Source organism: Anas platyrhynchos, chromosome 2 (genome assembly GCF_047663525.1).
Source record: "Anas platyrhynchos isolate ZD024472 breed Pekin duck chromosome 2, IASCAAS_PekinDuck_T2T, whole genome shotgun sequence".
In the NCBI taxonomy this organism is placed as follows: domain Eukaryota; kingdom Metazoa; phylum Chordata; class Aves; order Anseriformes; family Anatidae; genus Anas; species Anas platyrhynchos.
Genome location: NC_092588.1, coordinates 112,866,745 through 112,938,833, shown reverse-complemented (window position 1 = coordinate 112,938,833; position 72,089 = coordinate 112,866,745). Strand labels below are relative to the sequence as shown.

The window sequence follows — 72,089 nt, the reverse complement described above, 5'->3', positions numbered from 1 at the left end:
GCCCCTTGCTCACTCTTCCCCACTGGGATGGGGAAAAGAATTAGAAAGGTGAAAGTGAGAACACTCTTGGTTTGAGATTAAGAGAGTTTAATAAGTAAAGCAAAAGCTATGTGAGAAACAGTGGCCTTGACACTGTGTAAACACTGCTCAGCAACAACTAAAACACTTTTTTCATCACAAATCCAGAACAGAACACCATAAAAGCTAATACGAAGAAAACGATTTCAACCCCAGACAAACCTAGCCTACTCACTCATGGAGCAGTGTGAGACAAAGAAGGCCGTGACACTGGTTAAGTGGTGCTGAGCAACAGCTGTACATCAGGGTGTTATCAACTCTGTTCTCATCACAAATCCAAAACGAAGCACCATACAAGTTACTATAGGGAAAGTTAACTCTATTCCAGCCAAAACAGCACATGAATGAGATTGAAGTATAATATCAGATCTTGCCTTTTTTCTTGTATTATTAGGTCAAAGCTTTAACACATCCTGCCACGCTGTACTTTAGATTTCATACCCACAGTGTTATTTTGCTCATCATAATTATTTTCAAGCATCAAAAGACTATGTAAGCTAAGAACAAAAAAGGAGTAGTAAAAGGAATAAGGAAGCCCTAAAGTCTTATGTGCAATTGTATACATGAGATAGGCTCATTAAAGGAGAAGCAAGATGGGAGAAGCATGTTTTAGTTTTGGAAATTATTCAGAATTTAATTGTCTTCCTTAAACATAGTGTGATTCAGAGGTGAAACCCTGGAAGATTTTTGAAATTCACTTTATTTGGTACAAATTGTCCCCAGTAATAGATTCCACAATTCCTGTAATGTAATGAGATCAGAATTAGTACACAGACCAGTTCAGGTGAGTGAGAAAATCTAAAACTAGTGGCAGGTGTTAAGTCCCAATATGCTGTAATAGTGTCAGAAACAACCCACAAAGACCATTTTACATTTGATCTTCTATTTAAGATAGCAATGCATGTGAACTATTGCAAATAAATAATGAAGACAAAGTAATTCAAGCTTAACTTAAAAAGAATGTGAAGCACAGATACCACCTTTTTGGTAAAATTGAAGCAATTATTCTTCGTTGCATTATTCCTTTAGGAGAATTCACATGTGTTGGTAACCTCAAAGTAAAAACCACACAAGCTAGCAAACAAAGAAAACATATAGGTAAAATAATTTACAAGTGCTATGACTGGCTAAGGTTGGAGAAATCCTAGTTAAAGCAAGTCTTTTAGGATTCAAAATATCTGCAACCTTTTATAACCTCTCTTGTTATTTTTCAATAATTAGGAGTGCACAAATGATTGTAACTAATGTTTTTATGTAATTAAAGTCCAGCACAGGAAGTCTTGTTTTTAAACTTGTTTGTATGAAATAATTAAAACAAGAAGAAAAAACATGATTTTCTTCTCTCTGGGCCTTATTACTTCACCCTTTTTCACCAATATGTACTGCCTTCTATTCTTTTGCCTATGACTAGGTAGAAAATTAATTTCTAAGAGACATTAAATCTAATTCATGTACAAATGTTGAACTAAGGATCAAAAGGGAAGTGCTAGGTCTTGCGGGGGCCAGAATTTCTCCATAAATTCAGTGGGAGATTGAGTTCTTCAGTGACTTATCTGTTCTAGTCACTTACAAAATGAACTGGAAAAGAAAGATCCTCCTTGATACACTTTCCTTCCTTTATCCAGGCCACCTACCATACTGACATCCACACTAATCTTAGAGCATTGAGGGAGACAACATGAAGGAGAAACAGCCTAAGCTTTACTTCATTCATGCCCCAAGATGATGGTCAACATTGCTGATGGAGTAGTAAATTATTACCCCCTTGAAGCAATGAGGAAATTATGTCTATGTTTTCTGCCCCTGAGGTGTGTCTCTGGGACACAGTGGCTCCTGTGACTCTCACTGTCATAATGAAGATTAAACACCAACCTTTGCTTAGGGCTGTGCCCAAAGGTATATTCTACCTTTCGGAAGCAGATTCAGGTTTTTATTTCTGATCTTAGGTGTGTGCAGTCAGACAAGAAATGGAGTGGGGGAGAGTGTGTAAGTAGGGGCCATGCTCTCCATTGCAGTGGCACTAGGCAAAGGCTAACCAGTATTCAGATATTCTTGAATCAGGTTTGCATCACTGCTCTTGGTGGTAGGTGAAATGTTGAGGCTTCTGGGGCTCTAATTTCATAAAGATGCAGATGGCATCTAGTTTCACTTCTGCATTTTTTGTTGCTGCTTTGGCTTTCCCAGATATGGGATGAGTTGAGTATCAATAAGGCAGATAATAATCTGTTCAAAATGATAGTGAGTGGAATGGATTACAGAAAACTTTCAGATAATAAGACATGTTCTAAGGGGTTGTTTCTTCACTAAAGCATTCATGACTTGGGCAATGGCCTTTCAATTCTATTTTACTTCCTGTATGTATGTAGTTGTGGAGGCTAAATATGTTTTTGTATCTAGGCTTTTTCAGTATCCTCTCAGATCTGAACCCGTCTGATAACATGCATGTAGTAAATCCCAAGACAATTAAATTGCACTGTTACTTTTTAAATCATTTATGGTAAAATGCTTTCAGGAGATTTTGATTGACTCTGTATGTAGCCAATTAACGCTCTAAAACAGCGTGAATACTTTCTACCAGAACTATTTGTTTCTTAGCTAATTTAGTAAATATGACATGTTTGCCATGGTATTCTACAGTTATTCTATGTTGCATTTCTACAATACATGAATTCTGCAGTGCAAAGTATGTTTACACATGTTTTGCCTTAAAATTGGAAGCATGTAGAGGCTCCTCAGTTTTTTCAGCACTCAGTTTTTCCGGGTGATTTTGTTATCTCCAGACACCGGATGGTTTGGAGCAGTCATGGGAAAGTCCTACATCTTCTTATCTGTAGTAGCACTAGCAATTTCCTGGCCCTTCTGAGCTGACAATCACTGGAGGTAGTTATATAGAGGACAACACCTGACGGAATACCCTATATTTTTTAGTTTGCATATAACCTTTGGGGCACATTGTCTTTTTTCTTGAGAAAGTAGGGTGGAGGAGATTTCAGATAACCTCATATCCTCTCCTTACATCATTAATTAAGGAGCTTACAGAAGACAATATAGATATGATTAATACGGGAATAAGCAGCCTAGAACAGCTTCCTGAAAGTTATTAAGCCTAACATATTACTGTTAATTTATTCAGAATAAGATAGGATAAACAAGGAAAGAGACAAAGGTCATGAAATGGCCCTTTGCTCTCCCTGATTAATGACTATGGCCAATAGAACCCCCTAGTTTATCACAAATATCAATAATATTGTGTCTTGAAATATAGAGATTAATGAAGCGTTAAACTGTTACATACGGTTTGGTGATAACCCAAGAAGAGACACGTGTGACTTCTGAGTCTTCTATTACGGCAGCTGGAGAGTGATTTCCTACTCTTTTGTCTTGGCTACGGTTAACAATATTCCCGTTTTTCTTATCTGTCTCACTTTGATGTCAGAACAGTTATTAAACAACTAGGTACCCCCACTTGTAAAATATTCCTTATAGGACGTCTGTTCACAAATATAAAAGGGTGGTAAGAGTAAATGACAGATAAACATGCCTTTGAAGAGTTTGTACAGGTTTGCTAAAATGCCAGCAGGAGTCCACGCACAAGAAAATAACTGTTAATTGTCTGTTAATAATTCTGTCACAAGGAAGACAGTGTACTCATCTAAGAAATGTGACAATTTTTGAAAAGTGACCCACTCCATAAGATCTTCAAAACAGTTAAATTTGGTTTAATAACAAAGAAATTGTGGTTTAAAGATCTTTTTATAAATTAATGATCAATTATTAGCACATATTGGACAAGCAAATTTCATCTGCCAATTCAGGGATCTGGGTACTATCTTTAAGAAATGTGGTTATATACTTTGTCTGGTTTCTCTGTACTTTTGTTCCTGTAGATATAATGCACTGAAGTATTTTTCCTCCTGTTCATAATATAAAAACACTTAAATATGTTCTATACAACTGATTCACATTTCCTTATTAATGAGAGTTTCACAGGAGTCAGACACATACATTACAGGTGCAATTTAATACAGGGTCCATATAAATAGATTCTGCTTGTAACATAGAGTGGAGTTCTACTGTCTGCACCAAACACTGCTGGAAGAAGTGCAGAGACAGTGTAGATTCTGAATGGCATTAGCTGATCTTGTTAGTTTGGCCTTGGAAGAAAAAAAAGCTGCAGCAGCAGCTGTGGAGCAGTGGAAGGTAGGAAACCATTTTCAGTGAGATTCAAAACATTAGCAGGTTTGTCTAAGTGACACAAGCTGATTGAGAAACCACAGCCTGAAACTGGGGCTAGCTGCTACATCATGTTCCAAGGCAAGCAGTTGTGTCTTGTCTAGCTGACAGTAATTTGTTTGTTTGTTTGTTTGTTGTAAATATATAGGAAAAGCACTCATTGCCATTTCTGTGCATCTATTCTACAGTTTCAGAAATTGTTTCTCTGTTCTAGCTGTAGATTCCCCCAGTAGGTCTACATAGGTCACTTTTCCTCTATTACTTTGAGATAAAGGGCTTTTTGTGTACTAGAACACCAAGATCAATGTACTTTAAGTCATCAAGGCTTATCTCAGTGAAATGACTTCATTTTAAGCTATTTTTCAGACAAAATCTCAGTCCAGTTAGAATATTTCCATAATGTCCATCTAAAGTTGTAATCAAAAATATGTTGATTGTGGTCATTTGAGCTAGTTGTTACAGCAAGGGGATGGGAGAATATTACAATAGGAAGTGGCTTAAAAGCATGCACGGTTCTAGTGTTCTTTAATTTCTGTTGTATACGCACCCCCTGCCTTTCTTCAGTGATAGTAGTTTCTTTGTCTGCAGTTATGGATGAATATTCTGACAACTATACTCTCAGGTGAGCAGGAAGGCATGAGAGTTTCAGGAGTAATAACATTTGTCTCTGGAAAAGTGCCTCAGGATGTTTAAGCTAGTTTTAAAAAGAAAGGTCAGTAGACTGAAATGATTAGGCGAACAGTCTGTGGCGCATATCTGCACTTAACATTCTTTATGCTGTAAGACCCCTTCTTATTTGATCAGTGAAGAATAGAAGGGAAGATAATGTTAATTTTGAAATGTTATTATTTCTACTGCAATTTTCAGCTTAAAGAAAAAAAAAATTAACTGTCACATAAGACATTATCTTAAGTTGCTTTAATCATTTATTATTATTGATGCTGTCGCGTTGTTCAAGAAAATGGAAATGTTCTTGTCTAGAAATGCTTTAATCATGTAATCATGTTTTTTTTTGTTGTTGTTTTTTTGTTTGTTTTTTTTCTGTTCAAAAATGTCTGCCCAACAAGATCATACTGTTGGACATCTGCGATGCTCAGTTAGGAAATTTAAACTATTCTGGGAGTGGCAACTAAAAGGAGTTTGAGCAACAAAGTGTATAGCAGAAAAGAACTCATGGCTGTGACTCAGCCGGTTGAGAAATCCAAAATAAAAATAAACTCTTCACAAAATTCCCCCAGATGTGTTCATGGAATATTTTCTTGCTTTCATTAATTATTCCTCTTACTGAGCTCCTTAACCATCCCAAATGTGAACAAAAGATGGAGAAGAGGTAGCAGAGATTAGAAACCTAATACAAACAAAAGTAAATCAGATTCAATTTCTGACACAGATATAAATTCCTTTTTAGTGTATGTCACTGGGAAAGCAAATGCCCTACAGTGACACTCCAAAACAATTATAATAATCTCTATAGATCTGAGAAAGAAGAGCACTAGTTGCCAGTAAGATAAAGATATGAAAAATCATCAAGACATGAAATGTGTACCAGAATTATAATATTTGTCCTTATTTCAATATTATATTTCGTATTTCATTATTAAGTATTGTAAATGAGATGTGGTTACACCTTGACAGAGAAAACTGGGACCATTCCTGCTAATCCTTTGCAAGATACAAAATATTTTGCAACACTATGTGGTACATACAGTAATGTGATTATTATATATACTAACACCGATTGCTAATGAAAAAAGGTATGAATGAATCAACTCATTAGCTTATCTATTGCTGAACTCTGTTTCCAAAGAAACCTAAATACTTGAGAAACTTGTTGAACAAATTTAGGATGACAAATTCTTTGCTCTCAAACAATTGCAATTCAAAATTTTTCAGGCAAGCTACTATAGGATACACTTGAATATGCCAAAGAGTAAATACCGTTCGCCAGAAAAGAGTAAGAATATCTGCCAAAGTTCTGATTCTAAAAATTACAACCAATTATTTATTAATGATAAATATATATATATATATATTAATATATATATATATATATTATTTTTTTTTTACAGTTGTTGTTTTTGCTGTTGTTCACAAGTGATTTGCAGGTCTGAATTTGAGAAGCATGTGGAACTTTTTTGAGTGCCCCTGCTATTACCTGCAAAAGAATGATCTGAAAATTCTGTTGGAGAGGAGCCAAGCAGAATACAGGGAGGGTTGACCTCACTGTAGAAAAATCACCAACAAATGGGGAGGAGTATACAGATGTCACAAAGAGTGTTGTAAATTTATGTTAAAAAAATGCTGGGCAGATCTGGCCAAGGACTACTGTGTAGTGGTGTCACACTTCAGTTCTGTATACCCCAGACAAAACCAGCACAAATATCTCGTCAGCTTTCCTGTGTAGTGTAGTCTTTTGTTTATCAAAATTGACAGTGAGATCTTTTCTGCATAGATATCTCAGATGAAAAAGTACCAGTCATAGTTCATGCCCTCTGGTTGTTCAGTATTTAAGGAGATGCAAAAGGAAAGCAAACTTACAGCCCCACTATCTTTAGGGAACACGTTCTCTTTTTCTATACTAGCAGAGTAGCATTCTGCCATTACATGCATTTCTTGGGATTTATCACAAGGGGAAATACCACAGTCATTTCTTATTCCCTGTTATCTATTTTCTTCACAGTAGAGTTAGTAACAAACATTTTAGTGAAACAAAGCTTGTAAGAAAATATTGAAGTCTTGACCCTGATCATCAACACTTTTGTTTTCTTTTCCATGGAGAGTCCTGGGAGTTTAATATTCCTCTCCACACTGGGAATGTGGAAGATTCAGGATAGGTATCATGGGTCTTTGCTTGCTGAGCAGCCTATAGACTAGGCCCACCCCAGAGAAAAAGTGATGATTTGCTCTCAGGTTGCTGCAATTTCTTAGAGATATTGTCATTCCTGTCAATTGTGATTGAAAGAAGAATACTGATAAGGATATGAACTTGAAATTCCTTGAGCAGCTGCAGGGTACCTGGGGCACTTTCCTTCAATTTTCAGGTTCTGAAAACAAAAGCCGAATAAAATGTTTTCAGTTCTTTTCAAATCAAATTTAAGCAAGAGTAAGCAAATTATTTTTCAGTGAATTTGACAATTCTTTGGGTTTAACATTTCCTTCAGCATGGACTGTGTTATGCTAGACATATTCTAGATATGAACATGTTGAAATTAACAAATTTCTGATATGCAAAGCCTGAGCTCAGCCTCTTTCTTCACAACTTACAAATCCAGAATAACAAGTTGTACTTGAATTACCTATTATAAATAGGAAGAATTAAGGAATGTGCATTAGGTGATTAACATTCTGAATTAATACAATGCAAGATTGTTTTCCAAGTGTTTCTGTTCCTATAGATCAGTGTCATTTCATTTATCATCCCGTGTATTACAACTGATAATAGGAAACCAATGTTCTTTACTATAGTCAATGGATGCTGCTCTGCTGCTTTGATCCTGAAAAAATTAAGATTGCCAAAATGAACTTGGTACAAATAAATCAGGAATCAGGCAAATTTATCCCACTCATCCACTGCTTAACTAGTGAAATGAGAAATGGTACCTAGGCCCCATCAGTCCTTACTTTATACCAGAGGCTACCTCATTAATAGATCAGTACTGAAAAGCTCGTGCTCATGGAAGGAAAGAGAAACAAATCATTTTGTTTTCACATTCTTTCTTTAGAGTATGTTATTTCAGCAAATAAATCAGCTCAGAGATTAAACGCAATGATCCCATTGCCTATGATGACCATTTCCCTCATTATTATTTATAAGTAAAACCCCATGAATTTCTTTTTTAAGCAAAATCAGAGTAACCACAATTCCAAGATGACTGAATGGCTTACTAGAAAATGTTTTACTTGAAAAAAAATTGGTGAGCGATGTAAATATTAAAGTATCAGGACTACTGATTTCCAGCTATTCAGAATTAAATGGTTTGTTATGAACAGTAGTTTTTGTTTTTCACTTGGTTGAATGTATGCAAAAACTGAGGCTAATTAACTTGGAAATTTAATTTTAAGGTCATTTTTGCTGAAGATGAATTTTAAAATTTGTGTGAAACTACCAAGATTTCCTTTCTCTCATTTTTTTTCTTTTCTTTTTTTTTTGGTGATCCCCTATTTTAATTTCACCAAAAACAATTTTTTTTTTTTTTTTACTTTGATATTAGTGACGTAGCTATTAAATGAAAAACTACTTATTTGCACTACTCTAACTCTATCCTCTCAGAAGCCAGTAGAAAAAGAAAATGTAAGCCACAAGTGCTGTGCTGCACTTTCATTTCATAAGGTCACAAACGACAGGCTACAAGAAAAAAGTGTCACTTTTGAGTTTGAGTACAGGACATACAAAATGTGCATAAGGTTATGAAGATGCAGTTCCTTATTGCTCTTCCCCACAATGCCATCCTAACTGCCATCCTTAAGTCATAAAGAAAATCATTTTACAAGTCATTATGGATGCCAGACTATCTGGCCGGAAGGGGTTATCTACTTCAAGATCAAATACCCAACTTTTGTTTTAGGCTCATGAACCAACCTCACACTTTTAGTTTCAGATTAGGATGATCACTAAATTGCTATGAATTTCAGAATGTCCTGATCAGAGAGCATTAAAAATTTTGGATTGTAATGGTCTGTGCTTGAAATTCTACTAATCAAAGCAGTATTAGAGGTGGCTGATGAAGAACTCCGGTAATGGGTCCACTGCAGACATTGTTTTGTGTGTAGCAAAGTTCTGACTGTGTAATACAAAACAAAGTCTTCTGAGCTAGTAGTTTGGTGTGGTGATGCTGTAAGGCATTAGAGAACCTAGAAGATCTTCCATCACGTAGCAGTCTTCCATCCCTTTTAGAATGTCTGTAGCATACTAGATTTAATTAACTGAGTCGAATGAAAGTCTGTGCCTCATAAAAAAGGTCTCAAATATAAACAATCATTTGCTGTGAAAATGCCAAAGTGCAGACGCATAAAACAAATGCAGAATACTGCTCAGTTATGTGCATCCTATCATGACAATATCATTTTGTTTCTCCAAACAACATAATCTTTGTACTGTAGCCTCTGGTTTGCATTGATAAAGTAAGGTGTCTTTCCATTCAAAATGTCATTTTGGCTGGGCTTCTGAGGTTATGCTGTCAGGTCTCTGTTGATTTCATGTAGCCCACTTCCTGAGAATTTTAAAGAATTCCTTTAAGTTATTCCTTCATGCATGATTTCAAAATGTTGGATCTTTCACTTGTATGGATTTTAAAAAACCTTATTTAATACTCGAATTAAGCAACTGTCAGTAAACAGTTACTTAACAGTTGGATAAAAATAATTATTTTTTCCTTTTCTTAGCTTTTATTTTTTTTTGGCATTTATATGCCTTTTTTTTTTTTTTTGTAGACATTATAGAATCTTCCCATGTAGCTATACTATGTATTAAACCATCTGCCTTTTGCAATGGGCTATCAATCTGCCTTAAAAGCATATTTTCTCTAGAAAGTAATTTAATTGTCATGTTAGAATGTACACATATATATAATACAAAACCAAGTGTAATACAGGACCTTTTCTGATAAACAGAAAATAAAATAAAGATAAAGTCAAGGTATGTAGTCCATTTTATTTTGAATGTCAACCTTTGGTTTCTGCTGAAACATTTCAAACATGCCAATTAGCAGTATGATTTCTAAATGATAGTGTGCGAGAGGCAAATAAATAAATAGATAAATAAATAAATAAATAAATAAATAAATGAGAAATATGACAACTAAAGAGATGTCTCTGCTAAATATGTATTCCCCACTCCTCTGTAGTATTTTTGTTAGGGTGGACACTGTATTTACTTTCCTAAAGCGATACAATTTACAAAGACCCCCAAGTGGGAGAAGAATGACTGAGACTATCTCAAGCTTTGTGTTTGATATATGGGAAGTTACTCATAGCTGTAAGGAAGCACAACTTTTGGAAGTGGCTTTGTTCTTGTTGCATTTGTTACATTGCCAAGATTTCAGATTACTGAGAGTTATAGTTTTGTTTGCAAATAAAGTAATGTCTTGTTTGATCTAAAATGAGATCATACTCTCATCAGTTAACACACTGATCATTTTCATATAACTGTGAAATTGCAGAATGTTGCTAGTCTTTGCAAATAGTCATCTGAAAACAGGTTTTTAGCTGTTCCAATTTTCTTGATTGCAATTGACTGAAATCTTTAATCTCCCTCCTTATGAGAAATTAACATGTATACCATTTCCTGTTGAAGAAGCTGTAATTACAAATGTATGTAGTTTTAAACTTAAAAACACTTAAAAATATACACTTAAAAATATGCAAGTGATATTATGTTACAGCAACTAGTCAGGCAAACATAACTGTGAGGAACTTCATAGGGACTAACGTATAATGGAAGTTTGTGTTGATTAATAAAAACTATTTCACTGGGAAGGGGGAGGTCTGAACTACCACTCATTAGATTCTAAGTAAATCCTATCATCTTTAGGACAAGTGTATGGAAATCATCTTTGGCAATGCAAAACAAAGAAAATCAATTAATCAAACAAACAAAAACAAAACAAAACAAAACATCAACAACAAAACAAAGAAACAAACACAAACTAAAACAAAAAACAAAGAGAGTTTATATATGGAAGAGAATGAGAAAATGATATGATACAACTTGAAAGTACTATCTTAAATAGAATACTTTGTTCAGTATCTGCAATTTCAATCCATATTCTTCTAACTTTATTCTAAGAGCATTACTGAGATGTCTAAATTATGAAGCTTGTCCCCCATCACCCTACTTTCAATATACAAGGATAAAGAAATACAACTCCAGATAGACATTCATAGACATTTCAAGATGTCCTGAGCCTCCTTATGGACAATGTCTTTCCGTTGGATACAGTAAATTTAAGTCATTATGGTCCTAACTTCAGTGAGTCATGCAGTGCAAAATTAAATTAATCTGAAACCAAATACAAAAAATGTCAAAGAGGTAGTTCAGAATGAGGCAACACTGAGGAAGTTGAATGCATGGGAAAAACAAACAAACAAACAAACAAACAAAAAACACATCTTGCATGTGAAGAACAAGAGGAAAGAATTATAAAATGAGAAACAGAGGAAAAGTGAAGTGAATAAGAGTGTATATGGCAATTACACAACAAAATAAGGCAGAACCTTATGTGTTTGTTTGTTTGTTTTTGTTTTGTTTTGTTTTGTTTTCTATCACATAACAGGAACAAGAAATATTAACATATTGTAGGATATTAGGAATTGTAGGATAAAAAATTCAAAGCTCAGAAAAGAAAAAATTACTCAGTTCATAAATACAACCCCAGAAATAAGAGGTGGGAAAAACAAAGAACTTGGCTTATATTCATGGATGCCAGATTATTTCTAGTAAATAATAAAATCAAAGAATGGTCACTGAATGGTCTTTTCTGTAGATTTAAATCATGTCTTTTTTTTTTTTTTTTTTTTTTTTTAAGAACTATCCAGGCTTAAATACTTATTTATCTTATGAAAACATCTGTTGCTTATATAGAGCCTAATTATTCCAAATACTGATGATTTTAAGTTTTTTGTTTGTTTGTTTTTGTTTTGTTTTTGTTTTTACAATTGTATTGTTATAGACTACTGCATTCTGTTTCAGAAACCTTCTATGTCACCTATAATGAGAAAGAGATATTGCTCAGCTTCTTTTTCCTTTGTTAATTATTTTCTAGGTCATGCAGGTCATGTTATATGTTCATGTTAAATGTTAAATGTAATTATTTTCTAGGTCATTTCTAGGTCGTGTTAAAAGTTACTGGTGAGCACTATTGCTAGAGTCAGATGTAATGTTATCATAATATACAGAAAATCACACTGATTCAAACCAGTCACCTAGTTCTCTGACAGTGGTAAATATCTGACTGATGCCTACTGAGGAGTTCAAGAACAGGATGAGTAAACCCCCATTGTGGTTTTTTTTTGTCCGTTACTATGTACAAACTGTATAATTATTGCAGGACTTTTCTCTGAATTTTAGTTTCCAATTCATATTACAATTTTGAGAAGCCTAGAGGTTTTGAAGGTGCCTTGTAAGCAGTTTACTTAAAGTGCCTTCTTTCTCCGTGGATTATAGCCTGGAGAATATGAAAAGAATTTCAATGACTTTTACTGAAATGCTTTTGTGCCTCTTCCTCTTTCCATTGCACTGATGACTACAATCCAGTTTAAACATACTTACATTGATATAGGTGGGAAAAAAAAATGTGTGTTTTGTTTTGTTTGCTTTGATTAATGCTTCAATATCATCAGCTAAATTATGATATCTATTTACATGTAAAATCAGAAAAAAATAATCCAACATAATTTATCATGGGAGACAAAGAAAAAGCATATTTTCAAAAGAAAAATGAGAAAGAGAAAAACGTAAATATTTCTTGCTTACCACTGTTACCACTGATAATCAAGAGTATTCAACTATCTAAACATCATCATTTGACTCATCCTCATGTATGGCCACCAGCCATTATTCAAGTATGCAGTGCCATTATACAGTACAGAGATCCAAATAAATAAAATAATTTAATATATGACAAATATGTTTTTATCTCACACTGTTTACATTTTGATATCTGCTTTATAATGCCACTAAGTTTCTATATAATGCCCCTCTCAAAATGACACAGAGTACACATTGTGACATTATTTTCTGAAAGCTCTGTACAAGTAGGGCCAGAATGACAAATTCAAGATCTCTGATTTAACTGGAGAATGAGAACTGTAGTGTGTCTCACATCTGTACTGGACACCTAGTTTATCCTGGGTTATACTCCCTGTAGTTTGTGTGTTTTCTTTCAGATAAACACTGTTGAATGAGTGTTCTCGCTATATAACAAATATTAAGAGACAGTAAAAAAAAAAAAAAAAAGTAAAAATAGACATGGAAATGTAGATTAAGGAAGTTTTCTAAGTGTATAGGAAGAGAAAAACATAAAGCATGTGAGACAGTATGTTTAAAATATTTTCAGAAAGTAATAAAATTATTTTTCTGAGTCTTGAAAAGCAAAATATTAGCTGTAAATTTCAGTGGATCCTCTTTTCACAGTAAAGCTTAAAAGAAGTAATAAGTAGAAGTAAAAATGAAAATTTTAATCCTATACTGTTTTCTATCCTGTTTTGATACTTATATCAAGACCAGTAAGTCTGTAAATTTCTCTGGATCCCTACTATAATTGATGTTTGCTGAACATCTAATAACTACATTGGTCACAGGTAGAAAAGGCAAAGCAAGGAATTCATGAGATGAGGGACACGGAGAAAAGTAGAATCTTGCTGATACACAGTATCATTTCATGACATTGATTTCCCAAGTGTTGCCTCATAAAAAATACTTTTTCAGGGTAAACTCTGGGAAATACATTTGTCTTTTTTGAACTGTCTTGGCAAAACTTTATTTATTTAGTTAGTTAGTTTGAATTTATAGTTGGCCTAGTGTTTATGATTCATGATCAAATATAAAAATGAAACATTTTTCCCACATTATTGAAGAGTTTTTTCAAAAAAAAAAATCAATAAACTTCTCCATTTCAAGAAAATTGCTCTTCGTGTGAATGAAATGACAGCCCTGTTTTTAAAATAAAATATTTTTTATAAAAGAAAAAATAAATATTTTTTGTAGAAATAATGGAAAAGATAGAATATTAGGGAACACAAAGGAGTAAAAGCAGTTTAGGCACTTTGTTTATATTAAATTTGAATTAAAGTGTTCACCAAAAGGGATAGAGTGTTATCCTTCAGTCTACATCTTTTTTTCCCTTCTCTGGGACAGACAGCCCTGATTTCTTCTCTTGCCCAAGCTCTTGAGCTTATTGAACTTTCTGTGAATCAGTCCAGCTTAAATAATCAGTAGAAAACTATTCTGGTATTTTTGCTGGGCTATGAGTATGAAGTCAGGTAGGGTTCTTTTGACTGTCAAATCCAAGGGGAAGGGGAAGCTGCAGTACTGGTAGGAGCTGTGAGGCCCTCCTCTTCTAATTATAAAATCACAGAGCCAAAGAATGTCTGAGCTGGGAAGGGACCTCAGTAAGTCATCTGATCCAACATCACCTGGTCAAGCACTACAGCCACATGCCCAAGACCATGACACAACTGCTTTTGGATATCTCTAAGAAGAGAGACTCCAGAACCTCTCTGGGCAACCTCTGCTGCTTGGTCAACCTCACAGTAAAGAAATTGGAACTTAGAGAAGGAGGACTTCTAATACAAAATTTTATAAAAGTACAATGTTCTTCTGAACATAATATGATAAAAATGTGTTAGGTAATTGGTGCTATGTAACAACTTCTTTCACTTTCCCATTGCCTTCTCACTGCTGATTACACAAACAGCTCACACATATTGTGGCCCCCTTCTGGAGGGGGCCATCCATAGTTAGTATCATAGGTGGGGTTAATGTTTGTCACTGAAAGGTGTTTCTATCTTCCCACTCCTACTAGATTAGCTGCTAATCTCAAGTAATTGGGAAATTCATTAAAACAGCTATAGTAACAGGAACGAAACTGAAAAATCTCATGATCCTATCATATTCAAAAAGACAAGCTAAAAATAGGGGGTCTGGAAAAAATGCCTTCTAATTATTGTCCCTAAATTCAGTCTTCTCTTGAAAGGAGTCATGAAAATTCTGGCTAATTTCCTCTGTCATCCTACTTCCTAGCCAAATCCACTTTCTTGCTCTTTCTGATTAATTCATCCTCAATCTATTCTTCATTAAAACTACCACCAATGTGTGTAGATTATATGTTACTACTCAAAGCTAATTCAGAGTTTATATTTATTTGTAAAAGTTCATATAGCAAGCTAATTATAACTTCTACCTCTGAAGTTAATACAGATGAAATGTTCAGTGTATGGTTTTTAGAGAAAACATGATACTTTAAATACTTCAGTTTACCTGCTTTTTGTTTTGTTTTGTTTTGTTTTGTTTTAACTCAAATTGTTTTTACCTTGGCATTAAAAAAATCCCTAAGAAGTAATCTTTACAATACATAGATCATGTGAAGGTGTACAAGCTAGTTCTTATTCCTTTTTCTGATGGACTACTTACAAAATATTTCCAGAAGAGACACTATTGTAATTCTTTTAGTTACAAAAAGAAGAAAAAAAAAATCACTGAGGACTCAAAGCCTATATATGAAGTAGAAATCTTCCTTTTGTAGCCTTTTGTGTTTTCAGAGACAGGAAATATCAGACGTTGTGTGATATGTTATTTTTATAGCAAACAGTACTCAAACTCAGGCTTTTTGCTACTGATGCAGAATGACGCCACAGGAAACTACTCAACGGCTCCCACAGAAATTTCAGGAACATTGAATCTATGAATAAATATATAAACACAAATGTATTCATCTACAGCTATCCATTCATATGTGAATATACATATGGACTGCCATTTCAGCATGTATTCATATACCTACAGGTGACATGATTGCTGGTTCCTTTCTCGGCCCCCTCTGTGTTGTTCTAACAAATTGCACAAGAATTCTACAATACACACAGTCATTTGACATCCAGCCTACTTAAAAAAATATATCCATATCTAGTTGGATGATAGAACAAATGTCACAAATACACCTTGAATCATGAGCTTATTGTTAAACAAAAACACAATGCTGGCATTTTACCAGTGCTGTAAACCATGTTTTGAGAAGATCTTACGATAAGCAAAATTGTGTACTTCTGTGACAGGACCAAGGCTTTCAAAGACCTTTACAAATCCTAAAATTCTCACAACTTTCCTTTAAGGAACATTGCTGGGCATTATACATTCAACTGATGAGCAGATTAACATTAGCTTGTCTGTGCTAAGAGAGTATTTCCATTATTTTTCCCATTTGCTAATATTCTTTACTTTTACCAGCAAAGTGAGCACTCTGATTTAACTTGGTTACTGTGCTACTACAATTGCCAGAGGAGGTACTTTACCTAGAGGCAATCAAGGCAAGCTTATCCTCGTGAAGTGTCAACCTCCACTGTGGAAAAGGTCCACTGGAGAAGGTTGTCTCATATTTTCTAGTACAGTATTCTTGATCTATGTCCCAGTTGTCCCAGCAACATGGGTTAGCTTCAATATTTCGAAATAAGGTTTATTTATAACCCAGTTGTTATTTGGAACTAGATTTGGGAAGAAACATATAAGAAGGGACACAGCATTTGTGGTTCCCATTTATCAGCTGCAGCTAAAATAATGGTACTTGGAATATATTGGGATAATAAAAGCACTGCTGACAGTTTGCTTATTTTCTCCTAATATCAGCAAATAGAATGGACTTTAACAGTTAGGAACTACTACTAACCCCAGGTCTCAGCAACAGTTACAGAGATAATCAGCAACTACATGCTATAACTCTAGTTCAGTTTCTATAATGGTAGTGTACCAAAGCCCTTTGTAGAACCTTGAAAAAAACTTGGGCCCAGACTCTAAAGGACATTTGAGTACCTAACTGATCCTTAAAAGAGATAAAAAATGTATGGATAGGATTTTAGTTCTTGGACACTGACAGATCTTTGTCTACAATATTTCCTAAATGTAAAGAAAACATTTTGCTGGCAAATAAAAGAGCTAAATGTTTCATGAAAAGAGCTGCATACTCTATCTTTCTAAACTGAAATATCTCCTAGACTAAAATATCCTACATAATTTCCTTTCCCTTAAGTAAAGAAGAAGCAAGGAAAACAGACAAACAAACATATACACAAAACACTGTTTCACTATTTGAAGAGAGGTTCCAATGCAAGGCCTGTACTTGCTTTGAGGTAAAAACTGAATCTTCAGTGAATGAGCTCATGAGAAGTTCACTCCTTGAGTTCCTCTGCTAAATAAGATTATGTATTAACGAAATACACCCTTTGTAACAATGACATTCAATGCAAATTAGTTTTAATTTATGGGTTAGTTGATTTATAGACTGTTTTAGCATAACCCACTTAGACTTACAAAAAGTACTTTGCTTTTCTACCCAATGTCTGAAATGATCAAAATAATTTCTTTTTCTTCTGCCACATCTTCATCTTCTGAACATTTTAAAGGGGAGCTTATCACATTCCTTTTTGAACACCTGATAAAACCAGCTGTTGTATATGTAAAACAAGCAGGTAACCTTTTCCCACAAAGTGGTGGACTGCACATGGCAGTTGGGTTGCTTCAGAGCACATAGCAGAGGGTAGAGCTGCTGCTGCAGTGAGTAGGAAGGTTCAGTTTGCTGGGAACATGCTGCTTTGCTGCCTTTTTACTTCAGAGTGATGATTATCGTGGCTCCACCTGCCTACAGCATACAGTATGCACTGTCCAGGATATCAGGTGAATATTTATCAGCAAGAAGGAAGGGTTAGGGGAGAGGTGACAACCTTCTAAGAGATTTTATGTTGTAACCAAAAGAAAAAAAAAAAAAAAGGACACGAAAAGAAGACACAGAACCTTCGTAAGCTACCACATCTTAACGAAGAGCTGCAAGCAGATCTAAATGAAAACCCCAGACCTTGTAATTTCCCCGATCACCGTTGGGAGAGGGGCTTTCTGGTGGACAGAGGTAAAAGCTGGCTTGTGAAATCTGCTGTATTGTCAGAGCTCAGCAAGACAGATCCTAACGCAACTTGGAAAAACGTGCATTCCCTTTGTGGCAATCGGCTGGGGCAGTGGGTCTGGCGGAGAGGCTGCCTCGTTTCGCTGCGCATCGCAGTCACCCGAGCGGGGACTCGTGGATCTGTCTCCTGCTTATCCATACCCGAGCTGAGCACGGATCCCGGGCTCCGCCTTGGACGTGCCTGCGGGAGCGCCCCAGCCTTGGCCCCTAGCACCAGAAACTCAAGGTCACTTCCTTCCAAGCCCCGTGTGCTCAGAGCCGAGCCGGGACGGCTGGCACAACCCACAGCCTGCTGTCACCGTCCCGGCGGAGCGGAGCTCCCCAGCCGGTCTCTAGGGGTGCTCGGTCGGGAGTATCATCGCTACCTGCCCACTGTCAGGAAAGCTCCGCCCCCGACATTTCGGGAGCAGTTTGATATAGGCAGCTCGGGGCAAGCAGCGGGATCCCAGCTCGAAGCATCTGCCTGTGCACGGAGCCCCTGACCCCTCCTTGGCCGCTCCTCGCTGAGCAGGACCCGAGCCGGCCGGTGGCCGGGGAGGACCCGCGCCGCTGCGGGCTCAACGCACCGCTGTCCCCCGCTCCGCAGTCCCTGCGACAGCTTCTCTGGGGGGGAGACAAGGACCTCTCCCACAAGGACCTCGCCCACAAGGACCTCCGAAGAGGCGGGATTTCTCCGGGAAGAGGAAACGGGATTTTGTTGTGTGACTTGGAGATGAGACAGGTATCTAGTGTGGGGTTGCTCCTTGGGCTCATGGCTCTCCCAGCGGCGCTAGGAGAGAGAAGCTCAGAAAGCCCTCCAAAACACAACCAGACCAGCTTTGAGATCGTCTCTTTCAAATGGGATCACGTCAAGGACCCTTATGTCATTGTTCTCTGGATCCTTGTGGCCAGCTTGGCCAAAATTGGTGAGTCCCACGTTATATATTAATTAATGCATACGTCCTCCTCCTTCCCCTTTTTCCCATCTACCACCACTGTAAATGAAGAAAGTTTATCATAAGTCCACTCACCCCTTTGCAGGGGGTTTACTGTACTCTGTTCTGATTTCATAATACTGCCTGAACATAGTGCTTAGCAGTGTAATTTTCACCTTTCCCAGTCGGTGAAATAGTTCATTTAAAATGCCTAGGACTCTGGCTTCTGTATCTGACTCCTTGCAAATCCTTGCATGCTTTGAAACCTTGCATTACTGTTGCTCTCGGGAAAAACTTTTTACAGACATGAAACAAGAATAGAGCCTAACTGCTTATACAATGCCTATTCCAGTTGACAATATGCTATCCTCCTAATTTTAATTGGTAGTTGTATTAGCTATTGTCATCACAAACAAAGAGTGTAAATCCCACGTATGGGCGTAACTTTCTCTGTTTTGCGCAGCATTGTTGAAGTAGTGAAAGAGAATAAGAAAGTTTATTATCAGCTATTATCAGGTCATCTTTTGTAATATAAACCTTAGAATACATATAATTTTCTTCAAGAAAATAGAGTAGTTGAAAAGCAAGGATGTGGACTAATTCAAATGTAGTATGAGTAAATTTATATGAATTGTGTAACTCTTGTGTTCTGAACACTGGAAGAGCTCCAAAAGCAATCTTATACTAACAGTGTTATTTGCTGAACTCGAAAAGTGGCTAATTGGAACGTATTTTATTTACATGATGCTGTTATCTTCAGTCATAGAATCATAGACTATCTGGAGTTGGAAGCGACCCACAAGGATCATTAACTCCAACTCTTGGCTCCACACATTACTACCTAAAATTTAAACCATATGTCTGAGAGTGGTGTCCGTCAGGCTTGGTGCTGTGACCACTCCCCTGGGAAACCTGTTCCAGTGCCCATCCACACTCACACCTGTTTCTAATATCCAGTCTGAATATCCCCTCATGCAGTTTCATGTCATTCTGTTGGGTCCAATCACTGGTCAAAGGCCATTTATCTTTTGTATCTAAAACTAGACCACTGTCAGTTTGGCTGATACTTTCACTGTCATTTTCAAGTTTCAGTAAATCATTCCTAAAATAATTCTCAACTCAGAAGGCAAGATCAGCTGAAAATCATGCTAATTTATTGTACTTGTATTGTTAATACTAATCTGAGATACCAGAATTATATACCATGGATTTTGCAAATCACACAGAATGAAAGATATAAACAGGTCAGGTATGCTGTAGAGCATAAGCTAAATGCAGTCAGGCTTGGATAGAAAATGCTGTGTCCACATCCAAATAAACCCAAAAGAAACTTTTTTAAAAATGAAGAGAAAGTCTATTGTTAAGCATTTTTTTAGTGATACTTGCATCTTAGGTTTCTGTTGCTTACCCATATACACATAAGCCAAATATCCTCATTTGAATCACTGTTGAATTACACCTATGGAATATTACAGATGATTGCTACATTATCTAGATTACATAAAAATACAGCTTTGATTTAATCGACTCTGACTGATTGGTTATATCAAGTAGAAAACTGGGGGTACCAGATACAGGAAAAACTAGTGACATTGTTGAGTCACTGTAAATTTGTGCTAATTAAGCTAATACACAGGTTGTTTGTTTGAACCTTCTTTTTGAGATACTCTTCTAAATTAGCGTTTGCTCTCTGTGTCATTAATGCTTTGCTGCATTCTATATGTAACAAAGTTATACAGAATAACATTAGTCCTGCACAGCTGTAGCAATTTTGTGGCAGAAACCCAATGCAGCTAACAGGACTGTAAGATTGTTCTATATTTAAATTGCAATGGCCTGGATTATGATTAGCCTGGATTAAGATGAGCCATTTTACTGTGAAATCCTCAGTATACCTATAAGTGCTTGATAAAGCACTAAGTGTTCTTGGAGTTCAGGAGCTGAATGTTGCTGGTTTTATTTTTAAATTATTTGCATTTATTTCGCAGTTACACAGAGCATGTTATTTACTAGTAAGTACTGTATCCATCATTTTCCCTCCCCAAGCTCTCAAGCCTCATACTCTTTTTTTTTTTTTTTTTTTTTCTTCACATATGTAATTACAAGTCTGTACAGCCTTGTACATTGTCTCTGAAGAAGCAGTGGACAACTGCTGTATTCCACTGAGGGCCTATGAATGACCCTGATTTCCCCCCCAGTCACAAATAAGATACAGATGATCAGAAATGTACACTCACTGCTCAACAGCTGATTGATGCAGAACGTATAAAGTTGTTCATATAAGTCAATGAGAAAGGGAAATCAAATTCTGTTGGCCTTCTACCTGTCTGGGTGTGTCAAGGATTCTAGAAAGTATGCCAGAAATCTATCAGAAGATTTTGAAGGTCAAAAATGTTATGCAGGACCAAGAAGATCTATAAATTTAAATAGCAGACAGAAAAGAACTGGGGAAGAAAATATAGAATGTCTTCCTCTATGTCTCTTGATTTGTTACCTGAAGGAGGGCAAACGTAGTGGAGTTAAAATGCTGTTTTTGTTCTGGATATTTCAGTAGGGGGAGTAGTTCTTATACATGAAAGCTCACATCTCCATGGCTACAGAGGACGAGAGAGATACATTACTGGTGGAGTGCTGACTGGCAATTGGGTTAGCACAAAGTCTTCTGGGAATTGCAAACTGGGGGTGAAAGGAATATGAGAATACTTTGCCTTCGTTTGCATTACAATAATCTCAAATTTTCTGTTTCTTTTGTTTCATTTTCCCTAAAAGGAATGGTTCACTTTATAATGCTATAAGGCTTGATGGAGGGCTCCTTTAATAATAAATACTTGTGGCTCTTCTGGGACTTGTTATTCCTGTGCTGTACAGGAAGTAAATTTAGTGCTGTCAAAGTGTTCTGCATCAGAAACTATTTTATGTGAAATCTCATAAGCATATCAACTACACAAAAAGGTCCTGAGTGTTCTGGGTTTGGTGTGAAAGATGTATTCTTGTTTCCCTTTTTATAATTTTCATGTGAAGAATGAATCTTAAGTATTGCCACAAATAAAACTGGAAGAACAGTCTTCATACTGTTGGCTTTCATGCACTATAGGAAATCAACTAATTTTTGTGTTACTAGTACAAAACTTCTGATATATCACATTGTACTGTTTTGCATATTATAATTGATTTGATTTGACCATCTTCATTAGAAATGTTACAAGACTATTCTAAGGTACACAGTGTTCCACCTAATTATCTTTATTTCCTCTTGATAGGCTTTCTTATCACTACAAATGAGTATCCTTATGGGATAAGGCCAATAAACAACTCAAATCTGTAAAGCTAAGTCTGAAAAATATCTTATCTTCATGAAGAAGGTACATGAGGTTCATCTGAGAACCCTCCCAGTGGACTTCTTCCACTAGGCGTCCACATACTTGTACCTCAGTTCTCCAAATGGAACAAGCAATAGTAATAAAAGAAAACCATACACACATAGGTACATGTATGTGTTCATATTATAGACTAGGTTTTTTCCTACTGTAACTATGATGTTACGGAATGTAAGACTCTTTTAATTGACATACTTTTCAGTATAGTTCTAATTTAAGGTTAAAGACATATACTGACCAGCCTTGCACATGCTTTCTTAGTTCTCTTCATGTACTCTCCTACTTCTTGTACTCTCCTACTTCTTTATATCTTAGTAGGTCTTTGGTAGATTACTTCAAAATTACTTGAAAATAATCATTTAATAAACAGAAACATAAAAGATACCTTAATATACCTTAATCCACGGTTATTTGGAAAAAAATAAGCGGGGGGGGGGGGGGGGGGGGAGGGAGGAGGTATGTTATAGCTGGGGATAGCAACCACATGCTACTAATGCTAGTATTTTCAAAATGCTAGGAGGTAGAGAGAAAGTGTATTTATAATACATTTATATATAAATGTGTATTTATATTATTTATATTTATATTTCATTGGTGGTTAGGTTAGGTAACTTATAAAACTCATGGTTTATATCCTTTGGACTACTATAATATTTTTCCAAAGAACAGTTAATTGTTTATCCCAGAATAATAACAATTTAAAAAACCCAAAACATATAAAACTGAATAACAATTCATAAAACTGAATAACAGCATTTGCTGCCTTCACCTCTGCCACCTAGACTATGGACCTCACTGGTCTAATCAGGACAGGTCTGCACAAAGAAACATCATCTCTTTGTTCATCACTGTAATTATCTCTGGCCATTTTGGTAAGCTTAAGCTAATTGCTACTGTGAAAATGCTGTTTCAATTTTTCTTCATCACTCTGTCTCATGTTTGCACAACTAGCAGTACCCATCTGAGAGATAGAGTGGTCTCGCTATGGCATCTGCCAGCTCCCTTAGAGTTCTTGGGTGAATCCCATCAGGGCCCCTCCCCTTGGGATCCTGAACTTCACCATCTCATAGTCACTGCAGCCAAGGCAGCACTTGACCTTGAAATTTCCCAAAAGTTGCTTGTTGTTGAGTAGTCCAGCAAAGCACTTCTCATTGGCTTCTGTATCACTTGGAGAGGAAGCTATCATCAAAGTACCGTCGGAAACTCCTGGTTTGCTATGGCACCCTCCAACACTCCACTCATCCTTCCTATTTTGGAGTTAGTTTTTCTGCCCATTTAGCCCCCTGAACTTGATCAATGTGGATCAAATAAGTAAAAATGCTCCAGTTTCTGCATGTCCTGGTCCCTTTGTATGTTTCACACTTAACCTGAGAAAGAAGTATTTTGATAACACCAACATTTCTGTGGAGAATTTTAAGCATGTTGGGATGGGCTAGGGAAGAAACTGTGAAATGCAGGTCTAACAACCCACCTAATTAAAACTCCCGGGGCAACATTTTCTTTGAAGAAATCAATATTCTTACCTCTAAAGCAAATTGTCAAAACAAAAGCCCATTTGACTCTGAATTTCTCCTCCTGGCTATTTAGTGGAAGGGAAAAGTTCATTTACTTAGATAAAGCGATTTATGGTATTCTTTTAATTAAATCAAAAACATGAAAATAGGTCCTCCATTGGCAATTCTGTGTGCTCATCTCTTGTAAATACAATTTTTTAGGAAGAAATGTTAAAGTTTGCTTAACAGAACTTTATTGTAAATATTTAGAAGAAAATGGAGTGAGAGACTCAAATAGTGAGGATATTGCAGAACTCTGCAAAGCACAGATTACTGGCCTTGTCATGATTGCAGAGCTTTTTAAAAGCTGTTTTGTAAGCAAGTGATAATATGAGAAAGGACTTTGCATTCTGACTAGGAAGACTGATCTTGGCTGCTTTCCCCCATATCCAGAAAAAGCACTCTAGGAACCTTCTGGTTTGCTTGTGACCTGCTGTGGCACCCTCCAACACCCCACTCATAATTTCTATTTTGGAGCTAGTATTTCTGTCTATTTAGCCCCCTGAGCTTGCTCAATGTGGATCAGATAAGCAAGTGTGAGAAATGGTGGGAGAGTGGATGACTTTGAACAGGAATGAGGAAGTAAGGCTACCTTCCCCCGTATCCAGAAAAACATAGCAAGGAAAAATATAACTTCTAGTGTATGGATTGCTTTATTGTGATCTCAGTAGAAGTTGAAATAGGTTGTCATACTTTTAAAGGAAGCACATAAATTTTCTTCCTGGATATACCCTTTCATTAGCTATCTTAATATGGCAAAGCAATTAGATAGAAATATTATAAATTTGTGCTGGCAACGGTGTCAAATAACTGGGATGCCTTCAATTAAGTAAGATGCTCTACTTCCTCTTGCAATGTTCTGTTTAGAATGCATGTGAGCTAAAAATTAAGTAGTGTAAAATCCCTTCTAAGGAATTACCCTTTTTACACAACATTTCAGGTGGCTGAAAAGAACATTTCCATCATAGAATAATAGCTTAGCATTTCTAGTTCTAAGAACAATTGTGTAAGCCATGATTTGTAAATGGATGCCTATTTCCACATTTTTTTCCATTTTACACTTGTACCTTATTAATCTTTTTCCTGTCCTTTTTGCCTCCCTGAAACACACATCCTTCTTCCTCCTCCCCCCTCTTTCCCTCTCCCTCTCCTCTAAGTGTTGTGAGTCTCATGTCTTAATTATTTAGAGTAAGGAAGAAGATAACAGAACAGTATAATTCGACAAGATTCAGATTACATCTCCCGAATAGCAAATGTACAGTGGCAACTTGTATGAGTTACATAAGAAAACAATGTCATTTTGAGAATGACCCTGAACCGAATACAGTTCAGGCATGCATACCTAAGAAAAGACCTCTGCCATCAATTACTTTCAAGCATCTGTGTGCAAAGTGCTTTGCATTCTCTGTGGAACAATGGAATCCTTTTAATACCGTAGTTTTAGGTTTGTTGAAACCATTGATTTACTGTCTTCGGAGCTATGGCCACTTATTGCTAAGGGTGGTCTACCAAACCCCAAAGCAATTGTAAATCTCTCGTGGTAATGCAGCAGACCATAGGCCTGCAAGTGTTAACTGCAAGTAGCAAGCCCTTTTAGATATACAAAAATTCTTCATGTGAAAGGCTTTGTGAGGTCACCTTTGTTTTTTTTTTTTTTTTTTTTTTTGTAGTTTAGTGTGTTAGAGATGCTTAGTAGGGAAGCTGATATTGAAAATCCTCATTTATTATGATTTATGATTTATTTACTACTTGGATCCAGCAGTAAGTGGTATTTCCAGTTTTGAGTCATATCACCAGAAGACTGTCAGAAGTCAGTGAGTTTCATCACCACAACTGAGACACAACACTTCTTTTCCCCCTATTTTAATTACTATGTTTTAATTACTGTGAAGTAATGGGATAATTGATAACTGAGTTGTTCTTTCTATTGCAAGGTGAAGTGCTGTGTCCAAATTATTGAAGACTTTTTTTTTTTTTTTTTTTTTTTCAGCAGATTGTGGTTTTGCTCATCTTTCTCTAGTAGTTCAGTTAAATTACTGTCCCAAAGAACTAAGGGCTCTAATTATTATTTATCTATTTAGGAATTAGCACCCATTTAGAATTACTGTCTTTTAAAAGTCTTTTTAAACTGCGGAGCATGGTTGGTTGGCTGTTTTGTAATAATTTGATTCCTTTTGTAAAACAGCTTACAGAGTGTTCACCCCCATGAAAGAAGTGACTTGATACCCAGCTGGCTGCTATGTAAAGCACTGTAAAGTCATAAATACTGAAATTACAGGCTGACAAGAAAGAGCCAAGATGGAATGCAAGACCTCAGGTGGAAACACTTTTAATTAAGATACGAATATATAATATTTGTTCGTGGAAGAAGAAAGCTGAAGATATTCTGAAAGGTCTGTGCAAAAGCAGGGTTTTTAAATAGATGAGTCTGTGGGTTTTCTCCTTCCAATACCTGAAAATAGAAGTAGTCATTCTACATTCACTAATAGAACACTGTGGGAGAAGGGGCAGGATGGAAGCTACAGATGAGAGTGCTATTATGTACGTTGCATAAAAGTGATGGAATTAGATTTTGAAGGGGGAGAGTTGGGCTGCTATTCAGAAGCAAGTCAGCAGGCTGGAGATAATGGGCTGACAGGAGTCTCATGCGGTTCAACATAAAGAATTGCAAACAACCACAGGCACCATTATGAGCTGGGAGACACCCAGCTGGAAAACAGCTTGGAAGAAAAGGACCTGGACACCAAGCTGAACAAGAGCTGGCAATGTGCACTTGCCACAAAGGAGGCAAAGTGCTGGAAGCAGGTCAAAGGAGGTGATACTTCCCCTCTACTCAGCACTAGTGAAGGTACCCCACAAGTACTCTGTACTTGGCTCTCCAGTAAGAAAGAGATGGATGAATATTAGAGAGAGTCCAACGCAGAGTGGGACCACAAAGATGATCAAGGAACTGGATCATCTCTCCTATAAGGAAAGGTGGAGAGAGCTAGGACTATTTAGTCTAGAAAATAGAAGGCTCAGGGGGCATCTTGTCATCATATATAAAGATCTGAAGAGAGGGTGAAATGAGGACAGAGCCAGGCTCTCTACAGTGGTGTCTAGTGACAGTACTAGAGATAATGGGCACAGACTGGAAAACAAGAGGTTCTGTCTAAACATGAGGAAGCATTTCTTTACTGTGCATTGAAAGACTGAGTAATGGCAGAAGTTCCCAGACAGGTTGTGAGTCTCTGTCCTTGGAGCTATTCAAGTCATCTGGACATGGTCCTGGGGAAGCAGCTCCAGGTGGTCTTGCTTGAGCAGAGGGATTGAACCAGATGACCTTCAGAGATCCTTCCAAGTTTAACCATTCTGTGATTCTCTGAGGGAACATGAAAAAGAGTAGAAAATACACACAACTTTATATTCAATGTCTAACAAATTAGCATATTAATTATTTTCTTAATTTATAATTTATGTTCTTTGTTATCATAAAGAAGATAAGTATTTGGCTGTAGTCCAGAAGGTTTTCTGTTAATGTTTTTCACTCATTGAAAGGATGTTTTTATACTGCCTGACATTTCTATAAATATGTCTATTAGTCATAGCCTCTTACCAGGAATTGGCAATATATTATTGTTTTAGACTCTGCTCTATAGGGCTCCAAGAGGGCAGCTTCTTCTTTTGGAAAATCTGTCTTTGGGGGGACTTATTCAGTGTCTCTACGTGTTTGCCTGTGGATTGCAGTATATCTTAGAGGATACTACATTTTAGAGGCGTAAAATGAACATGCATAGCAAAGCTTATTTTTTCCCAACAAGACATTTAATAGGTTAAATGAATAGGCAACATCACTCTGTTCTTTTCAGTGCTATGCTAAGTATTCCTTCAAATCAGAGAGCTACCTTTCTATCTGTTTCCAATAATCTTACAGATCTTAATTTTACCTGGGCCTTTTAAAGTGGGATTGTACATGTATACTTGCCAGTTGGTGCATTGCCGCTCATTTGTGCATGATTATATCTAACAGTTGTTGTTTTTTGTTTGTTTGTTGTTAATTATGGTGCAGCATAATTTTTTCCATAGTCACAGAAAATTTAAAGTGTTTTTCTATTTTAATATCTACTTTTATTCTACTTCTGTGTTCCACAACTTCTCATGTAGCAAACTCTTACAATTCAAGACAAGAAGAGTGAAAGACGTAAAACAAGGAAGATGGCAGCTCACTCAGGTCATTTGTTTGGGTGGTTGTCTAGCATCCACAACACAACCTGAAACTCATGCCCTGAAATTTTGGAAACTAACATTGCTGCGATGAGGTAAAAGTGTCTGGAAACAGAGGAATCATTTTAAAAAAAAAAAAAAAAAAAAAAAAAAAAAAAGCACTCCTCATTCTTCCAATAGCTCTATTAGAAATAAAAACCACAGCAAATCCCGAAACAACACCTTTTTTTTTTTTTTTTTCCTTCACAGTCTGATAAATATGGCATTAAAGTCAATCATTGATAGATTTCTTGTAATTCACCTCGCCCACACCCACACAAGTTAATTCAATCAACTTTCAGACACTCTCTGGTCTCAGATGAGGTTATTACACTTCACATGAGAGTCTAAAAAAAGAGCTGTCACATTCATCACAGAGTGAATGGGAGTGGCAATTCATTAGTACATAATACATTAATCTTATTTACAACCTTATGTTCCTAACTGTTTCAGTAACAGAAGTACATTTTGTTTTCATGTCTTGAATGTTTGTACTGAAGAAAAAGGTAATTAAGTGAAAAGATAAAGCTTTTTACTCTGAGATAAAACTATTCATTCTAAGCACTCAATAAAACATCTTACTGCTTCAGTCTTTCCTAAGGAATACAACACAGTTTACCTTACTAAAAAGTGTAGTTTCCAAGGCATGTTCACTTGAATAATGCTGCTGATGTTTGAAAGTATGAGGATGTAAAAACAGCATGAGGAAGTATGAAGTTTCCTTCTGCTTATTGTGATTTAGAAGGAAAGATTAAAACCACTCCAAGGTAAACCTTAGAATTATAGGTAGAAATGCAACTTTTGTATGAAACTCTTATGTCAGGAAAGACCTACCTAAAAGTAAGGATGAATGTTCTATAGCTATATTTTTCCATTACTACCTTGTGTAGCATGCACATAATTGAGGAACCTGAACTGTTGAAAAGTAGACAAGTAGAATCTTGTCTATATGTGCATGTGCTAAATGTTTTATGCATGTTGTCCACTGATGTAGTACAACAGTCAACAGTCACTACTAAGAGTGCTCACACTGTGGTCCCTAAAACAAAGTGTCTCTAACTAGGGGTTGAAAGAAGCTTGGTAAACAGCTCCATAATTTGGGAACTGCTTATCAGTTAGGAATATGACTAAAAACATGACATTTTATTTATCATTCAGTACAGTTTATGTCAATAGGCAGTGTTTTCTCCTAAAACTGATTCCAGCATTAGGAAAAAAATAATCTCCTCTAGAAAAGCTGAGATCTACCAAATTCACAACACATATAAAAAACATATGTAAATTTCTGAAATTATACCTGAGTCATAATCATGAAACTCTTGTTTTATTGAGCTGTTGGAATCTTTCCTCCAATATAAGACTGGCCTTTGAAGCCTTGCTGGGTCCACAGTAGAGTGTTTGCTTTCAGTGGAAACTAGCCAGGCATATTTTCTTTACCTTTCTCAGATCAAGTTTATTTTCAGTTTTAAAGACAAGCTTCTTGATATATGTGTTTTTTTATTTTATTTTATTTTTCTTTTTTCGTGGTCATCTGTACTAAATGTGGGTATCCTTAATTTTATTTAGTTTTCTAATGTAACCAGGAATACTTCTACTGTAACCCCATGTTATTCCAGTTGTACTAATTATAACCTTGCCATGGTGAAATGTGAGGGGCAGGAAGCAAGGTAATCTACCAGGGCTCAAAGAAAGGTGCTTACTTATTCTATGATTTGGAGCACTCTTCATAGCTATTCCCCTTAGCCCTTGGTCTTTAATTATGTCCTTCATGTCTTTCCTAACAGGCAGCATGCCATGCCCTGCAAGATGCAGTGCTGGAGAAGAACAGTAAGTCCCTATATTAGGAGCAGTGCTGGGGAAGTACAGGAAGTCACAGAATCATGGAATCTTTAAGTTTAGAAAAGACCTCCAAGATCATCTCATCCAACCAATTGTCTACTAACATCATCCAGTAAACCATGTACCTAAACACCACATCCAATCTTTCCTTAAACACCCCACAGGACTCCACCACCTCCCTGGGCAACTCGTTCCAATACCTGACCACTCTTTCCTAGAAGAAATGTCTGCTAATTTCAAAAATAAACCTCCCCCAGCACAACTTGAGGCCATTCCCTCTTGTCCTATTGCTAGTTATCTGTGAGAAGAGGCCGACCTCCAGATTCACACAACTTCCTTTCAGGTACTTGTAGAGAGCAATGAGGTCTACCCTGAGCATCCTCTTCTCCAGACTAAACAACCCCAGTTCCTTCAGCCATTCCTCATGGGACTTGTGTTCCAGACCCTTCACCAGCTTTGTAGGCCTTCTCTGGACGTGATCCAGGGCCTCAATGTCCTTCTTGTAGTGAGGAGCCCAAAACTGAACACAGTACTCAAGGTGTGGCCTCACCAGAGCAGAGTACAGGGGGGTGATCATCTCCCTAGTCCTTCCAGCTACACTGCTTCTGATCCAAGCCGGGATGCTGTTGGCCTTCTTGGCCACCTGGGCACACTGCCAGCTCATGTTCTGGTAACCATTGACCAATATCTTTCCAGTCACTCTGCCGCAGGCCTGTAGCACTAGTTGTTATGGCCAAAGTACAGGACCTGGCACTTAGCCATGTTGAACCTCATCCCATTGGCCTCTGCCCATTGATCCTACCTGTACTGGTCTGTCTGCAGGGCCTTCCTACCCTCTGGCAAAACAACACTTCCCCCCAATTTCATGTCCTCTGCAAACAAACTGAGGGTGCTCTCAATTCCCTCATCCAAATCATCAATAAAGGTATTAAAGAGGATGGGCCACAACACCAACCCCTGGGGAACATCACTCATGACTGGTCACCAGCTGGATTTCACTCCATTCACCACCACTTCCTGGGCCTGGGCATCCAGCCAGTTTTTAACCCAGCAAAGAGTGTACCTGTCCAAGTGTACTATGTCCTTGTATTAGAAGGAAATTTTCAGTGTCAACCTCCAATAGGGATTCATTAAGCTATTTCTTCATCTTCTCCTTTTTCTTGAACAATAGGAGTGAATCAAGGACAACTTTTTCTGTTGTGTGTTCAGGCTTTGGTAATTGTGCAATTTATCTTGACACCAGAACAACCATTTCCGTGTATTACTAGTAATCCATTTCTTTGCAGTTCTTTATCTGTATGAGCAAAAGCTGAAACATTCTCAGATGGAGACCTTTGTTTTAATTCATTTATCATGTTAAAGTAAAGGTCAAAAGGAAACATTTTTCTAAAATTCATAGAGCGAAATGAGTTAACTCAGCATTTCTTGGCATTCATATATTTCAGTCAGTTCTTCCCATGTTACTGGTATATAGTTTGGTATTTGAAAAAATTAAGCTAGAAAAATTGCTTTCATTATCTGTCAGTGAAGGTCATTCTACTTCTGGAGTAATTGCAATATATAACTTTAATAGAAAGTAAATTCTGCTTTGTTTTCTTACTCCAAAAATAGTTTATAAATTTGTAGTGTAAAATCAGCTGGAATGTTAGACCTCAAGCAATCTACTGAGTCAAAACAACCCTATTAGTCAGGTGATTACTGATAATTCTACTTGCAATTATTTCTGACCTGTTTGATTTGTTTGTATATACAGTAACTCTAGTATGTAATATTCTTCAGCTGTGTTTCTTTATTGTATTCTGTATGGAATATTGCATACAGAGAGAACATCCTTAACACGGAAAAGTCATAGTAACCCTTAAATGAGATTAGTTTGTGAGGAATACTTACTTGAGCAAGAAGACTGTCTTTAAAACTTAATTCTAAAAGGTTTGCATAGGAAATGCATTTTTATGATACTTTCCCTGTCCTGTTTTATATCATGTACTCAAGGTTTTTCTAATGTGTACTTTGCTCTCGTTTTGAAATATTATTTTTGACTGTTCCCATTTATCATTTAGTGCCAATCTGTTCCATAAGGGCCAAATGCTACCACGGTTGCACTGCAGTGGGACTGTTCCTTAAAAAAAAAAAAAGACTATTTGGCATAATTATGATAATCTGTACCTGACTGCTTAAACTTCATTATGTTCTAAGTGCTTATAGAGGTAATGGTTGCTTACTCACACACTTCTTTGAATTTGACTTGGGGCTATCTTGTTATGCTATGACCTATCAGCTCAGGAACCTTGACCTGCATGTTGGTTGCACTTTTAATTGCTAATGTATTTTGGTAATTGTTCACGCACAGAGAACAGAGACCTAAAATCTCCTATTTAATGAGCTCATTACAATGCTATACACTTTTAAAATGTTAGTCATTACATATATGACAAATAAAGCTTTCAGGGGCTGGATAAAACCAAACTCAAACCAGTTTATCTAAACAAGTTAAATATGAAGGACTTTGTGTCCTGCTTAGGAAAAATATGTCCAGGATCAAGTAGGAAAAGTATTAATACTCATGTTCATGTAGTGTATTTTAAGACAGCATCCAAGGACCTTTATCAAAAATGGCTTTTACTACTTATTACTTGATACACAGATATTATAAAATATCACTGAAGTATTTCAATAACTTTTTCAATTTTTGGCTAAATTTGATAAAAACCTAAGTATTGTCTTTTTTCTTTAAGTACTTTCTACTACCTGCATACAAACAATTCAAAAATTGATGAAAACTACCATGTTGAGAGCTCCACAGAACAGAACCTGAAAAACTATAAAACATGCTATCAGTCATCTGACCAGGAAAATAATACTGAGCGTACTCTGTTGACAAAGATTAAAAAGGCAATTACAAGTAATAATGATCAGCTTCAGCTATGTGGAGTCTGCTCAGACATTTCCTGGACAGACGAAAAAGGCAGTTCCTTTATGCTTTGAATCCTTGTTTGAACTTAACCACTCTCAGAACACAATGAAAGACCTCTTTTTTTTTTTTTCTTTTTTTTTTCTTTCTTGATGTAGGCCTTAAATTTATCTAGTAATAAGACAATAGATAGACGAGTAACAGGGTGAGTAAAGGAATCATAGAATATCCAGAGCTGGAAGGGACCCACAAGGTCATGAAGTCCAGCTCCTGGATCCTCAGACGACCACACAAAAAATCAGACTTTGCCTGAGAGCGTTATCCAAACACTTCTTGGTGCTGTGACCACCTCCTTGGGGAGCCTGTTCTAGCGCTCGTCCACCCTCTCGGTGAAGAACCTTCTCGTGATATCCAGCTATCCAGCCTGGCCCTCCCCTTTTGCAGCTTCAAGCCATTCCCTCAGGTCCTATCAGTGGTCACCAGAAGGAAGAGATCAGCTCCTGCCTCTCCACTCCGCCTTGTGAGGAAGCTGTAGACTGCAATGAGGTCTCCCCTCAGTGTCCTCCAGGCTGAAAAACCAAGTGACTACAACTGCTCTTTATATGTTCTCCCCTCCTTCACCATCTTTGTAGCTCTCCTTTGGACACTCTCTAACAGTTTTATATCTTTTCTATACTGTGGCAGCCAAAACTGCATGCAGTCCTCAACGTGAGGCCACACCAGCATAGAGTATAGCAGGACAATCATTTCCCTTGACTGTCTAGCAATGCCATGTTTGTTGCACCCCAGATTGGCCTTCCTAGTTGACAAGGCCAGGACAAGATAAAGTATGAAACTATAAGGAGGTTATTTGTAGAAGTCACTAGAGTTCATTTTATTTTATTTTATTTTATTTTATTTTATTTTATTTTATTTTATTTTATTTTATTTTATTTTATTTTACTTTACTTTATTTTACTTTACTTTATTTTACTTTATTTTATTTATGTTTTATTACCACTGCACAAAGAGGTGAAGTGTCCTGCTGAAGGCTTCTAATGACATGTTTTCTTAGGCATCATCTAATGCAGATCTCATTACTGAACTAGAAAAAATATATTATCTTTAGAAAGGGAGAAGTGAATAAAATACAGTAATACCAAGGGCAGTTTTACTCAATGACTAATGACAAGGATTTCTACATGAGCTTGTGAATGAGGATGAGAGGGGTACAGATGTGTATGAAGTGACGAACATAGGATGACTGTGAGTCACCAATGTGATAATGAATCCGGGATATAGCTGACTATACCTGTGATAGCAAATTATCAATGCCATTGAATCTGCTCCTACCGTGACTATACAAAATGCTGTCTGTATTTCTGATGATTCTGAGTCTGCAGAGGTGAACTCATATTGAAATAGGCAGAGAGAGCTGAAGCAGAAACTAAAAATAAGTGGCTTAGTTTAACAAAGACAAGCAACAGAAAGAGAACATGTTTATATCCGTATATATATAACAAGAAATGAAGAACTTAACACCAGGGAAAGAAATGTTTAATAAAAATGATATAATTGTCACAAGGGCTAACGGATATAAAATTGCTGTGAATATTCTTCTAGAAATCAGGGTAAAGTCTCTAATTATGAGGTGAGGGCTGCTGGTATGCCTTTGCATAGGCTTAAGTGGAGCAAAAATCTCTGAAATAAGGATCTTCAAATGTAGTGTATTGAAGGCCTGGCTACATGATCAAATAGCTCTTTTAGTTCTTATGGTCATAATTAAAATTCCTAGATCCTCTGTGCAGGCTACATAAGCCAGAGAGTTAGCAGGGATGAATGATCTTTAGGGATGGCAAAACAGTTTCTTCTCGAAAACATATGCTCGAGATTATATTTTAGACAGTGTGCCCATTCCCTAGTCAAGGAGTCCAAACATAGTAAGGACAGACCAAGACTTTCCAGAATCTTGATCAGTTCACTACCTAGTATTTGATTGTACTTTGTGAAATTACATAGGCAAAGTAAAGTAGATTATTCCATGTGTGCTATTGGAATAAATTTCAGATTTCTGACATTATTTATTTTATTTTATTTTATTTTATTTTATTTTATTTTATTTTATTTTATTTTATTTTATTTTATTTTATTTTATTTTATTTTAAACTTGTATCTGCAGAAGACAGTGCTGAAAAAGCTGCAGGAAGGGTACAGCTAGACAGTTTTTAAATAGAATTCTCACTTCATAAGAGTAAGGAAAATATGAATAGGTAGATAAGGTAGTAACTGATTTTTTCTATTTATTTATTTTTGCTAGGCAGAGTCCAACTGCTAGAAGATGTTTAGAAGAAAGATTTCCCTTTGGGTAGAATATTCCTTTGTGGGATTTCTTCATACCTTATGGAGCTTCTCTATGATGCTGTTGCAGGAACCTTATTATTTACTGCCTTGGAAATCCTATTGAATGCATTTCTGTAAAGTAGATGTAAAGAAAAATTACAAAAAAGTTGCAGCAGTTTGCTCTTACTTCAGTCAATGGCAGGGGTTCTCACAAGCTGCAGAGAATCAAGTCTTGGATCTCAAATTAGAGGCACCTGTGTCATGATCTCCTATGATAATCTGATATAAGTGAAAATAAAAAAGTCAAAACTGAAAAATACAGCAATAACACAATAGCAGTGTATATTTGACCCACTGGCAAAAGCATAGCTGGTAGACCTGTCAGTATTAGTGGTAATGTGCTGACGTGTGTTTGCAAATTGATTTCTACAATTTAGCAGGAACTTTAGAAAGCATGAGGCTGAAAATATTGGCTTAAAACCTGTTTATAATCTAAGTTCTTCTGTGATTCTTTGGATTTTATTTAAAGATGTATTAAAACAAAGAAACATTTAAGCAGAGAATTACTAGTATTATTATAAATAATTTCTTGATTTTTCTGAATTATATGGTACTTAGTGTTCGCATGCAGTATACATGTATTTTGTGTTTGGCTGGGATCCTGTTACTATCAGAAATCTTTTTCTCAATGTCTTCAAGGCCTTGGCTTTATACTAATAAAGCTGAGGTAGTGTTGGAGCAGCCATATAAATCCAGAAATTTAACATTGTATTAAACAGGTAGTTTCAGCCTTTTGTTTTTGCAGCACTATATTTTCAGAAGGTGATAAATCTATCTTCAGTCATTCATTCCATCTGGAAAAAAAACGCCAAAAATCTAGAATCAAGTCATTGAAATGTTTCTCTTGATAAACAAAATACAGTATTCAGGAAAAGAACAGGTCTGTTAGAGATAATTTGGAAAGAAATACGAGAAGAAACTACTTTAAAAATTTGTTAGTGGGTCTACAAAAATTAAGTGACTTGAGCATGAATTGTATGGTTGTTTTTTATTATTATTATTATTATTATTATTATTATTATTATTATTATTATTATTATTATTATTATTATTATTATTATTATTATATTTGTAATTCATATTTAACCACTCCTTTCTAAATTAGATACCAGTCATTTCATTTAGTGTATAAGAAAAGGGTTATTCCACTGAATCAAGTTCTCCAAAGCAATCTCAGACTACCTTAGAAAGCAACAGGTAGTTCACTGAATCTCATAAATTCTACTGCGGGATTTAATTTAAGTTACTGCATTCTTAACAGGTGGTAAAGATAAACTTATTTCTTAAAGTATGGTGACGTTGGTAGTAGGGTGATGGTTGAAACAGATGATTTGAAGATCTTTTCCAACCTTAATGAGTCTATTATTCTATGAAAAGAAACTGGATCCAGACAGCAAATCATAGCCTGTTAATTTGTTTTGTCTTTCTCATTAGACATTTAAAACAGCCCCTTTCTTTTCATGGATCTCAAAGGAAGTGTCAGGAAATTTTTATTTTTATTTTTTTTTTTCCCCAGGAAGTTTATACTATGCAATTGTTACTTTGTAGAAAGCTTCTGCTTCAGTGATGTTCAGCTTGAATTTAAACACAGTTTACTCATTAGTCAGTCCAATCCATTTTCAAACCAGGTTTAGCACATACTGAATGAAAGGCATATGTTTAATTATTTTTTTTTTTTCATTAAATACTGTGCCTTGACTAATGTAGTTTAATCCTAAATTATAAATTTTAAAATTTCTGGGAAATAAGAAGACTGTCCTGTGGATTGATATTTCTTTTACACCATGGACTGTATGCAGTTTTTCTTTGTTTCTTTGCTCTTGTGCTTGCCTCATTAAAAGATATTCATGTACTTTTCAGTTTTAACAGCAGTGAAAATAGGCTTAATTTCACCTCTATGTCCCTTACAGAGTAGTTTATCTGAGCAGCACTGCATGTTATCCTTCCTGATGTTTGTGATTTCTTTCAGAACAGTAGAATCAAAACAAACTGCACAATCTTTATTGAATATAATTTATGCACATAGCCAGCAAAGAAAAATAAATGCAAATATGATCTAAATTCTAGTTGCACCCTTGCCTTAAGCTATTTCATTGAATTGCATCAATTGTGGTATTTTTCTTTTACATGTTTCTAACTTAGAGACACTATGATTCTGCTAATCTGACTGAATACGACTTGCCTGCAGAGTTAGGTAGACATTTACTATAAAATAAGCATGGTCTAATGATCAGAATCTGCTTGGGCAAAATGTAAAGAGAAGGCACTTTTTTTTTTCTCTTGTATTTGCCTATGCTAGAACCTTGTTTCATACAATAACTTCCACATAACTTTCCAGAGCCTGCATTCCTCAACTAACAGAGTAGAAGAAGAATTTACTGCTGGTAATACTTAAATCTTGTACAGATCATCAGCTGATTGGTGTTAAGGAGAGCACAGAAGGATGTGACAATTGATGTATCTGATTCATGGGACCACGCATCTTCTAGGAGGAGACAGTGATATAAGCAAAATATAGTTAGCTTCTCAGTGCTCACTGAGAGAAGCTGGTTCTTGATAGTAAAGGTGAGGATTCTGGAGAATTATTTTTTAGCTGAACAATGGCTTTTTCTCAATGTCTTGTTCTGAAATATCTTCATAGTTTTATTCTGAATTTTAACTTCAAATTCTTTTAGTTATATTTTATCTGCTAATGTAGGAGTAGGAAAACAGGCTATGTTTAGTAAGACTAGCTCAGTGACATTTATTTTCAGGGTTAAGGATATAATGAGGCTATAAATGAATTGGTAATTCACTGACAGGAAATTCAAGGAATCGAGAATAACCAGTAGTAAAGACATTTGAAAAGTTAGATGTTACAATTTATACATCCAGAATAGTGGCTAGTTTGGATTTTTTTTCTTTCTTTTTTTTTTTTTTTTTAAAAAACCTAAGTCAAACCACAGTGTTTGTGTCTGTGGGGTGTTATTTAGCTGTTGATTACATGATCCAACTTATTCCAAAAATCGGCATGGGTTAGCAAACTTCAATGAACACTGCTTGCTTCCATGCGTGATTGCTGTTTTCGTAAGTCCACTCTCCACCTCTGTTCTAACATGGTTTAGTTTTCAAGTCTTGTCTATGAACACATTGGAAAACTAAAAAAATAATGCTCATATTGGTGGGAATGCTGGTGTAGGCAGGCTGCTGTTGTTTTTCCTTTCATGTTTTCTTTTCTGATGAGTCCATGGAAGTTATACAGGTATGAGGAACTATCTTATTCTGGTACAACTATAGTATGGGCATTGCTTCTAACATTGTGTAGATGCAGCCAAGATGAAGACAAACAGTTAAAGAATGGGGACTTTAAAAAGCACTGAAAGGTAACTAGCAAATGTTTCACTAGGACAAATACTTGGATAGGAGACTCTGAGGGAAAACAACAGTCTTTCATTGAATTAACCTGGTCTAAGACCTCTGCATAAGCATGGGAAAGATTTTTCTGCTATACCTCAAGACGCTGGAAAGCTTAATGAGTGCTTCTTGTCCAAACTAATTTGAGCCAATTTGCGTTAACATTGTAAATGCTTCAACACAGTTCTAAGCCAATGCTTAAGCCAGGAGAAACTTAGTGGGCTTTGGTGGAATTCTCCTCCTAAATTGAAAAACATATCTTTGACACAAAACCATATAAGTAAACTCTCATTTATTAGGTGAATATCACAAAGTGCCAGGGTTCAGACCATCTGGGTCACAACAACATTTTTTTCCTTTTACCTGATACCTAACAAATGTCCTATAAGAAACATGTTATCATATGAAGAACACGAATTACCTGTGTTTCTGTCATTTTGAACACCTTAAAAATTCCTTCTGTTTCAACCTTGTCATCTTTTTGTCTTTTTAGATTTACACTCTATTTTTTTCTCTGCCTCTAATTATTGGCTAGTTTAGTAATCTTACCATGCATACATGTAAATAAGATAAAATATTACATATTAAAATATTACATGTTTTTCTTTAATAAATACCTTATACTGTCCATCTCCTTTATTACTAGATCTGTCATACTACTGTAAGATAGTTTTTATGACACTGTTTATACAAAATTGTTTGTTGCAGAATAAGGCACCACTAAACCACAGTTACTTCAGCAAAGTCTCTGAATTAACTGAACTCCTTACTAGGGAGATCTTGAGGTAAAGGTTCAAAAGTGATCTCCCATGTTATCAGCTCCGTTCTTCTCCTGCTGCAGGCTACATATTCTTCAGAAATTTGAAAAGTGTTGTCTTTAAACTAATTCTACTTTTGGCTTCCTCCTCTTTCCAGTCCCAACAAATCTGACAGTACATTGATCATTTTTAAAGATGGATATTGGGATATCAGATGTATGTTTTTAGGTATAGGAATAAACCATGAAGTCATACACTTCCAGCACTTTTACCATTTATTTTCAGTCTTGCTTAACTGTTTTGCAAAGAGCATCATCTTTCCCTAAACAGATCTTTCATGGAGAAGATAATCCCACAGAAGAAATAAATGTTGTGGAATGCCGTTTTCACATAAGTTGAAATATGTATTAAAAATGTCTGCTGGACAAAATCTGAAAACCAACTTTTTTACTTTATTTTCCAGGTAGATGGGTTCTGGATTCTGACACTGGCTGTACCCCATGTATTACGTGCATGCTTTGGGGTCTAATAACAATGAAAACAGGAAGTTTGTGTGAAATCAAAATTATCAGCTAGTAACAGTTGTTCATGCAAATTGTTTCTTCTTTCCAGTTCTGACACACTGTTTTCCTTTTTTATTGCAGTTTTCCACTTGTCCCACAAAGTCACTCGGGTGGTTCCAGAGAGTGCTCTGCTGATTGTTCTTGGTATCGCCCTTGGTGGCATTGTATGGGCAGCAGACCACATTGCCTCTTTTACCCTTACACCTGAGGTATTTTTCTTCTATCTGCTGCCCCCCATTGTTCTGGATGCTGGATATTTTATGCCAAATAGGTTGTTCTTTGGAAATCTTGGTTCCATCCTTTTGTATGCTGTCATTGGGACAGTCTGGAATGCTGCCACAACTGGTTTATCCCTCTACGGTGTCTATCAGACAGGAATAATGGGTAAGTCTGATCTGTTAAGGTACAACTGTGAATATTTATGTATACCAGCTGTTACAATAGTTTGATACCTTGCAATTTATCGACTCTTTTTAGAAGAAAAATCCAATTATTACTGGAGCAATTTGTAATCTTTTTTTTTTTTTTAACCAAATTTCAGAATAATCTGAGATTTCTTCTCTGAAACGATAACTGAAGGGACTTGAACCTGTCTCTCTCACATTTCCCTGCTCTGAATGTCAGCATAGACTCTCAGGATCAAGCTCAGGATTCATCCTCCTAATGGGTGTCCGGACAAAAATATACCCTGAGGGGCTTGTTTCTTTCTGCTGTGGTAGAAACCTTCAAAGTTACTGTGAAATTGAAATGTCTTTTGTCATTCAGATCTAATATTAAGGAAGCACTGGTTGCTGAATGTATATGTATGCATGTCATCTCTATTTGGTATTCTGAGGCTAGAAACAAAGACTTACAGAGCCAAGTAAGATGCATGTAAGATACATTCTGTCTCAATTGTACTACAGAATATAAGGGCATAGAGAGGCCAGAAGAGGCACAGAAGCGTAATTCTTATTCACTTCAGCAGATGTGACATGCACATTAGCTACATACTGCCACTTCAAACAGCAATAACTAACATATGTGTTTTGCATGTGTTTTGAAATAGGCATCCTATGTATGGTTTGTTTGTTTTTTAGTTTCTGTACAGAAGAAGCTCAAGAGCCCTTCCAAGACAAAATGCTCTTAGGTCAGTGAGTTCCTGAACGTACTTACAGAATACAGAATACTTACAGAGTGTTGCCAAGAGCAGCATAAATATAGTGCTCCTGTGCCTGTGCATTTTGCTCATCTGTTCTTGGCAACCAGTTCTGAGATCCTAGACTGAGAGAGTGGCCCCAAGATGTCAAGGTGTGTGTTTTATTATATGACAGGCTCAACAACCAATCATGGAGCTACTCTCTAACCACAACTGTGTAAAAATGATTCCGTGCCTTAAATGTTAGAGGTTGCAGATGTTGCAGAGAAGAACATTCAGTCATGAAGAACAAAGATATTATTGGATTATTACAGAAGAAAATAGTAGAGTTTTGCCCCACTTTCCAGCCTGAAAAACTGCCCCTAGCATCAAGCACAGGGAGCAAAATTTGGGGCTGGCGTCTTTGAGCATACAATTGGGATATCTTGTCCTTATTTGAAAAATCTCTGTCTGGAAGAACTAGACCATAAATCTGGTCACGTGAGATTCCTCTTATTTAACCCTAGACTTTATATCAACATCTATGATAGAGTTACAATACATTTTAGATATTTACCTTACTTCAAGATGAGTCATGTTTTATAATTAATAAATTTTCTTTAGAAGAATCAAAGGTGACTGCAGACACTATTGACGTCTATGGGTAGGTAAGCTGTTTTTAGGCATTTTCAGCCTGTAGGTGCAATATTTTACACCCACAATTTCACATTTATTGTTAAATACAGGTTTGGAGAAATGATTAAAATGACAATGGGAAATGGAAAAGATATTTTATGTAAATATAATATGTGTATATATATAATAAGTATATATATAATAAACATAAACTTCAACATTAAGCAAAGGGTACAGTATTAAATACTGGCATAATTTTCCACATAGTAGTGCTTGATATTGCAAGATATTTGACAAGGATTTCTTTCTTTAAAATCAAAGCTGCTTCTGTTTTGGCAGAGTCATGTAACAATTAAAAAATATCACCAACATATTTTTATTAACATTCTGTTATGGAAAATAGAATGAATGATAATTACTTTAAAAGAAAAAAAAAAGTCGATAAAAGTCATGAAAGGAAAAACACAGAGCTCTGTATGATGTGTGAAATAAAAAAGTCAAGTGTTTCTCTGAAAATTGTATTTGAAATGAAAAACTCATTTAACTCTTTGCCCTCTTCCCAGTCCTTAAACAATTCTGGAGTAAATATATAAGCTGTATTTGATGGTTACATATTGTGCTTCTTCATTATGCAAGTCTTTCAATGACAAAACTGAAACTATACTAGAAGTAGTACTAATACTTTTGTTAATAGTTCTAATATTAGAATTAGTTTTAATAGTAGAAATCTGAATTTACAGTTAAACAGAGAATCCAGTGCCCACCGCAGGTCAGACAGATGAAGGTCTACAAATCAAATGTAGAGGTTGTTAATCAAGGTAGACTATAAACTGACATGACTCACAAATTCAAAAGTTTAGAATAAGTGTTAATTGATATATTATCACAACATGTCTTACCAACAAGGTACGCCATAACCTACTAGATTTCTAATTTCTGTTATAAAAAAGTCTGTCCTTAATTTAAACTGTGTCATTCTCTGTCAAAAATAAGTAGGTCTTCAAAATATCTCCATGACACAAACTTACTAATCCACTAAATGTTTTGTGTTGGCCTCCAAGACGTCAGCAAGATCTGAGCACCACACTCTGAAAAGTCTTGCTGTTTTTACTTGTATGATGAAGATAGGGGAATTCCGAGTTGCTAATTTTTTAGGAGAGTTCATAGTAGACTGTGGTTGCTTTTCTAAGAAATATTGTTTCTACACCACTTCTCCTATAACTGGAGTGTATAATATTAAAAGTAATATCTTTAATATGTCGGAATGTGTAACCACTATAGACTAAGAGGTACTGAAAAAAAATACTATCAACTTTACCATGAATTGGCATGTAATCTTTTACTGACCATCAATTTGAGAGTGGTTGGTCCAAATTCAATTACATAGATTTCTTACATAAACAAGTACAAAAACAGCTCTTAGTTTGCATTCAGCCTCCTTACAGACACTATAATTTACAGAAGAGAAAGAGAGAAGGTGATAACAAAGAAATTCTTCCTTAGAAGTGAAATAAAAAGTTCAACACCTTAACTATTAATCAACAGCCATACTAGTCTGCTTTCACAGGATACAAAGAAGAATCTAATACTAAATCTTATGGTTGATTGCACTTCTCTATCTGCTGTAAAACTAACACATGCAGCATTACTATAGAACTGGAATAATTGTGGTTGAGACTAATGCTTAGAATTCTTTTTTCCCTGTACAATCTAGGTCATCACAGCAATGTGCTGAGCATGTGTGGGAGTCTTAAATTGGGCACAGCAAACTTAACTTGCTCAGGTGTCAGTGTTGGCAGCTAGTTACTCCAGACTCCAGTGATCTGGAGGAAGAAATGGCCATGTATCACTTGTAGATAACTTTTATTATTAATCTAATTACAAGTCTCATTTAGCAACCCCATGCTTCTTGACACTGTTTTGTAGGAGTTATAGATGTGTCCCAACTTCTCCATAAATATTTGCTTTCTAGCTTTGCAGCTCTTCAAAGAATGTACCAATGATTATAATTGGTAACGTATAAAAAAGATAAGCAATCTCAGTGAGCCAATTTATTTTAAAAGCTTATGTTCTATTGTACCCTGACACCTGATTGTTATAGTCATTGGGCTTGTCCTTCCTTAAGCATGGCAGAAAAGGACAATGCTTAATGGAATCCTTATTTAGGTTTAGGTTCAAGGCTGTTCTCAGAAATTTTGGCACAGATTTCATCTCACTCCTTCAACTACCCTCTCACACACAAAAAAATGGAAAGATTCATTCCTCGTTCTCAGCCCCATACGTCCAAACGTGAACAAGACTATCTCTGTTTTTGAAAATACTGAGTAGTTATATGTCTGTGCAAACTGTGCGTTTTTCTTTTCAGTGCCTTCAGTCCCTGAGAGAATATGTTTTTCTGCAGCTCCCCCAGATTATTGCCTATTATTGTGTATCACAGGGCGTTCTCTATTCCTATCTCTGGCTTCCCATGTCCTTCTCTTGAGTAAATACGCTTATGCATTTAGTAACAAAAATATTTGGAATCAAGTTTCTCCTCCAATTACTTTCCAAAGACTAAACATTCTGAAAAACTATCTTGTAAGAGTTCCTACTAAGGGCGTGGCCATGTTGTTCTGGAAATACTTTTCAGGCAATTCTAATCTTTTGTCTAAGGCTATTGGTTGTTCATTGCCTGACTCATTCTTCCAAATAATTTTATCAGATGAATTTATTCCCAAACTTTATAAATCATGCATGATACAACTGTCTATTAACTTTAGTTGTGGGCCTCTGTACCGTGTTCACATGAATGAAATCTGAACATATTCCTTTTTTGTTCTTTCTCATATAATTTTGGACTTCATCACCTCTTAGTGAACCTTATTTCTCCCTCCATCCACTAATGAACACACAAGATTTTTTCCTGTTCTCTACCCTTCAAGAAATCTGTTCCTCAGATAAAAAGGACTGAGATCTCACCTTTGATTGTGTGAAGACAGTAAATTTTGCAAGACCTATAAGCAGTTGTGCAAAGCTGTCTTTGTGGCTTTCCCTTTCCGGTTACTTTTAAAGTGATAGTGATGCATGCCTCATTCTATTTGCATATATTGCCTGCTTCCATAGCTGACCAAATTAACCTTAATAACTAAAGATTAAAAAAAAATAATAAATACTGTATTCCTTTGTCACCAGATCCTTGCAGTTCCAAAACCTTTGAGATCATTGCCAAAAAACACCTTTTGAAATTTCTCATAAGCTAAAACACACACATACTGAGATTATACATTTTAGTTATTCATCTATTTCTATGGTCCACTTGTACACAATTTAATAATGGCCTCGTGGATCATAATTTGGGGAAAGCTGGTTCAACTGCAGCTATCAATACATGTATATTTGACTAAGGAAGCCAGAAGTGCTGCTTAATTGCATTGAGTGTATTTCTTAGTGTAGCAGTCAGCGAGCAAGAGTAAATTTGGCCTGAAGTGGCATAAAGTATTTTAGAAGATTTACTTCAGGAATACTGGTATATTCTTCTAGCCACCTTTTCAGTTCTCAGTTATACTAAGATAATTTACTTAAATTAGATAAAAAATATGGCACATAAATACAACATCAGTGTAGATCTGGAAACACTTATTTCAGGTGCCTTGCCATAATAGGGCTGTATTGGTTCCAGAATCAACTCTGAGCGAGATGAGACGATTCTGGATCCAACAAATCTTGTAGAACACAAGGTAACACCATGATGGACATGTTAAGTAGTGTCTATACCACTCTGTGCCTTAGTATATTCAAGGATTTTGCATTATCTGTAATATAACAGTCTGTCATTACTTCATTACTACAGATAATGAAGAGCTGACTCTGCTTATACTTTGCTTACTTTGTTTTTGAAGGCAACCTGGGGAGTGGACTGCTGGACTTCCTTCTGTTTGGCAGCTTAATTGCAGCTGTGGATCCTGTAGCAGTTCTGGCAGTGTTTGAAGAAGTCCATGTCAATGAAGTTCTATTCATCATTGTTTTTGGAGAATCTCTTCTGAATGATGCTGTAACTGTGGTAAGTAAATTAATATATCCCAGCATCACCCTAACTCTACAGCATTTGTTTGTTTGTTTGTTTTTTACTCTGAAATGTGTATCTATTCATGGGCTAGTCTAGCCTAGTTCATGTTGTTCTCTGTCTTGCTTACAAATATGGTATTGCAGAGATTTTATATTCAAACGTGAAAGCTATTTGGAGCCTGTAAGCCACATAATAAGAATATTCCTTCATAATGTTCTTCATAATAAGAACATTGGGAGCCTCTAAGTCACGTTCTTGGGTTAGATGAGTACAATAAAATTTAAAACCAGATTTTAGGTATGTATGTTTTTTTGCCTTTCCTGTTTTAAGTATGGCTTTCATGATTTATCAAAATTATCTCTAGGGATTTTTAAAAAATATAAATAGTCTTTTGCCTATTTTCTTTATGTCCATTAATCATGTGCATACCTTATATATGGATTTGGGAGAAGTGCTTGTGCCTGTTCCTTCTCTTTTACTCCAGTCAGGTGATTATCAAACAGATTAATAACAAAGACACAGTTTGGGGGAAATGGTGAGACATTTCAGAAAGTTTCAGGTTTGTTTTGTTTTGGTTACATGTTAGTTTCTGCTTTGTTTGTTTGTTTGTTTGTTTTTCCTTTTAGAGAGAAAAGAAAAATAAACTTAAAACAATCCCAAATTTTTACTCATGTTTTTTATTTTGATTGAAATACCTTTTCATGTAATTTTTTTCTCAGAATAAATAGCAGCTGGTTCTGTAGTACAATCTTAGTGGACAGGGGATCAGTAAGTCTGATGGCAGAAAGCTGCTGTAAAATTGAGTTGTTATACACCTTTAGCTCTCTTCTTGCTTCATCTCCTATCCTTTCTCCTGTATATCTCCGGAGGAAGATACTATATGTCCACCAGTCTCAGTGACTTAATTTTTTGCGTCCCAGGCGCTGCAACATCACTGACAGCAGCCTGACAATTAACCAGAGTTTGAAAATGTCATTTGGGGCCTCCAGAAAAAAAAATAATTGCCTTTAGATATCAGTGTCATTAGCACTTTGCAGGTATTTCCAGAAACAAATATTAAAATAAACTCTTGATGAACTGATACATCAATATCATTTGTTTTCAGAAGGAAATGATTTTTTGCCACTGTGAAATGAATAAAAACAGTAACTCTATAAATAATAAAAAATGTTTGATTGCTTGTTGAAAAGATTGCAGAAGAGAACAGTAATCAAGAACAAGAGAAAGCATAGCCTATGAGAAAGTTTGAAACAATTAGCATTGTCTACATTGAATAAGAGAATATTGGAGGATAGAAAAAAGTGATCATGTGGCACTTTTTAAACTTAAATATGTTGTAGACAGTTGTCACAGAAGAAAAAAGCATGAATAAATGTGAAAGAAATGGTAAATATGGTAAGAATTAATGAGTTTAGCTGCAACAACAAAAGGTGAGAAAGCCACAGAAAGTACTCTATCACTGAAGGTCTTTAAGAATAAGATAGACAGGCACCTGTCAGGAATGATGCTCATACAAACTTCTTCAGGCAGGGAATGGATGACTTCTTTACTTTCAGCACTACCAATTTTTGAAAAGCTTTAATAGAATTATTATAGTTTATTCTCTTTTATGTTCAACATATTTCTTTTATCTTCAACATATTTTGTGTATGTTAAACTGACTGCAGTCCAGTATCTTATTAACATCTTATTAATAATATCTTGTTAACTGCTGCCTTGGACTTCCCAAGGACAGATTTTGAATTGTTCAGGACACTAGCAGGTTCAACAGAACCAAGTGCCGGGTCTGCCGGTCCTGCACTTTGGTCACAACAACCCCATGCAATGCTACAGGCTTGGGGCAGAGTGAATGGAAAGCTGTGCAGAGGAAAAGGAATTGGAGGGTGTTGGGTGATGCTTGGCTGAACATGAGCCAGCAGTGTGCCCAGGTGGCCAAGACCAACAGCATCATGGCTTGGATCAGGAATAGTGTAGCCAGCAGGACAAGGGAGGTGATCGTCCCCCTGTACTCTTCTCTGCTCTGCTCTTGAGTCCTGTGTTCAGCTTTGGGCCCCTCTCTACAAGAAGGATGTTGAGGCCCTGGAACATGCCCAGAGAAGGGCCTGGAACACAAGTCTTGTGAGGAGCAGCTGAGGGATTGTTTAGTCTGGAGAAGAGAAGGGTCAGGAGAGACCTTATTGGTCTCTACAACCACCTGAAAGGAAGCTGTGGGGAGCTGAGGGTCAGCTTCTTCTCGCACATAACTAGCGATAGAAGGAATGGGCTAAAGTTGTGCCGGGGAGGTTTAGGTTGGAAATTAGGAGAAAAGTCTTCTCAGAAAGAGTAGTTAGGCATTGGAATGGGTTGCCCAGGGAAGCACTGGAGTCACCATCACTGGGGGTTTTTAAGGATAGGTTGGAGGTGGTACTTAGAGTCACAATTTGGTGGACATAATATTGGTGGTAGGGTGATGGTTGGACCAGATAATCTTAAAGGTCTTTTCCAACCTTAACAATTCTATGATTCTGTGATTCTATGATTGTTATAATCTCACTATCTTATTTATCTAATGCAGGCAATAAATAAATAAAAAAAGTCTTCTGCCAAACACTTGAATTTTAGAATGAGAAGTGCCTTAGAAAACCCACAGGCACATAGATGTAACAATACTTCTAAAATATAAAAATTCTATTTAAATAAGAAATGTTGTGTTGGGATTTTTGTTTCTTTCTGTTCTCCTGCATCTTTTCCATTTTGCAAAATTAAAAAAATCTGCAAAATCTCTTTCCACACAAAATTTCCCTCAGTCTTACATAATTTCAGAATTCATAATGATGGGGCCCATAATGAGATGTTTTTAATAGGATTAATTCAGGCACAAATACTAAGTCAGTCTACTTTTCTTTTCAGGTGCTGTATAATGTGTTTGAAACTTTTGTTCGACTAGGACCAGAGAAAGTGACGGGGATTGAATGTGTCAAAGGCGTAGGTGTGTAGAATTGAATTCTGTATCATATCACTGATGTACATATGAAGACTTTTAAACCAAATATTATTATGTTATCAGAAACTGTTTTTTTTCAGCACTTACCCTTGCCACTTGCATTCCCATGTTCTTGTGGCATACATGAAGAAGATGAGAATGTAAGAAGAGATGTAAGAATATTTTCAGAAAATAAATAAGTGCACATTTGTGAAATTCAATCAGATTTGTTTTCTTCTGAAGAGAATTAACAGATGTGTAATTCAGCTCTTAAGACCATCAGACTTGAGAGATATTCATATTTTCTTTGTATTTTATAACATGTCCTTAGTTCCAGCCCACAACTTTTCTTCATTCTATGAAAGATGAGCTTGCATATATGCTTTCTTACTCCTCATCATAGCAATTACCATCAATTAATGTTTGCCAGTAGCTGTCAAGCAATGTTAGCTGCATAATTTTTTTGTTACTCTTTCCAGTTCTAAGCATGACAAGATACTACATTATCTTACGAATTAATGTGCTAACAGAGACTTTGGCATACTCCATAACAAGCTTTTTGAAAAGCATTTGTTTATGGAACAGTGGGAAAAGAATTGTTCAAAGAAATTCAGTGGGGTTTGAATAAGCCTAAAATGATGAAACTAATAAATAAATAAACTTTTTTTTTTCTTTTCCTACAGGATGCTGAGAGTGCTCTGTTCCCCTACCGAGTACTCAAAAGAATTCATTTTGTTGCATTTTAGAAATTATTTTTGAAGTGTCCTCCAAAATTTTCTGATTTGCTGGCCTTACAATTGAAGAACTATTTCAAAACATTTTTTTTCTAATTATTATTATTATTTTTTTTTGTATTTCAGTGTCATTCTTTGTGGTGAGCCTGGGTGGGACACTGGTTGGCATTTTGTTTGCATTCCTGCTCTCATTGGTCAGCCGCTTCACCAAGCATGTTAGAATCATTGAACCTGGATTTGTGTTTATTATTTCCTACCTGTCCTACCTCACAGCAGAGATGCTTTCTCTTTCTGCTATCCTTGCGTAAGTCCCTTTTTATTGTTGTTTGTGAAGGGGCTAAGAAGGGAATATAGTTTCTATAAACAATAAAAGGAAAGACATAAATTATATAGGGTGGCTACAGAATGCAACACTTACAAAATTTATGCTAAATATTACTATCTTCACACTGCAGTAGATTATAGTTTGCAAATACCATAATTATTCATCTTCAAAAAGGAATGTAAATTTTCCAGTATTTGCTGTGCAACATGATAATATCTTTGTCAAAATATATATTTGATCCTTTCCTTTTTGTTGTTAATAATATTTCCATATTTAACAGTTGTCCATTCTCCATGATTTGTGTGTAAAACAGTGCTTTTCGAAGGCACTCTATGACAGACATTATCTGCTGCTTTCACTTTCTGGACTGTTCTCTTTAGGTCTGCCTAAACTTTGTTTTAGCTTGAGTACCTCTGTGTCATTGTAGATGTTCCAGTGAGTATACTCAATATTTGAAATTCCTACTGCAAACAGATAATTTAAGTTTCTAGCTAATGTAAACAAAAATTAAACTTTTGCATGTAAAACAGCATGGTGTCCTGAAAAACAGAAGAAACTGAGGTATTTTATGATCTAAAGAAATGCTGTCTTCAGACTTCTAAGGATCACCTCAGGATGAATATTTAAGATGTGCTTTTTAACCAGATTAGACAGTAGAATAGCCTCCAAATGTATTTTTCCTTAGAAATTAATGGTGAGTTTTTGTCACCACGTGACAGACTAGATAGAAATAATATTAATTGTTACAAGTATTTTATGAACTTTTTTTTTTTTTTTTCCCACTCCCTTCCCCCTCCAGGATAACTTTCTGTGGCATTTGCTGTCAGAAATATGTCAAGGCTAACATATCTGAACAATCTGCTACAACTGTAAGGTATACCATGAAAATGTTGGCCAGTGGAGCAGAAACGGTTATCTTCATGTTCCTAGGAATTTCAGCTGTAAATCCTGCTATCTGGACATGGAATACAGCTTTTATACTGTTGACTCTAGTATTCATCTCAGTATACAGAGTCATTGGTAAGGAGATGATCTTCTTCTTTGCCTTGCATTATATTGTTGATATATATTCTTTTGAAAAAAAAAAAAAGTGTTTTGAGTTCTAGGTTTATATCTTTTAAAACATTCTATTCATTTCAGATGAATTATGGTTGTTGTCAAGTTAGGAAGGTAGATTTTTTACAGTAATCATATACATCATATGCTGGAAATAGAGTAGTATTTCACTTTTGTCAGGACATGAGAACCCAGTGGTTAACATTAATCACATAATGGCTAACTTTTATTGATGCAGCACACAGCATTGGCAAAATCTCCCAATGAAATGGACTTTGTTCTATAACTTACAGCCTATCAAAAAAAAATTTGTGTCCTGTCCATCTCTTTTCTTCAGCTCCTTCAATTTGGTGATAAAGAGATTGTCTTAAGCTACTTTTATGGTTGACTTCAGGTTTGAGACACACAGTGATGTAAGACCATATACAATTACACAGAACGTTCTCTGGCTTAAGAAACAATTCTCAGTGACTGGTGAAAAGCTGAGTAAATAAGACTGTGGCATGTAGGGATTACTCCCTGTCAATGTACTGGGTTTATGTTTGAAATGTTTGCAAACATTTCAAAATACCAGTGATGATTTGCCTAACTATGTAGTTCTATAATTTAATCACTGTCTTGTGTAATAGTAAAGAGCTTAAAACAGCCAAAGAGGGATAGAATTAAGTACTTCTTGAGAGTGATTTTTTATTCTTTACATCACTATGTATTTTGTATATGTACTTACACCTAGGAAAAAAATAAACAGGTTAGTTTGGGTGTTTATCTTGAATACCTGACTTAAATTTAAATAAAAGCTGAAGCATCTATCTAATTGACAGACTTCCTAGACTCTATATTTGTATTCTGGTTACAGACTCCTGGGCTGAATGAAAGGCTTAGCCCCATGGCCTCCTTTCTAAATAACTTGTAACCATTGTTAAATTAGCCAACACTCAGTAGCTGCAGATGTGTGCAAGGTGCTTAAAAATTTTCACTTTCTTAATTTTGTTATTTGTTGTATTTCTAGAATTAGTGGTTAACAATTCTGTAATAAGTGTGAGTGCTAATTAAACAGTAAATATTCAGCAATGACAATATGCATCCACAAAAGTAATTAAGCTTAGAGATTGATAAGTTACTAAAGACCTGATGATATTGGGCCTTACATAAATACAACTCTCATACCCTTAGAGGAGTCAGATTGGTGACATGAATTCATTTTGAAGGTCCCCTTCACCACAGGCCTTACAACCTCAAAGTTCTCTGAAAACAGGATTACTTTTGCTCTGGCTAGCAGACCTGGCCTGCAGTAGTGCAATGCACATGCTGTACCACTCTCAGGAGTGGTGAAGCAGCTTTCCTTCTGTATGGTGGTTGCTCTGGGAGACATAGGGATTTCTAGAGCTTTAGGTCTCTTACAGCAGGCAGCATCTCACCTGAAGTCCTGAAGACAATGTCAGCATGTGAATACAACCCTTCATAAAGCACTTTTTAGTATGATTTGTAAACAGTACCACATCTTGTCCCTAAATCAATGTTTTTTCAACATATTTCTTGTTTTGTTGAAATACCCTGTGTATATCATTTACTACAGTAATAGAAATTCTATTCCTTCTCAACTGTTAAGTTCAAAAGACAGCACATAGCAGAATTTCACTTCCAGTGCCCATTCCAGAGGAAGGAAAATTCTTGCCTCATACCAAAGGACAGCATTCAGCAGACATGACAGCATTCTCAGAAGGGTTGCTGGATCAGAGAAGAAGATTAATCTAACTCCTTTGGCTAAATGTGAAGGGGAAGGTACCAGTGGACCTAGCCCTCTTGGCAGTGTTACAATGGAGAAGGAGATGTAGAAGGTGTAGAAAATTTATTATGAAATCAGATTGCTGGTTGTTTCTGTTACACATTGTTGAGATACTGACATTTCATAAGAGCATTTCTAGACACACTGGCATTTGTTTTTTGTAGGTGTAGTTATACAGACATGGATTCTTAACCACTACCGAATGGTCCAGTTGGAGATAATAGACCAGGTGGTGATGTCATATGGTGGACTACGTGGAGCGGTTGCTTTTGCTCTGGCTGCACTTCTGAATAAAGATGAAGTGAAAGACAAAAACCTGTTTGTCAGCACAACTATCATTGTTGTGTTTTTTACTGTTATTTTCCAGGTAATTCAAATTCCTAAGCATGTTTCTTGCAAGGAAAAGGAGTCTATCAAAAGTACTGAATGCTTAGAACAGTTCCTAGCTGAAGGTTGTATATTGTTTCACTGAACTGGAAGCATAATTGACTTTGTAATTTTAGTAACAAAGATCCTATTTTATGTTTTCATATAGTGCCACAAGAGACAAAAGACAATTTTCTCTGTGCTAAAAAAATGTTCAGTCTTAGATGATTGATATTAATAGTGCTCTTGTTAATATCTGATTAAGCATCCTTCACCTCATGTGAATAACTATAGGGAACAGTCCTTTTTACTGGCAAATACATTCAGTAAGTTGATCTACTGGAGCCTAAATCCTTGTTTTAAAACATAAAAGTAAGCAGTGGATTAAGAAAGTATTTAGCATTCAAAAAATAGTAACTTCTGGATGAAAAAACATGAACTTAAATGGAGATGTGTCACTACATACCTGCTTAGAAGTCTTCTCAAATTTATTAAAAAATTAATTGTGATCATAAACTACTGACGTGTAGAAAACACCGCATTCATTAGTATATGAATTTTTTTTTTCAGCTTTCCACTACAGTATTTTTCTATATAGAAGATATGTTTGGAAAAACATATTATTGTCTTTTATATTAAAAACATATTATTGTCTGGTTATTGCCTTTTCAAGTCTTTGTAACATGAGCTGAAGATACTTCATTATTTTACCTCTGAATGGGAGAGTGATCAAATGGGAATGTATGAAAAATGCCATATACATGTACAAAACTGCTCTGTTTCTCTTTAACTCTGTGCAGCTGGAGTCTAAGGGAATTCTTAAGTATTATAATTTTCTTTGCCCAGGGATTGACAATCAAACCTTTGGTACAGTGGTTGAAAGTGAAGAAAACTGAACACAGAGAGCCAAAACTGAATGAGAAACTTCATGGCAGGGTAAGATCCTTGTAAATAATGTTGTGGTGTTCTTTGAGTTCTTACAGAATGCCTTAAGTGGAAAAAAAATAGAAAAAAATGGTTTTGGAAAGGAGGAGGCAATTATACTGAAATTTGAAGAGGAAAATCCTTCAAATTTTTCAAAAATGTTCATGTAGGCTGTAATATGTCTTGAGATTGAGTCCAGTGAGGGGATACTCTACTGAAGGTTCTGGTCTGGGGCTGACAGCACTGGGGAAACAGAGGTAATAATAGTCTTTTCATCTAAAAGAGTAGGACATTTGCTAGGATAAAGCATGTGGAAGTAAGTTTGTCTTAAATACTGTGTATTCATGGAAAAAAAAATGACTTTGCAGTGTGCATATGACAAATAATTCCAGATTAATGGTAATATTTTTTGTCCAACTTGAGTGGTGTGTGTACCTATATTTCTCTAACCTTTGAAAAGATTTTGAAACATAAGCCCAGGATCTCTTCCAATTCACTTTCACACAGCATTATAAAGTTATATTCAGTAAATGAAACCATAAATTTTCAATACTAATATAGGTTTAAGGCCATAAGACTATAAGACATCTTGCATGATCTTCTTTGATTCATAAACTATTTAGATCTATAAAGCTATGCCTTTATGAAGCATTTTAACACTTGTAGTATGTTAACACTTGTATAAGCTTCAAATCTTGTCTATTTTCAAGCCGAAGGTTACCTGAAGTGAATCAATAACATAGTAATGGACAGGTTTTTGTTTGTTTGTTTGTTTGATTGATTGTTTTTGTTTTGTTTTGTTTTGTTTTGTTTTCCTGAGGAATGCTTTTAAAAACTACCGAATAACTGTGTTACACTTTTGCTATCCAGCAGAAAAGCTGTTTACAAACTGGGTATTTATCCAGAAATACAATTTTGATATTTAACTACTTAAAAGTCAGGATTCTACCCCCAAGAATATAATTTATCTGCTTTCATGGGATATACCTTTACATCTCCATGAGTAGAATAGGCTGAAGAGTAACATTAATCCTAGCACATCGTCTCAGGAGGTACAGCGCTTCTAGAGTTGTATATGTTGCAGCCTTTAGAGAGAGAGAGCACTGTCCATTCTCAGAGCATATGAGGGAGGCACATAATTTACAATGTCATTTTCACCACTTTCATGTCAGATGTCTTCTGAAACAGTAGTTAGTATTATATTCAGGAATAATCCATATTACACATTCTAAAACCAGTGTGCTGTAGATTTTGTAGTAAGTCCAGTATTCAGAGTGAAATGTTAACAACTGTATAAAGAAAAAGATCAAATTCTACCTGCAGCTGCCTTGACTTGAATCAAAAGATATAAACCTCAGGATTGCTATCAGCCATGTGATAAAAAAATCCAGTATGGGATTTTGCCCTGGATATCAAAAAAATGACTCCTACTCCTACTGTCATGGAAGTACAGATGTTGAAAAGTCTAAAAAGAAACACTAAGGAAAGTTTTCAACTGACTTAATCCTCAGCACTAATAATAGCTCATTATTTTACAGGGCAGAAGTGGAGATGGTAAAATGGGTTGATAAAGAGGCTTAAAATTCAATGTTAATAAAGTAGAAACTCAAATAGCTTCTTACTAAGACCCTTGAAGTTAAGAGTAGTTAGTGAATTTGCAAAGAACTGATTAGAAAACTCAGGGCCTTTGAAGAAAGGCATATGGTAGTTAGCATTTCTCTAAATGGGGAAAAAAATCTGCTTAGCAGCAATAAAATTACTCTGCATAGACACCTGTTCTAACCTGACATATATTGAGATTTTCTCTCATTATGCCTTTCATTTTTTTTGTGATACAAATTCCACTTTTACTTTTCTAGGCTTTTGATCACATCCTTTCTGCTATAGAAGACATCTCTGGACAAATAGGACATAATTATCTAAGAGACAAGTAAGCAGTAAATAACTTGTAATGTTTGAAATACTGCTAGAAAATCTCTGTAAAATAGGGCTTTTTAAGCCAGTGAATTGAGGGACAGCAAACATGTCAAGTGTAGTTTAAAAGGTTATACACTGAAAACACAGCAGCTAACAAGAAAACACTTTATTTTCATCCCCTAAAACTGGAATCTTTTATTTCTCTGCTCCAAGTTCAGACTAGGTATATGCAAATGCCTCTCAGTTCACACCTAAGGATGAGATTCTCTCAAGGTTTGAGAACTGGCTATTTGTATAGAATTTAATCCAAAACAGTGAATTTTTTTTTTTTTTTCTCTGTGAATGCCCTATTTCATGAGCATTTTCTGTGTGGGGAAATACTAATAAACTCAAATACTATTGTGCTAGTTCTTTGTTCTATTTCTACAAAGGGCAGGTTCAATACCTCTAAAAGGGGTTGCAGAGAGCCCTTGAAATTGATTCATATGATTCATTTAAGCCTACTGGTTTGAAACCAATAATGAAAATTATGGATCTTTTCCATTCTCCTCTGTTTATCCATCTAGAAAGAATCAAAATTACTCAGATGAAAGATACAGATACCATTTTCTTTAAACTACATGTGAAATGTTACCAGTGTGATGGCAGGCTTCCCTAAAAGAGATGAATTAATGTGAAAAAAGGTCATTAAATCTGGATATCTTTAGCAGCATTATTAAGGGTCTTGAAGATGAGGCTAAATATTTTTAAAGTGGCAGATTAATGTTTTACTTCGTATATGGTAGAAAGTAATTTGCTCTAAGTAATGTGGAAGAGTAGCTTAATGTAGGTTCTCTGTTGAGTGTGTGGTAATCTATTTTGAATGTGACCATGTTAAATCTCCTTTTGGACTACATGTACGTGATAACACTACTTCCTCAAAGAAGTGACAATCCACAGCATTTTCACCGATGTAATAGCCTGATGTAGATACTGATTTTCAGATCTGATGAATAATTATCAATTCTGTGAACATAAAGATATTTTAACTATCAGAATAATAAAAAAATAATAATCTCAAAACTGCCATTGGGCAAGATGGACAAAATCACTTTGAATAGTGGTTGGTCTCCAAAGTTGCCTCACTCACAGTAGAGAAAATCTCAAGTAAGGTTGAAGAAAATCTCAAAAACAGTCTTAATTTTCTGGAGCACAAATATGAAATGGCAGATGCCATACTATCAGACAATCTTGGAAGTGTAAATCACAGAAAATACACATCACTTTTATCCTCCAGACTACCAAGTGGCCTCTGCCAGTGCTTTGGGAAGGGCGCTGCTTTGAGCTGCCTTTATAGGCTGGGTGTCCTAAAATACAGTAGGGGAAAAGCAGATTCCTTTCCAAAGGAGGAAATAAACTTAAACTTTTAGAATGAAGCTATTAGGTATAGAAGTAAATAATAAGAAGTAGAAAATAATTTAACATGATCTCCCTGAGTAAAAAAATGTCCTAGTGACTCTGAAATCGGACACTGTAACCATAGCACTATTGCTGCTGTAGTATAATTGGGTAAGTAAGCCTATTAAATGTTTTGTGACAGTGGCATAACAGCCTTTTCCTTAACTTTACTTAGCTGCTATTTCAAAACTTTCAAAACGAAATCCCTCACTTGTTATGCTCATTATTTCCTAAAAGTGCTTAGCTCATTTTAAAAAAAAAGCATTTATGCTAAACTAAAAATTCTGTGATTCTAAAATTGCTTGTTGCCATTAATATGGTTTGTTTTAATTATTAGGTGGTCCAATTTCGATAGAAAATTCCTCAGTAAAATACTGATGAGAAGGTCTGCTCAAAAATCAAGAGATCGGATCCTTAATGTTTTCCATGAACTCAACTTGAAGGATGCGATTAGCTATGTGGCAGAGGTACTTTTTCACACATTATAGCTTCATATTTCTTCATTTTCCATTCCTATTTTTTAACTAGATATCTGTGAATTACAAGCTGACATTGAAACTGAAGCAATGTCTTCATGGAGGAGTAGAGATTTGCTTCTCCCAGATATCCATTGTCTTCTCAGCTGCAAGAAACTCAGGAGTTCATAAAACATTTTTATAAATTTGTCTTTTTTCAACTCTGCTATTATGCAGCATCTGTTCAATAAACAAAAGCCTGAGTGAGTTCAGTCTAAACCTAAATAAATTCCTTACAACTGGGAGGGGAGATCCTAGTCCAGGAAATGTGAAAATAATCCACAGCAAATGAATATAAGTATAGAATCATCAAATCATTTAGGTTGAAAAAGACCTCTAAAATCATCTAGTCCAGCTTTCAGCCTAACAAATATAGCATATAATATAATATTTTTCTTACCACTACCACTTCTCAGAGACACAGTATAGGATTCTGAAAATAGCTCCTCTGCATTTCCCTCAAGGTGCCAAAGAACAAATAGCATATTCTTATAAGTGGGTACACTTCCAGAAGCTTATTTTGGTCAGTTTATACATGCAATTTTAAAAACAAAACTATTTAATTATTAGGCCTTCCCTAATGAGTGTGGGCATCTGACTCCGATAAGATTAGTTTTTGCTCTAAGTTCTTTCCATCCAGATCACCTCTGAGATGACTGCAAACAACAAAAAGTCCTAGGACGTTTTGTTCTGGTAGCAAATCATTATTGCATGGTATACAATAAAAAATATAAAAGATAAATAAGGATTTAGATAAAGGCAATAAACAACACTTTTTCATAAGGACACATAAGGCTTATCACACAAATGTGATTCCAAAATATATTTTTAACATGAAACATTTAATGGAAATATCAGCATGATTTGTACAGATTCTTGCTGCAGACAGCAGTAGTTATGACATTTGCATATGGCAACCTCAAATGATCTGCATTTTCTGGTTCACATTTTTCTCTAGATGTTTACAGCCATAATATGTCTTGTTTCTTTCTGTGACCAGGGAGAACGTAGAGGTTCCTTGGCATTTATACGTTCTCCAAGTACAGACAACATGGTGAATGTGGATTTCAACACCCCACGCCCGAGTACTGTGGAAAGCTCTGTGTCTTATTTACTGTAAGTAACTTGGACTGATTGTTTTTGTCTTCTGTTTGTTTTGTTTTGTTATCTGTGAGGAAATGCAAGAAGAAAAAAAAAAAAAAAGAAAGTTACAAAATTTGAAAAGTGTCAGTTACAGGGGCTTCATTCACTACTTTTTTGAACTTTAATTAATCTTTTCCTCACACATAACGTGGGCTATAGAATACTGCTATATGGTTGCATTTGGCAAACAAATTTTGTAGTAAAAGTTGGAAGATTAAACAGACAACCACATTACAGCTTTTTCATGTGCTTTTTGTTCATCAATTGCTATAATGTGGCTAGATGTCATTTCTGTGTCTACTCCAGAAAAAGTCAGCAGAGAGACAAGGAAAAAAAGTGTTGCTTCATTAACTCATGAGTCTTTCACAGAACAGACCTTCTTTCATGTAAATGGAGAAATAAATGCTACACCCACTTGAAATACAAAAATCAAAACTCTTCTTAATTTTCTCATTAGGTATTTTCATTTAGCCAATTTTTACTTTTTACTTCATCTTTTAAAAGTGTTGTTTGTATTTTGTATTCTTGTTCAGGAGAGAAAAGGCTGGACCGGTTTGCCTTGACATGCAAGCGTTAGAGCAGAGGAGGAAAAGTATTCGGGACACAGAAGATACAGTTGCTCACCACACCCTACAACAGTACCTGTATAAACCCAGGCAGGAGGTGAGAGTAAAAGAGGTTGAGAGCAGAAGGTTGGAAGCAAAACTGAGAAGGAAAGAACCTATCCCCAAAATCCATCCTTGAGGGAGATAGGCTCTTTGTCTATATTCTTTCTCACTTATGAACAGCCGTCTTTCACAGAGCTAGTGCCTTTGATTTCACTGGGGCTACTGGAATGCAGAACTCTATCCAATATAGGTTCAGGTTAACTGGGGCATACCAACTGAAGTTTCAGACACACAGGAGAGGTTTATTTAGAATAACTGTTACTCTTTCTTAGATATACTTAAAATTTGCAGATTTATACCTGTTTCATGGTTAAGAGAGAGAAATAAAAATAGGATTTTCATTAATGCCTTTAGACTAACCTTTGGTTCATGCTCTTTTAAAGAGTTGTTTTCATTGCATGACACTGCATGCATTGATTCAGGGCTTTCAGCTGTATTTCTAAATAAATGAATATTGTTTTCCTTTCCTGATAACAGCACAAACACCTGTACAGTCGACATGAGATCATGCACAGTGAAGATGAGAAACAAGACAAGGAAATTTTCCATAGGACAATGAGGAAGCGCTTAGAATCTTTCAAGAGTACCAAACTAGGAATAAACCATTCCAAGAAGCTGAATAAAATCCACAAGCGAGACCGGGGCCAAAAAAGGGTAAAATAATTACATAAGGACCCAGATGTAGCCACCTATTACACAAAGTAAGGAGAGGGCAGGGAGGACTCTGAAGGGTCCTATGTCCTGCATTTATCTCTGTCCTATAGAACTTCATGAACTTAAAGGGCCTAAGCAAGAAGAGATTGAACTATGAAATGACTCAAGGGGCACCTTCTCACACGCTGCTTTTCTCTATGCTTTGGGACCTTTCTTCCGGGTGAGAGATTTTTGATCACTTGAAAAACAGCAGATCTTGAGCCATGCTATAACACTATTGTGAATTTCTGCAGGGTAGACGTAGCAGGGTAGCACCAGAGCAAAGAGCTTTCCATAAAATTTGCATGAAATTAAGAGGGAACTTACAGCATAGGAGAGACAAAATTCCTTTCTTTTCCTGTAGTTAGTAGAAATATAAAGCAAAAACTGATGACAACCATATTGAATCTCAAGAAAATATTAAAACAGATTTCAGGGTTACACTGCTCAATTGCGATTTGAAAAGACATTACTGCATTTGCTCTCTGATGGTGGTAGCATTTTTCTTGATTTAGTTTGTTTGTTTTCTTTTAGCGAAACAGCAATGTCATACCAAATGGAAAAATACCTTCAGAAATTTCAGTACAAGATTTTACATTAAAGGAAAAAGGTAAAAAGACCAGTGTCCTTAACTGCATTTTATGAGCTACATTGTCTATAAAGCATCACTGAAAAAAATGATATGCAATGTTGAAGCTATTAAAGAGGAACTTCTAGTTATAACTCAGAGTGGAGATCTGGTCCATGCTTAAATGCAGTGTCTGGGTAATTTAGAAGTTGTTTTTCTAGGCTACTGGATGACAAACTAAATTTGAATTGGCATTTTTACTCATATTTTTAAAATATCATGTTTATATTTTGAAAACAAAATAAAACACTGGCTACAACATAGATATCTTCCATCTTCCTTTTGGATAAACTGTAAAGAGCAAGTTTTGTCATATATATATTTTCTAATCACAGCAGGATATGTCTGCCCGAGACACCATGCCATACAAAATTCAGTCAAAATGACAATCTCATCCGAGTTAAGGTCCATTTACATGTATTTAAAAAGATCTGAATCAGAGTTGAAGCTGAGCTGAAGTTAGAATTTGAGGAGAGGTGTAGCTTTTAAAGGAACACAGAAGCTAATTTGAGCACTGGATCACCCTTCATACATCAACCTAATACATGGACCAGCCTGGAAGTGTAATCTGAAGCTGAGTGGTTGAGAGATCATCCCTAGAAAGAGCAGGAAATAAAAACCAACAAACAAACAGATTTGACCTTTTGGTTTTGTGTATAAGGCCCCAAAATCTTTAATCTTGTGCTCTAGCCATTTATTTTGATTGGCAGGGACAATACAAGCTGGGTAGGTCATTCACTGCTGTCTTGTTGAAGAACACAATTTGTATAAGTCATCCTCTACTAGGAAAAAAAAAAAAAAAAAAAAAAAAAAGCTTGTTTGGAGGACACTCTTAACAAGTGATTTAGTTAGCGGCTTTGGTAAATTGATTACATGGCAGTAGAATCATTAATAACTTTACCAGCTTCAAAATCAGTCAGTACACTAATTCTGACTTCAGTCTAATGATGAAAATCATGTGACTTTAGTCTAATGATGAAAATGCAGTGACAGGTCTTTTTAAGGGAACATGGTTGTCAACATGTGAGCACTGAAGACATAAAACATGTCAGATTCACATGTCAAGGATTTGTTTCCTTCAGTCCCAGAAAAGCAGACGATTCTATTAGTCAAGAATTTATCCAGAATGTGAAATCTCTATCATAACACTGGATGCAAATGCTGAAACCTTTGTTGGGTTCCTTGAAGTAATTGGTACCTAAGCTGCAGGCTGTATCTACATGTACATACTCATTTCAATGCTACAACTGTTAATTAATTTTTGCCCTTGTCTAGATCCTTGTTAAAGATATATCTTTGCTCATGTAACAGCATCATATTGTACTTTTCTGTCAGAATTGACACAAATCTCTAATCAACTGGACTTTTAAAAATTTATTTATTTTTATTCCAGATTTGGAGTTTTCTGAAGCAGAAGAAAATAATGATTATGAAACTTTGCATCTAGGCAAAGGAGTTGATTTTCTGGCTGACGTGACCAAGCAAAATTTCACAGAAAATTCTACTGGTAAAAATATTAATTACATGAAATTTTTTTATTTTTTTTTTCTCAAATGTAAAAAAAAAATAATTACTAGAAATCTTGCTGCTTTAGCTTTTTTGTTGTTGTTTTGATTTGATCTGTTTTCTTAGAATTGATATTAATGGTAAAAGATAACATATTTTGGTTATATGAAATTATGAGGAGTATCAAATTTACTACTAATAATACTGACAGAAGTTGTGAAAATGACTGCCTAACCCAAACCTAAAACTACTAATTATCTCCAGCAACATAAAATGTTATATTAGAGTTATCCTACCTCACAGTCAATACCAGTAGTTTGGAGTTGATTTCTACCTGCATTTAAAGTACTTAACTGTGATGCTTAAAGATCTGAAAAAAAGTACTTAACTTTCATGCTTCTTCTTTCATGCAGGATTTATTTCAGAATTCACATCTCCTTCAGTTCCTTACAGGTTTATAGAAGTCTCTGAAAAGGGAAGATTTACAATTTTTTCTGGAGCATTCTTGATGATTTCCTGTCCTGAATCATAGAATCATAGACTCATAGAATGGTTTGAGTTGGAAGGAACCTTAAAGATCACCTTGTTCCAAACCCCCGACATGGGCAGGGACACCTTCCACTAGACAAGGTTGCTCAAAGCCCCATCCAACCTGGCCTTAAACACTGCCAGGGATGGGACATCCACAGCTTCTCTGGGTGACCTGTGCCAGTGCCCCACCACCCTCTGAGTAAAGCGTTTCTTCCTTATATCTAGTCTAAATCTACCCTCTTTTAGTTTAAAGCCATTACCCCTTCTCCTATTACTACAGTCCCTGACAAAGAGTCCATCCACAGCTTTCCTTTTAAGTGTTAAAGGTCTCCTGGTCTCCCTGGAACCTTCTCCAGGCTGAACAACCCCAACTACCTCAGCCTGTCTTCATAGGAGAGGAGCTGCAGCCCCTTTATTATGTTTGTGGTCCTCCTCTGGACTTGTTCTAATACTTCCATGTCCTTCTTGTGCTGGGGACCCCAGGGAAAGGCTCCAAAATATCAGATTGAACGTATACCAGAGATTATATGATATGATTTGTAAGGTTTTAGCATTTAGTATATTTTTAGCACTTTTGTGTCTGAATTCTCAGCATATGTAACATTATGCATACAGTGAAGAAAAATTCCTATGTCTGTACTCTTTTGACAGTCATGCTGATATAACCTTTTACCTACACCATTACAAATTTTGTATTTCAGTATGTGTGAAGACATCCAGAAATCAATCCAGGAATAAGTGGGTAGCAAGTTATAGACCTAGACTGGTTTTTACAATTTCTTTTTCTGTTTAAACACTACAAATGTGATATCTATATTAAAAGGTTCCTTTTACATACTTCCATGGCCTGCTTCAGTGCCCTCACACACACCTTGTTCCTTTACAGATTTGGGCAGTTCACGTTTTTTCTTTATTTTTTCTCATCTTTTGCTTCTTTTTGTGGATTCAATTTGAATTTTTCTGCAGTTATTTCAAGGTTTGCTTTATTTTGTTCAGGTGATGGCTTAGTTTGTTCTTCTATTGATTTTATTTCTTGACTTTAGATATTCTAACCATAACTGCATGTTATATCCAATTTTTCTCTGTAAAAGAAATCCAAAATGACTCACAATAACCAAGTCAGAAAGAGCAAACTATGTGTGTATAGTGGTGTTTTTGTCTATTTCTCTTCTTCTTCTTTTACAAAGTCGTTTGTTGTATTACCAAGAAATTATTTTGATTAATTGTATTTGTCACTTGTGAACTTGATTTTAGGCATTGATAACCCAGTATTTTCAGCTGATGATGATCAAAGCATCTACATGAAGTTCTCACCATGGTTGTCTAGTGAAGATACTGTGGTACCATCACAAAGGGCCCGAGTGCAGATCCCATATTCTCCAAACAACTTCAGACGGCTCACTCCATTCCGCCTCAGCAATAAATCAATAGATTCCTTCCTGCTAGCAGATGGCCCAGAGGATCGACCCAGATCTTTTCTCCCAGAATCAACACATATGTAATATCTTAAAAGAGATTATCACCTTTATTTTTAATCAGTCCTCCTATCAATCCTGACTACTGACAAGAAGTTTACTTTTCTGATTCTTTTTTTTTCTCAGAGCATCTCTTTCCTTCCTGACTTTTTCCTACAACTAAACATCTTCCATTTTCCTTCCGTTTGAATAATAGAACATCTTTCTATTTTTCTTCTATAGAAAAGCTATCCAGACATTAGGGGTGAAGTGCCTTGCTACTTTTACAGAAGATAAGGGTCTTGCTCTTTGTTTTGGCTTGAAAATTTTAAATGCTAAGCAAAAGATATTCCAAACACCAGAATGTTTTTGTATCCATTTTCAAGCAGCTCCACATTTCTTGGTTAGTCAGTTCTAGAAGATAAAATTAATACCCAAATTCCCTAACATGGGGTTATTCTAATTCAAACCACTTAAAACTCCTTGTTCTTTCAAGTGACATGGTGTGGGCTGTCTTCAGGTATAAGCACAGTAGGCTGAAGCAATCCAGCTGCTGACGCCAAAGCACAAGTTTTGCCTGTCCACGTCTCTCATCTTTTGCCTAAGAGGTCAGATGAGCCATTTAAAACATCAGATTCTGTTGTATTCCAGTGTACATTAGGAACAGCAACGCTAGACCAGCAATGAGCTGGTCTGATTCTCTTACTCTTAGCATGATTAGAATATGAGTTTTGACTCTATTGCTAAGATGTTTTGAGTCAGTTTTGAACACTTGGCCAGTTGCAGTGCCCAACCAGTGAAAGTGGTCTCATTGCTACAAGTACCCAATGACACTGCTAATGTACTTATTTTCTTTGCAATAAAAAACATCAGAGTTTCCGCTACATGGGTGGAGACTATTACACAGCAGCCAGACTATGAAGAAGCAGAATTCCAGTTCTCAGTATCATATCCATAAACTGTGAATTCATCTTAATCCATATCTTATTTTGAAAACAGAAAAATGTTTGGCTTTTTTGATGCAGTAAATAACTTGTTGACTCTAATATCTTAGAAAAATAAAGTGACTCTGGGTTTAGATTAATATCCTACTTGCCCTTTAATTCTTGCTCCATGAAAATTTTCCACACCATAAAATACGGCCTTCATTCCTATAATCAACACAGTCAATGCTGTAAATGAGGTGGGTCAGGTCACAGTTCAGCCATCATAATTGAATAGAACACAGGGCAACAGAGGGATTATGCAATGAAATGTGATAGTCAATTTCATCATGAATTAGCTTTTGTGGAATCCACAATCACAAATGTATAACCTAGTGTCCTCTATGCATCAACAAATAAAGGAATGTGGCAAGTTGAAGGTACTTAGATGATCAAAGTTTGTACAAAGATCTCAGGGCAAGAGTGAATAATTTTGCATAATTTTGCAAATTTTGGTTTCAGAAGAAATTCATAATCTTTGGAAAATAAATTGAAAAAGAAGTGCTCATTTTTTCTTCTGTTCTGGCTTCTACCTTGCAAAAGATGTGCTAGTTCAAGCATAATTTCAGAAAGCACATCTCTTTACTGGAGTGGCCTGTAGGTCTGAATTGGTTCTAATGCTCAATTCCTTATGAATGCATCTTTGCTTGTTTTCTAAATGATGTTTTAAAATAAATGCTAGATTAATTAAAGAACTGTGAATAATCTATATCCTGATTAAAAACTAGAACAATGAGCAGCATTCTAAAAGGAAAACTTCTCCCTGACACTTATTCACACTGAAATTCTCGCTTTTTTTTTTTTTTTTTTTTCATTTAGAAGTTAGTCATAAAATATTAGCGTGTTACTTTCTGAACATTTCCTTGCTAACCTTTGTTCTTTTCCTCCATTCTATTGCCTTAATTATAGGAGACTTTATTATTCAGAGCTGCTATGTACAAGTTCTTGTACAGGCATATATATTCTTGTCCTTTGTTACATCAAAATCATTTATTTGGAAGTGTTTTGGGAAGTTAGATTTCCTGAGCTGATAAGCTGAGACCTCAATTACTCTCAGAAACAGTACTGTCAATTATCTACTTAATGAAATTCTCCTATTAGGAGAATTATATTGAAATTTCAATTAATAGGTTTTAAAAAACAATGTACATTGGAAACAAAAAGCGGAAATGTGAGGATTTGCTACATAGTTTAATGTATAAAGAAAACAGGTCGTTTTCAAGAAGAAATTGTTTCTGTAGTAAATGCTTTTCTTTGAAAAAGCACAATTTCTTTCAAAAGTTTCTGAAAGATTTCCTTGCTGAGCATTAGGACTAAATGTCTCAAGATAAACATGTACCTTAATGACCAGATGATGGCTCCGTTTCATAAGCATTTGAAGCAGGCAGCTTTCATCACACTGAACTCAGTTTTGCCTGATTCCCAGCAAGGACAGAAAGTGTAATATAGTCACTTGAGGTTGTCCAGGACAGAAATTGGGACGGGGTACAATTCCCTACCTTAAAAACTATCTTAAACCATACACTTTAATAAGACTTTTATAAAAATAGCCAAAACCAAAGCCCAATAGCCAGCACAGTAATATAGAAAGTGTATACCTACAATTTAATGTGTATTTAATTCAATTTAATGTGTATTTAATTGTATTCTTTAGGTGATATGGACCATGATGTTGAAATGACAGAATACTCCTCCTCAGATGACAAATTGCCTTCTTATGCATCTGACCAACTAAACCAAAACCAAAGTGTTTCAGAGACTCCCCACCACTTCTTTCCATCCTGTCTTCAAATGCCTTGGACACATAACTATTATTCCTTGGAAAACAGAGGGAATATATCTCTTTCTACTGTCTCTGAGTATATAGGTTCTTGTGACCCAAGCATACCTGATCTCTTCTGGGAAGCAGGTACAGATTCAAATAACAAAGAGACAGTAAACTCAGGTTATGGTTCCGAAGTTAGCTACAAATCAGAGAATTCACAAGAAGAGAATTCTCTACTTATACCTGAAGGGCTGGAAGACTCTTACATGAAGGAGCCCCAAGAGAAGCAAATTTTGCTTGATGTACAAGGAAATTACAGATCTGCGGCAGCCAGGCGTGTACAAAGTCGACGTTCTTTTCACAGGCCAAAACCTCTGCAACACCCTAAGCTTCAGAAACTAGCATCTCTTCCAACATCTTGCCATGTCCCTCCACATTCTTTGGAACAAGAGGAAACACAGCTGTGAGCCAGGGTTTATCTGAAAGGAGGAGATGAGAGAGAATAAGCTGAATAAAGGGCTTCTGTAAAAATAGAGAGCAACTTATTGGTTGGTTCATGGGGCCTAGAATGGTTGCTGTGGAATGGTTTCAGATGGAAAGATGGAAAAGAAGTGGCATCCCGTGATACCAGAAACACTGGAGCTTTGCTGCTGCATTTACATTTTTAAGTCCTCGTTCATATTGAAAGGGTGCGTAAAGAAGGGAAAATATGCCTCATTATTTTCCATGTAGACTGTTACAAAAAATATATATATTATTTTTGGAGGGCTAAAGCAAGAAGCTTTTCAAATGGTAATTATTTTTTTAACATAGAAATTGTTTATTATGCCATATATTCCCAGTAAATACATTTATTAATGAAATAGGCTGCATTTGTTGCTTCAGTAATGGAATTCAGTATTTATGATGTATGAAACTAATGTAGGAGAAGTCAATGGCTAGCCTCTTGCCTGCTAAGTCTACTCTGACTGAATGGATCAGTGCCTTTTATAAGTGCAATCTAAAGAAAAAATATTTTACTGCTCTTGAATATTTGTATTACTGAGTAGTTGCGTGATATAGACTCTGGTGGAAATCTTTGCAGGGACGGGGAAGCCCTGGCATCTTGATATTCAGTCAAGGCCTCCGAGATGGCCATTTCTGTCATTTACCATCATTTCCTGTACTCAGTAGCATTGGACTGAAAGAACGTCCAGAAATTGTTCAGAATTTTAGCTTGTGTGGTCACAAGCAACACATTTCACATTCTTAATTAAGCTGCTCTATCTAAAATAGCCTCACTCAGATGGAATTTTAAATATTTTTTATTTGTCCTGGTGCTTTGGAAGACAACTTCCAAATACACTGTTAAATTATCTTGTAAATTTATGTATGAGCCACTTACTATAACTGGTTGGGATAATGGCCTCTCAGATGCTATTTTTTGTTTTGCCATGAGGGTTAGTGCCATGATGACTCAGGATATTTGTGTTTTAAAGTACTGTACAGAGGTAGTTTGGCTACATCTGTTTGTTAGGATCTTTTTTTTCCTTCCACATTTCTCTTAAATGACAGTAGTTAAGATTGCACTAGACTCCTAGTGTGTATGAATCTGACTTTAAATTGTTTTGAAGCCAGCTGGAGACATCAGTGAAAGTCAACTCAGATGAAGACTCAATAAAAACTAAAACTCTGAGACTTGTTGTGTATGTATAATGATACATGCTGTCCTGCTTCTGGCAAAGGCCTTTGGTCTATCTGCACTTCACCCTGATTGACTCCAGTCCTGAAACTTTGGTTTGAAATGTTCAGTGGTATAAGTTGCAAAGTTTCTGTGACATCGACAGGAGATGGGTACTTAACTATTTCTGTGAACCTAATGTGTATCTTATACCTATTTAATATGAATGTAAACTATTTGTAAATGAGATAAATCAGTTTCAGGAAGGTATCTGAATTACTAAACACTGGATCCAGCAGAGGCTTTCTTTGGTAAATTTTATTTTATCATTGGGAATTAGTGGTTGCTTCACTCTACCTACCAAGATTTTGAAAGGTTCTCTGGTTGATTCTGTGTCAGATGTCCAATTACAGATTTACACAGACAAACAAAAGAGTGGAGAAATGTGTGAAAAATCGGGTCTTTTTTTTTTTTTTTTTTTTTTTTTTTTTGTATTCTTTGCTAATATTGCCAGTTAGGCTAGTAAAAATTGCAGAGGTGCAATGGCAGTTGTCACATATAAGCCTAGATACATAACCTATGCTTTTAGAGACATGATTTAGAGTACTGGTTCTTTTGATATCAAACTACAAACAGCTTTTTTTAATGTGGTCATCTTGGGCACTGATGCAAATCAGTGTCCCTAATTGAAAATCTCCAGTTCCCAGAGCTAGTCTTGTCAACGAGGGTCATGAGATATAAGATTGTCACCAGTAGGGATGTTAATTTTATAATTCCATAATGTAAATACATTTTCTGTGAACTTAGTGCATATGCACATACTATTTTGGTGAAGTACTTTAATGCTGTTCCAGGTATTATAATTGGAACAAGTATTGGAATTTTAGTGATCAGCACAGACATATAATAAGACCATGAATGATCCCAGATATTAGCACTTAGAAAGTGCAATGTGCCAAAGTTTAACCTCCAGTCTCATAGCATAATGCTGAAGTCCAACACTAAATTTGGCAAGATGCTGGTGAGGTATTGGCTTTAACAAAATACTTTCATTTCTTATTGCTGTTTGTGGTACAGAGGTCGTTGCTGTCTTGCAGTCAGAAGACTGGACTGTGTTTTCTGCATGCTTGTTAGAGTACTCCTAGTCTATTCATGCACAGGCTACCTCAATAAATCATTTGTAAATCCTGATCAGCACATGTGAGTTTTCACCAGATAAGTTATGCACACACAAGTGTATGCAGTTTTAAAAATAAAGGATTTTAAGATTTTTCATGTTCTTGTATGCTCTTAAAATAAATGAGAGGATCAGTAGCACTATGGTGTTTACAAAGTCAGCAGTCTCTGTGAGGAGTCCGTAGGATCCTGTTTTCTTTTAAGAGGGCTGTGGGCTGTAGGAGTTTTCACAAAACAAACAATATACCATTTCTTAACAACAGAAGAAATGGAAAGGCACTATACACGAAGTGCTCTCCATTGACTTCCAAAAGCCTTAAACCTTGTGCATATTATAAAAGGCAGTGTCACCACAGTTGAACAGTTGAAGGATAAAATGGACAATGACTTTCCCTGGAATGGTTTTCATAATTTATGAAGCTCTTATGACTCTGGAAGATGTTTTCTAGTACAGTTGCCTCTAATTTAAAGTTTTGGTTGGCATAGTTTCTCAGTTTGAGAGACTATGAAAAAAGTCTCATGTTCCCAGTTTGTACACTGGGAAAATACTCTCAGCTAGAATATAATAGATTATTCTAAATTATTATTATTGGTTTTTTGTTTGTTTGTTTGTTTGTTTGTTTTTTTCCCCCAAGGCAATTGCTCTCAATGTTTACTAGGGATTGCAATTTTTTGCAAAATCCTCAGAGCTTCTTAGTCTTCAAAAGTACATGTAGATCAAATGTAGTATTATTAAAGGTAACAAAAATGAATGCAATTCTTTTCCTAGGAACACACTGATTTGTGAAGTCTGTCTGTTTTCCATACCATTGCTATAGAAGGTTGAATGGACATCACCACAGACATTTTGGGCATCTTTGCTGTTGGTTTTGTTCTCTTCCTTGTTCCTCAATTGTAATCTCCTACTTTCTGTCTGTGGTAGATGGCATTATGTTGATAAAGAAATTCTGGTCTCAGCAGCTTACATATAAGAAAAACATATAAGTGCATAAGAAAGTATATATAAGAAAAGCAGGTTATAGGACTTCATCACCTGTCTCACATTTTTTTTCTGTACTCTTTCTATGTACTTTCATACTTCATTACATGTCCTGAGGGTACAAGTTTTTGCTTGCTTCTTCAGTGTACTCCATCACAACAACATTTATTTAGAGCTGCTGAGGATCTGTGTGTATTACCTTATTTTTTCACCATGTGAGATAGCAGTTAATTAGATTGGAATGTTCAGTTGGCAAATCAGTTCACCTTCGGTGAGGATAATTCAGTTCTTGCTGAGCTTTCCTTGCTGAAAAGTGTCTAGATTTGTGTTTGTGTGTGTGTTTCTCTGTCAAAGAAAGTCAAGTTGGGAATTCCACAGTTACTATTTATTTAACTTGTAACTTTGTTCCACCTTGTTGTAAAAAGATGAAGTGCAGAAATATTTGATATCTTTTCTATATTTTTCTCCATGTACAGGATTATTTTTAACAATGTTCATTATGCTGCATTATTACATAGCAATGTTAAAAAAAGGCATGACCTGCATTCAGATAAATTCTGTCTCTCTGAGCTGTGAAGAATAGTTATATGAAATTATGTTTTACAAATATATGGTCTAACCAGAGATTTATGTAACAAAGTTTGTAAAATAATCATGTGCCTTAAATTGTCACTCTTTTGAGTGCTGCTGTTTGGAGATTTTTGTGTGTACTTTCCAAGAGGTGTCAATTTACTGCATATATTTTTAAATAAGTCAAGTTGTTCTGCTAATGTGCCCTTTCAGAAATATTTTAATAGTATATCATAATGAGAAGTTTGGCAATAAATTGTACCATTTTGGTGGAATCACACTGGTTTGGCAAGTCTCATTTATTCAGCACATTTAGAGAAGGCTTTCCATACAAGACTTCTGATAAAATGGACTGTTATGGACTGATAAAAATGGACTGATAAAATTTCTGCCCCCTAAAATAAGAAAAGAAAAAAAAAAAAGTGATAATACGCTCTTGATAATTCATGCTATTTATAAAACTCAAATCATTAAAAGCAGCAACAGAGGTTTTAGAAGATATCCTGACTACTATAATACCTTTGACTCCTAACTAAAATGAAGTCAATGACTTTATAAAGTGAATATTTCCATCCTTAAAACAGAAGGGTCTGTGCTTTGTCTACATAT

The 72,089-nt window shown here is 35.8% G+C and overlaps 1 protein-coding gene across 2 annotated transcripts; it reads left to right on the top strand.

The window, feature by feature from the left end:
- The first annotated feature begins 18,121 nt into the window (after positions 1-18,121).
- SLC9A3 (solute carrier family 9 member A3) lies at positions 18,122-67,124 on the top strand. 2 transcript variants are annotated; one of them, XM_072033358.1, is made up of 17 exons: positions 18,126-18,880; positions 39,986-40,288; positions 45,536-45,696; positions 48,592-48,670; positions 49,525-49,702; positions 50,523-50,743; positions 52,730-52,932; positions 53,778-53,867; positions 55,715-55,785; positions 57,547-57,676; positions 58,725-58,840; positions 59,401-59,530; positions 60,013-60,189; positions 60,763-60,838; positions 62,250-62,363; positions 64,148-64,391; positions 66,985-67,124. In XM_072033358.1, the coding sequence occupies exons 1-17, from the start codon at positions 18,688-18,690 to the stop codon at positions 66,986-66,988; spliced, it is 2,490 nt and encodes an 829-aa protein (XP_071889459.1). In that variant the 5' UTR covers positions 18,126-18,687; the 3' UTR covers positions 66,989-67,124. The 2 variants fall into 2 exon arrangements, with proteins under 2 accessions (XP_005017416.5, XP_071889459.1); XM_005017359.6 differs by lacking the exon at positions 66,985-67,124 and having other exon boundaries at positions 18,122-18,880; positions 64,148-64,395.
- Positions 67,125-72,089: the final 4,965 nt, after the last annotated feature.

Bases quoted from the DNA above. Each gene is read 5' to 3' on its own strand.
- SLC9A3 (XM_072033358.1), top strand. From the start codon at position 18,688: ATGAGACAGGTATCTAGTGTGGGGTTGCTCCTTGGGCTCATGGCTCTC. The intron at 55,786-57,546 runs GTAAGCAGTAAA...TTTAATTATTAG, and splicing joins CATAATTATCTAAGAGACAA to GTGGTCCAATTTCGATAGAA. The intron at 62,364-64,147 runs GTAAAAATATTA...ACTTGATTTTAG, and splicing joins TTTCACAGAAAATTCTACTG to GCATTGATAACCCAGTATTT.